This window comes from Manis pentadactyla, chromosome 15 (assembly GCF_030020395.1).
Source record: "Manis pentadactyla isolate mManPen7 chromosome 15, mManPen7.hap1, whole genome shotgun sequence".
NCBI classification, from domain to species: Eukaryota; Metazoa; Chordata; class Mammalia; order Pholidota; family Manidae; genus Manis; species Manis pentadactyla.
This window is the reverse complement of record NC_080033.1, coordinates 16,972,271-17,044,359: the sequence shown is the minus strand read 5'-3', so window position 1 is coordinate 17,044,359 and position 72,089 is coordinate 16,972,271. Positions and strand designations below refer to the sequence as shown.

Below are 72,089 nucleotides of genomic sequence, written 5' to 3'. Positions count from 1 at the left end.
CCCCCCTGCTTCCCACACCTTTTGTCCCAATTTCTCCAGGTGCCCTGGGCACAGGCTGAAGGCTTGACTGAGACAGTGAGTTGTGTGGATTTTAGGTAGGCAGGGGCTAGAGAGGAGGCTGTTGCTTGCTTCCCTCCTCTCACGGGCTCTCCCCTCCCCCTGCTGCCACTGAGGAGGGGTGGGAGAGAGCGTTGGGGAAAGAGAGAAACTCGCCAGAGAGGTAATAAGCCCGAAGTGCACCACGAGGTGTTTAGTCTCTAGACCTGTGGTTCTCAAACTTTCATGTCCCTAAAATAATTTTGAAAACCTATGTACACCCCTTGCACAATTCAAGTGGCCAGCTAAATCTTCAACATATTTTTAAATAGTTGTCAATGATGCCATTTCTGGAATATTGTAAATTTTGACATGACAAAAAGCCACCACTCCTTTAACGTATCTGATGAACTTTAAATAACAGAGCAATTTGATATGTCATCTATTAAACACATGAACAAGTTCTTAAGCAGTTTTATAGTCCTTTCCTTCTGGAATTCATATTTTCATTCCAGTTGCCCTACCAAATTTTATCCTTACTATTATATCGTTATGCATGAAAGCCTTTTATTGGCCATTCTATCATAATTTAGTGTGACACAAATATGTATGAAGATTTAAATTTAATTTTTAATGTCCAATGACTATAAGTTTCTAGATGCTAAGAGTTTTTGGATTGAGATATCATTATAATTATTAGTAATACACAGAAACAGGTAGTAGATAAAAACAATGTACATACATCATAAGTTTCAATGAAAAGGAAAGAGAAAAGGTATGATACATTTTGGAAATGCACCTCATATTTTTCAATTAGTTCATGTGTTCATTAATGAATATTATTTATTGTCAAAGTAGGGAAGGTTCAGGATAAATTTTGCTTGTTTTTTATCTTTATGAGTATAAAAACTGAGAAACTTTATTCACACTTAAAACAAATCGATTGGAAAGGAGGGAGCTTGTTATTGCACTGTGGCTCAGTTCTTTGAAATATTATCTAGTTATTTGCCTGAAGTCACATATTAGTCTCTTATCAAAATTTCTTTTTAATCTTGTCTCAGCTGATAATTCTTTTAGGTCTGTCCACCTTCAGAACTGGAAACTACCTGGCTTGCAAAAGGATTCATTTCCCAGTCAGTAGAGACATTTATTTTCAACACTGTACTGATCTTTCGTAGAGTTTATTCGTATGTACTCTGCAGGTTCTCTCTCCTGAGATTTAGAACTAGTGAGAGATCTGAACATGGCAGGTGTGTTTATGTGTGGGTGTGTGTATGTGTGAGCATACACAACTGGGGAAAGGGATTGCTGATCTGCAACGGATTTTCAGTTCAATGTTAGAAAAAATCCATACGAGCACTGAGGATATGAAAAATCCTTTAAATTTATCCTTGCCTGGGTGCCTGCTGGAAAGTCTCCATGTATCTCCAAAGTTACTGTAGACCCTGGATTGAAACTACTGCTGTGGGCATTGTAGTCTATTTCTGCCTGTTACACTGAATGAAATTCTAGGCTCTTATTCTTTAGGGGAATGCAAATCACCTGAGATACAAGTAAAAAGTGCACTTCCTTATTGGTAATAACGAGAGTAGACTAACTCGAGTCCTATCAATAGGGGATGATAGGATAAACTGGCATCGTCATGCATAATGGAGTCCTATAATAGCTACAAAAGGAGTGAGGGAACCCCGGTGGGAAAATGTAAAGTATACAACAGATGGTGAGTTACCTTTTATCTAAGAAAGTGAGGGAAACAAACATAATCTGTATTCACTGATGTTAAAAACAATAGGAGAACAAACAAAAAATGGTTGTCCCTGGGGAGGAAGAGATAAGGAGGGAGGGAGGGAGAGATGGAAGTAGAGTTCACATACCTTGTTTTCTGGCTTTGACTTTGAGACTGTGTAACAGTCTTCACATCATTATAAAGCTGCATAAAATCAAATGGGAAAGAAAAAGCAAAGCAATTCTTAATAAAAAGTGAAATGGTTTCCCTTTTGTGTGGAATCTAAAAAAAAATAAAACAAATGAACAAACACAACAAAAAACAGACTCATAAACAAATCCAAGGTAGTGCAATCCAAAGATCTCCAAGTATATGTTTTATTTCCAAAATAATTTCTTGGAATCTTTGCCTTACTCTCATATGCTTCCTGTTTCAAGGCTCAGCCTTCAGATCCTTGATGTATCTCATTGAGAGCTTGGATCATTCACTAGTATTTCTGGGGGCAGTGCCTAGGGAAGTTACTTTATCTTCTGGGAATTCAATCACAAAGGACGGAAGGGAGGATGAAGGGAGGGATGTGGCTGGTCCTCAGTGTGCATTAATTAGGACTTTTCTTAGATTAGTATGGCAGCCCATTGCTTGTCCGGCTAGGTTTTGCTCTGGGGATGTTTGTCAATGTATTTTTTTTATCAGGGAAGGATTTGACTACCACCTTTCCCAGACTGGATCTTTCCAATGTGGTTTAGGTAGCCCTGGAGGAAAATCAGTGTCGTCTAGGTGGAGCTTTCCAGAAAATATGGAAAACCTAGCATGTAAAGTCACACATAGTGAACAGATGTTGCACTTTATGTATGTACTTTTGCATTTATGGTGCTTAGGTTTTACTGTATATCGTCTCATTTTAGGCAGGGATGTTACTTAATTCCTATGTTGAAGACAAAGAAGTTGACACCCAAAGAGATTAATGGCTTGTCAAAAGTCACATCAGAACCCAGTGTTCTGGCTTCCAATTGAATGCTCTTTTTGTTGTATCACTGACCTCTTGAATTCTTCTGGAGGGATGCCCATATGAACTTCACCAACACTGGTGGTGCTGACCCATGAAAATCTAGATAAAATTTATCTTACTAGGGTCCCTGTGGCTAATTAATAAACTTCTAACACTTTTCTGCCCAAACATTAAGCTTATCAAACTTTATATCAGCACACTTGCATTTCTTTCTCTGCAAACTTGGAGATTTCAATTTGGAACATTTCTTCTGGAATATGTATAAAGTCATCATATGAGGCAAACACTAGCATCAGTTTGGAGGAATGTGTCATCTAAAAAGAATGTTCCAATATCGCCAAGGGAAATGTTCCTCTATCCTTGACTTTTTTTTTAATCAAGAAGCCAAGTACAATAAACCATCCTATTAGATTCTACCACAAACATAATTTTTCTTTAAAAAAATCATCTTTTGATATGGAACTTACATAAATGAGGCCCAATGATCCTTCCTTTTATTGGTTTTAAATTTTCAAATGCTATACATAACCATGCTAAAATGACAAATAGCATAGAAATCCATATAGTAAAAAGTGGAATTTTCACTTCAGTGCTCACTTTCATTTCCCTCTCTACAGTAGACCGCTGCTTTAATGGCTGTATTTCTAGACTTTTCTCTATGCATTTACAGTTACACATATTGCCTTTTAACATATTTGCTTATGTATACCACTTTTTATATGAATGAGAATGCTAATATATACTTTTAATGTCTTGTGTTTTTATTTAATGTATCACTTGCACATAACTCTACTATATTCCTTTTAACTGCTGCACATACATTTAATGATGAACAAATTGTCTCCCTTAAAAACAATGAAATAAACATCTTCAGCCAAGTATTTCTGCTTACATGAGCAAGTTATTTTTCGAAGACTCCTAGAATTGAAATTAGTAGGTTAAAAAGGACTAAACATCTTTAGTGTGGGCAGATTCTGCCAAGCCACCCTCAGAAAAGGCTGCCCCAATTTTAGCAATAGTATTTGAGAATAAACTCCTTACCTCACACCTTCTCAAGCAACAGATAGTATCAATCTTTTCCATTTTTCCTACATAACATTCCAAAATGTGTCTCTTTGTTGTTTTAATTGACATCTCTTCACATGTTTGTAGTTATTTGCAGCACTTCTGTGGATTATCTGTTCTTACCCTTTACTCATTTTTCTATTGGGTTGCTTTTTAAAACTAATTTAAATGAAGCACTTTATAATATATGGATTTTAATTCTTTGTTACCTATAGTGCAAATGTTTTCTCTGCCATTTGTCTTAACTATGCTTATTTTGTATTTTGCCATGCAAAAGTTCTTAGTTTATACAAGTTGTATCTCTAAATCCTATCCTTTATGGCTTCATGAACATGTGTCTTGTTTAGGAAGGACTTCCTCTCCTGAGGTTATACAAATACTTTTCTAAATTTTCTTCTAATATTATTATTGTTTTCTTTTTATCTTTAGCTCTTTAATCTATCTGGAAATGATTTTTGTATATGGTGTGACGTAGGTATCTAAGTGTACTCTTTAAATGAATAGTTCATTGTCCCAACACTTTGATTACTAACCCATAATTTCATATATTAAATTCCAATATTTATACATGAGTCTGCTTTTGGACTTTATTTATACCATTGATCAATGAAATTTGTCTATTCCTATGCCAATAACACAGTGTGTTCGTTACTGTAGTTTCACAATATGTTTTGCAATTTGATGGAGCAAATCACTCTTGTTCTATTTCAAGTATATCTTAGTTTTTATCAACTATTTACTCCTTTAGATGAATTTTGGTATCATATCAATTTCCATACATCATTCCATTGGGGCTTTCATTTAGATTGTGTCAAATTTTTAGATTAATTTGAGGGAGGAATGAGAGATGTATGATATTGAATTGGCTTATTCAAGGAAATAACATGTTTTCATGTATTCAGATCTTATGTTTTTCAATACTTTCCTTTAAACAGACCCAGTACATTTTATGTTAAGGTTAATGCCGAGGAATTTTATACATTTTTGTTACTATTATACAAACAATCTCATTTTTCATTGAATTTGTTGCTACTTATATATGGGAATAGTTAAATTTTTGTAGGTTCATTTTGTATCTGGGTAGTCGACTAAATCATATAATGGGGTCCTAATTGCTTTATAGTTACATGTTTTGAATAGTCATCACACGCAATCAATGGCAGTTTTGGCTCTTCATTTTCATTATTTCTATTTTACTTTTATTCTTTCATTATTGCATTGGCTAGGACACCTGAAGAATATTGTATAAAATCAGTGATAGAAGATTGCTTCTATCCATCATATGTTTTGTTAGTAAGTATGATATTTAGTGTGTTAAATTAAGGAAGTTACCTTCTATTACTAATGAATTAGGGCTTTTAATTAGGAAGAGGGGTTGGAAATTTTTGACATGTTTTGAAAGGATGTTTTTTCTTCTATCTCTTAATCAGTAAATAAAACAGTAGATTTCGTAAAGCTGAGGCATTCTTGTATTACTCTTATAAAATGTATTGAGTTATAATATGGAATTCTTGTGATATATCATTAATTCAATATGCTAATATTTGATTCATATTTGGAGACAATGTTCCTAACAGTTTTACACATAGATAGATAAAATACCTTTATCTCTATTCATATGTTTAAGGCTATATGCTAAGTTTGACTGATTTTATCATCAAGGACCTTCAAACCACAGAGAGTTTCTTAGGAAAGTTGCTGGTTTTTGGTTTTTGTTTTGCTTTGGAAAAGTATACAGAAGATAGAAAATTTTAGTAGAACCTACCCATGAAACCTTATGGACCTTGTACTTTTTTAATGTATAGATTTTTTACTAGGAGTGTAATTGTTTTGTGTTCAAATTTTCTACTTAACTTCTTCCATTAATATTTTCTAATAAATCAGTTACAACACTACATTTACAAATTTGTTGTTGTAATATTTTTAGCATTTTACATTTGTTTCCTGTATGTCTCTTATTAACTTTGCCAAACATTTATATTACTTTGAAAGAACTAGTAACTGGTTACATAGATACAGTCTGCTTTTTATTTCTTCCTTTTGGTTGCTTGTTTTACTTGGCTTTGTTTTACATCGCTTCCTCATTTTATCTTTATTGTTTATTTCTTCTTGATTTCTATAAATTTGTCCTGTTGGTCATTTAGCTTTTTTGTTGAATCCTTAATTTAATTCTATTTTTACCTATTTTTAAAGTAAGTGCTCAAATGCTGTAATTCCCCCAAATTACTTATCTATAGTCCATAGATTTCCATGAATAAGACTTTAATTATTATTGTAATAAATAGCTCTACATTTTATTTCAATTATTTTCTTTACCAAATAATTTTTTAATTGCCCAAAGAAAACCTTTTAAAAATTATCCTTTTGTTGTTCATTTCTATTATACTTTATTTGGTACAGAAAAGTTTCTTATTTTTATCTTTACTTTGTTTTTCTCTTAGAACTTCAGATTTCCTTTGAGGTATAATATATTATTGGTTTTTATAAATATTTTTAGATGTTGAAAATAATGTGTAGCTCTTTAGGGAGGCCAAAAGACACATCACAACACTCATATCCATCAATTAAAACTCATTTTATTTTTAAAATGGATATTCATTTTTGTTGTCTTCTTTATCTGTCAATTTGTAAAAGAATTATAGCTTTGTCAGTTCCCTTTTATTTATAACCTGTTTTTACTCTTTATATGTTTCTGTTATTGTGTTAATTAAGCATAAAAGTTCTTGATTATCATAGTGGTGAATTTTGCCAACTTCAAGTATGACATAAACCACTGTGTCTCCATTTAGTGTTTGACATTCTGATTTTTTTTCTGTATACATTCAATTTTTAATATTTTATATTTAATTGTATAAGTTACATATTGAGTGTATAAATTGAATATATGTTAAATTTTCCTTTTATCATTGTATTTTTGTATTCTTTCATTTTCAATATTTTCTAATTTTTCTTACATGTCTTTTCTAAATAACATGCATCTTGATTTTTTAACGTAAATTTTTCCTTTATTTAAGGAATATTTATTTAACGTATATTTAAGAAGTAGTATAATCTTTTTGTGCTTATTGTCTATAGTGATTTTATTTAAACTTATTTTTCATTTTGTGCTTTCTATTCACCATTATCCCCCTCCTTCTTTTTGATATTGGTTAGAGATTTTTGGTTCTATTTTCCCAAAACCGGTTTGGAAGCTATATGTGCTATTTCTATTCATCTGGAAGCTATTTTAGTATTTTATCAAGCACATTTAAATTTAAATTATTACTATCAACACTACCATCTGTAAGCCCCCTTCCCTTCCCTTTTTCTAGAAGAGAGATCCTTTCTAGGCTTTTAATTATTTCTCTACCTTCTCGCCTATATACTTACGGTTGAAATTATCTGGAAATTTCATTCCAGATAAGTATTACTAATGGTAGCAATGTAGCTCTATTAGCATTATTAGTATTATTATTTAGTTTATATCTCTGTTTTATAGAGAGCCTTTATTAGAGTTATTGTGTTACATTAAACTACCAAATTACCAACCATTATTTAGATTTAAATTGCATTTTTGCAGCTTATTTGCTCTGCCCAGTTCGTTAAGTTCCAAGTCATTGTATATCTTAGGTTCTTTTTTCTGTGTTTCTGGAATGCATCCTCAACAAATCTTTGCTCCTTTATTTTCTGAAAGGCTCTGAGTGGTAAACTTTCGGAATCTTTGCTCTTCTGAAAGAAACATCTTTGTCTTTCTACTTGATACAGAACTGTTTTGATTATAAAATCCCAAGTTGAGAGGAATTGCTGTACATCTGCATTATCACATATCTTCTAAAATATTTCAAGATAAGGCAAACATAATTTCCCTTTTTAGAAGCAAGACTGCCCAACTCCCAACTAGTCATTCTTTCTTAAGTGTTCATTATTATTCCTCCAATTGGCCCACCATAGAAACGAGAACTTCTGAGTAATAGCTCATCAGGACATTTAGAGAGAGCTCTTCATAGCAACAGTAAGGGCCTTTCTAATGACAAATCTCATGAATGAGTTAGAAGTTCCAATTTCTGATGCTCTGCTTACTAATGATGCCTTTAGTCCCTGAGTCCTACAACATGTGTGAATTTTCTTCTACCAATGCTAATACCACTAACCTGCTGGGCAGTGAGGATTCCCCTAATGCTTCCTCAGGAAAGGGTACCTTGACTGTCAGTCATTTCCTCATGTCCTTGGCTATTAGATCTGTAGGCCCATGGATGGGTCTCCTTAGGCTTTTTTAAAAGACACTCTCCTCACTGCCTCTAAGGAAAGGAGTTAATAGAATAGAGCTATTTACTTGTTGGTTTGATCTTTCAGCTTGATGGCTTTACAGACCCCATTTACATTACATTACACAGGAAAAAGTGGCGTAGGCCTAAAAGGACTGCTTTGAAAGGGAGCAGAGGAACCTTTGCTAAGGGAGAGATAAAATTCAGAGACTGCTATGGACTTTTATGGATTTATACCGTTAAACACCAGTTTCTCTCACTGCTTGGGAATTACCCTGCTAATCACCTCCTGTAAGAAATCTGATCTGTGAGATAAGAGGTCGGGGATCATCTGCATCTTTCGCATAGGCAGCAGCCTAGCTGGAGGTTCACTCAGCGCCATAGGATCAATCAGCCAGAGCTGAGATCTAAGGACCACGGTCTACTGATCCAGTCCGCCCTCGGAGTCCGCCGATTAGGATAGGAAAGTAGGAAATTGGCTCAGCCACTCCCCGATATTCCTGTTGGTCCAGAGGCGGGGGATCAAGGAGCGGCAGACACCGGGAAACCTTTCACCCGAGACTTAAGACTGGTAGCCGCCGCTAATCGTCTTTTAAGTGACTAACAGGTGCCCAGACACATTTTATGAGATAAAGAGTGCAGCATTAAGTCAGGAATAAGAGCGAAGCGTGGGTCTCCTACCTTGTGGGCATGAGCATCAGGTTCCGTGAGATTGATGAAGTTAGAAGAGAGTTAGGGACACCCCCTGCCTCACTCAGAGGCCAGGGCAGGCTGAAGAAGCAGGTTGGAAGTCAGAGACAGAGAGAGAGAGGCACTCCTCACGGATACCCAGTCGGACTGTAGGGGTCTGATTCCAGACACGCGGGCCTTTCAGAAGCCGCTGAAGTGCAGCCTCAGCCTAGAGTCTCGCAGTTGCCCACAGCCTTCCTCGGTCCCTCGCATCCAACGAGAGGCCTCTGAAAGGGAATCCTGGCCTCCGCTCAGCTGACTTTCCCAGCTCCCAAGGGAGACAGGGCATCCACTGAGGGAGACGCAGGGGAAACTGTCGCTCGAGACTTTGAGATCGGCAGCTGGGCCCATCCCATTTAAGTGGCTGACGAGCACCCATGTTGTGTGCCACAGATGGCTCCCTTCTATAAGGACAGTGAAAGAAAAGGCAGGCTTAGATGCTGATACTCACCTCTGAGGTTATCCCGGGCGAGCCCCTAAAAAGGGGGAGTTTGTAAAGGTTGCAAAGCGAGAGTGATCAAGTTACATAAAGACTAGATAGGCAAAGGAATAGCATCGCCCTGTCCATGAGCTTTCTTAAGATCTCTCATAACATTAACCCAATTAGTTTGAGGGTTCCCTGCGGTGGCAACCAATAACAATATTTTTAAATGTATTTATGCAATTGGGCAAAATCCCTCTTAGAAGTTTTCACTCCTGATGTTTTTAGGAGGGCACAGAGTAATTTTAAATAGTCCTCTGGTTAGCTGCTTTGGTCTGTTTGGCCCATTATAGTGTCCCTGATGTCTCGATCCTGTCCCTACGTGCGATTTCTTGGGAGTCTTACCGGATCGACGATCTTTGGAGCTGCCCGCTGTGCTTGTCAAGGATCGCCCGAGCAGAGCTTCCCTGCTCTGAGTTTCAACGGTCCCTGTTCAGGCGCCACTTGCCGGTCCCCTCCCTGCCACTAAGCCGCAGACAAGGGAGGAGACCCGATGAGTTGTTGAAGACCTGAAAGGGTCAGCCAGGGGGCTCAAGGCATAACAGCTCAAGAGCAATGCTGAGAAGACACTCCTCATGTTTATTGAGCAAATGAACTTACAATGAACTCAAACATCATTATCTGGCCTTGAGTCTAGCCCAAGGTCGCGACGCTTCTCAAGGATACCAAACTGTGTGAAGATGGCTCCGAGCCATGAGAACTGCTTTGGTTCCCATCACTCAGTCCTTGATTACACATCAACAGAGTGTGTGGGAAAAACAGTCAAGTGATGTGTGCTTATACATTTGATTTCTACCTTGAATTATGTATCAACCCCATCAATCCCACAGGGGGGAACCTAGTAACCACAATATTGCTCATGTGATTGTATATTAATACCAAAATAATAAAAAAGGTGGAACACAACTCCTTCCTCCTTAAGTGACTTCCTGTACAGTATGGGGAGGAAGACTGAGTTGAGGGTGGAAAAACCTGACAAGCGTCGCCAGCCAGGTGGCTGAGGCTCACACCAGCAGGGATGAATCATCACATTGATACATGCACCCTTGATAACATGTGATGACAGTGACCCTTCTCCTCTATGGTCTTCCAGTTTAATCATAAGAAAAACACACAATTCCAACTGAGGCACAATCTCCAAAATACCTGACCAGGACGTCTCAAAGCCGTCAAGGCATCCGAAACAAGGAAAGCCTGAGAAACTGTCACAGCTGTCAGAAAACAGCATAAAACCTAAATGTGATTTACTCCCACCAGGAGGTTTAAAATTTTAACAGTGAGGTATTAACAAAGGGCCAAGCGGTGGAGGCTGCTCAGGCTGAGAGTCGGGTGGGAACTGATAAGGGCCTGGCTATACCTGGCTGAGGTTTTTAAATGTACCAATAAGAAAGATGCAACTGGCTTAGGCGATGTCCGGGAAAGAATGTGAACCCTGCAGTACTCAGCCAATGAGGAACCAGGGGAGGGACTCGCGCACTAGGAGGTAAATTACTGTCGCCAAACTCCCCAGGTGTGCCTGCCCACGAGACACCCAATCCTGCAAGAATGACATTAAAGCCTCGCTCCACTGTCCTCTTTTTCTCCCTGTTCACTTACTGAATTTGGACCAGTGAGTGGGTTTCTCACAGTGTGACCCATCAGTAAGTCTGAGGCGCATCCCTAATCCCTGAGTTTCTGTCCCTCTTTATGGCTACCCAGCCCAGGCCACCGTCGTCTCTGAAAGCCTCTGTCACCTCTCCAGGCTTGCCGTCTTGCCTCCTGCAACCTCGGCACAGCAGCCACAGAGCTTTTAACCCTCCACTAGTTCCCGTGGCAGAGTCAGCACTTGCCATGCCGTGGCCTGGAATACAGACCGTGGCCTCAGCAGCCTCCTCCGGGTGGCCTTCCCTGGCCGTCCCCCTAACGCCATCTGCCACACCCTAGTCACTCTTTAGGATTTGAGCCCCTGCCTTATTTTCCTCCTGTCACCTTGTGGTGGACGCAAGGGCTGCTGACCCAGTAGCCACTCATGCTTCCTCTTCTTTTCCTGGCAGACAGAATTTCCACTTTGGTCAGGTGGCAAGAAACCTGAGGAAACATGCTGGTTTCCCCTGGTCCTGAGGAGACCTTGGATATCGGGATGACTGCGGCCATAGCCCTTCCTACTGCCAGGGATCAGTTTAGAAGAAGCATGGGCCCCAGTCCTGACCAATGGACCCAGAGGCATTCTTCTGGAGACCGTTACAAGCTCTCCCCACTCTTAAAAAGGACAAGACGAAGGAGGGAGGAACGTGCTCTTTCCTGTGCCCTCTGGTTTGAACCTCGGGGCAGGAGGAGGTGATCCTCGTCCCCGCTGCAATCCGCATGCTCAGCTGGCCGCTGCTGGGAGACCCTGACTTCACCCCGGACACAGTGGAACCACCGTCATGTACTGACTGCTGGTCACTACGCTGCTGACTCTTCTGTCCTTATGGCCTAAAGCAATAGCTAAAACCACCTCTTTGCTTATTTATTCCTGCTGCTCTCCTGCTCCTAAAATGTGAGCTCCCTGAGGGGAGCACCTGGGTCCCTCCTGTGTCGCTGTGTGCCCGCTGCATGGACTGGGCGCTGACACACACTGCAGTGGGCACCTAAGGGCCGGCTCCCGGAATGTATGGGGACCAGGCCCCTCCAGGGCGGAGACTAAGCTCACTCATTTCTGCGGCGCTGGCGAGTGGCAGGAGCCCTAAAGCCTTTGTTGGCTTTAGGCCAGAGAACAGGCCAGAGAAGCCAGAAGATAGCTACTTAACAACATAATTTAATAAGATTTACAAATTGACTTGTACAAAAAAAACTTAAGAATGTACAAAGTCATTGCCACACTAGTGGCTAAATGCAGAGGGCACGGTCTCCTGATGAGGAGTCTGACATGTTGGGAGATCCAGAAGTATTTTCCCACTGGGTGTCCACACCTCGGCCTTCTCTAACAGATGTAACGAAACCCCAAAATTGAGGCGAAGATTGGTGAGGACTCAGATCTAACATGTTTCCCCACACAAGGCTCCCTGCTCCAGAGAATAGAAGGGGAAAGACTATTGACCTAAAGAGAATGGAGCCTCTGGCACCAGCTGGCAAGGATGTCACAGTGTCCGACGATGGCGGCACTCTGCCTGTTGATGGCCAATGCCCGCTGTGTTTGCAAGCTGGGCTGGTCAGTGGGGGGGCAGGGGGGTGGGGGTGGAGGCAGAGGGATGCCCTGAACACCTCAGGGAGGCTGAAGGGAGAGGTGACGGCCCGAGGTCCTCATCCCGATGACGTGCTGCCTGGCCCCGGCTCATGGCCCAAATCACCCCTGCAAGGGGCCCATGTCAGCCCCCATCTCCCCTTCCTCCTCCTCCTTCTCCTCCTCTTGGAGCAGGAAGGCCTTTGCTGGTCTCTCCGCCCTTACAGTTTGTTCCATGGGGTCCTGAAGCCGGTGCTGCCTCATGTGGGCATTTCGACTCTGGATCTTGTCAAACACCCTGCAGAGTCAGCAGAGGACACGGGTCAGAGCAAGGGGAAGGTGGGCCGAGGGCCCAAAGGGACAAAGGGCAGGCTGTGCGGGTGCATCTGGGGACAGGGCTGGTGCCCACCTCTCACACTCTCTGCAGGGAAAAGTGCCTCGGCCCTGTACGCTCCCCGGAGGCTCAGGGGTCTGCTTGGGACCAGCATTTGGGCTTGTGTTGATGACGGATTCTCCCCTGCATCTCTTCGTCTTCATCTTCAACTCAGGGGTTGGATGACCTTTGGGTCTCTTCTGAGGACTGCAAGTGGCCTGTAGAAGGGGCAGAAATGACATCAGGGTGCCGACCTTCCACCCTTCTAAGGGAAATGCTCTCCTCTGTAGAGGCACCCTTTCCCACCCCAACCTGGGTGATCAGTAGCTATCCATACCAGCACTGAACTCCAGTGAAACCCCCTTGCCCAAGAATCCCCTACCTTTGTTTCTGTTCTGTCTGCCTCGTCCAGCTTTCTTTTGACCCCATTTCCCAGGCCTGGGGCCCGAACATAGGCAAACCTGATCTTTCTTTTCCAGGTGTAGTAATACTCTACACACTGGGCCACTGTCTTTGTCTGGACCTGGTGAAAGAAAACAGCAGTGGGCTTTGGGCACTGCCTCACACACCCCCTCGCCGTGGGGCTAGGCACTTTCTGAAAGCTCTCCTGGAATGTCTCTCCTCTTGGGCTTGGCACAACCCTGTGCTACAAGGAGCACAGAAGCACAGAGTCCTGCTGGTGATGAGGGGCTCAGGGTGAAGCCACCGTAGCCAGCACCATCCAAGCTCTGCATGCTCTCTGAGCCCCAAGTCAATCCCGGGAGTCCCTCCCTACAGGAAGGGGTACACGAGGGCTCCCTACACAGGCGCTCACTGTGACATCAGGCCTAATGGCTATGCATTTACCACCTGGGACTCCCTGCAGCAGGATGCCCTCATCAGCAGGTACCACAAAGCCTTTGCAACAGCCAGGCAGAGCCCTACAGCACAGAGATAAGGGGCCCACGAGAGGAGGGGGTTTTGAGGGCACAGTCTGATCCTAGGGCATTCAGATCTCACCATGTGCTCTCCCTCCACTAAGAATGGACACCATTAATAATAACTTCTGTAAAAACAAAATGGAACAGGAAAATTTAATTGCTCTAGGAAGACGATTTCTCAGGAAAATTAAATTGGCCAGTTAAGATGTGGGGCTCACTTCAGAAAATACTTTCTCCATGTGAAATGTTTTCAGCTCTGTATGTCTTCAAAGACTAGGAGCCAAAGTAGTAAATCCTCTGCCTAAGAAATATCACTCAGTTAGAAGAAAAAAAAAGAAGTTGGACTCTGCTTCCAAACAAGATGGAGCAACAGGAGCTACATTGACCTTCCCATTCAAAACAATGAGAAGAAACAGTCAAAATGTCTGAAATAATGTTTGCTAAGATGCTAGGAAAGCCAAGAACAAGTCTTTCTGAGAGACAGAAAATAAGCTACAACTGTGCCAACACACTACACCTTGGGAGAGTTTCCAGGCCATGGCCTGGGGAGAGGGGTCTGGGCAGAGCCCGGTGGGCTTCCTGAGCTGAGATGGGAGGGAGGGTTCTGGGAGAACAAGGCGGTGAGAGTTCACAGGACAAGGCAGGACAGGGAAGAGCTGCTCAGAGGAAAATTCCAGAGATCTGGAGGGCGCTCCCCTCCAGCATTCAGCAACGTGCTGACCAGCATGTGCGTATGAGGTGGCCCAAAACTGGGTAAAGAATCACCTGAAAGAATTAGATGAAAAGGCACCTCACACAGGGCCAGGAATAGCACCTGGTTTCCACCCGCTGGGGTGGGAAAAAACTCATAGTTCATGGGACATTGATAGAGAAATGAGGAGGGTTTTGCCTCCGTAATGAGGAATGGTCTAATTTAAACAAATCCAAAACCAGTACCCAAAAGGAACAAGCTGTTTTCAAGTAACCATGTATCAGAACAAAGTTCAAGAATACTTACTAAGAATACAAAAATATTCAGCACTCAACAAGCTATAATTCACAATGCCAGGAATCCACTGAAAAATTACCAGGCATAGAAAGCAGGAAAATGTGACATATAATGGGAAAAAAATCAATCCATCAAAATCAACCCAGAATGGGCACAGATGTTAGAATTAGCAGGAAAGGGTACTAAAAGTCATTATAATTGTACATTATATGTTGAAAAAGTTAAGTAGAGACATGGGACACTAATGAGACCCAAAAAGAACTCCTAGATATTAAAATTACAATGTCTGAGATGAAAACTACACTGCAGATTAGATACTGCAGAAGAAAGGATTACTGAACTTAGACACATAGCAATAAAAATCATCCAAAATGAAACACACAGAGAAAAGAAGAATCAGTCGAAATGAAAAGAGCATCGGTGACTCCCGGACAACTGCAGGAAGCCCAGCACCCACTAAGTGGAGCCCCCAAAGGAGAAGGGGGGATGCAAGAAATGTTTGAAGAAACAAGACTGAATTTCCCCAAATGTAAGGAAAACTATAAACCCACAGATACCAGAAGCTCAACAAACTGCAAGCACAAGAAAGAAAAATGAAGAAAGCACACCAAAGCCCATCATAATAAAATTGCTCAAAGCCAGTGATAAAGGGAAATTCTGACAAATATCCAGCCAGAAAAAAAAAGACATGTTATATGGAGAGGACCAAAGACACAGAAATCTGGAGATTTCTTATGAAATATAATAAAAGCCAGAAGAAAGCAAATTACCTCTTTAAATTACAGAGAAAAGACCTGTCAAGCTAGAATTCCACACTTAACAAAGATGTCTTTTAGAAATGAAGGCCAAATAAAGGTTCTTTTTTAGCTATACAGAAGCTGGAAAAATTCATTATTGGCAAATCTGCACTTTAAGAAATGTTAAATGACTTACATTTATTTCCTTCTGGAAAATGATACCAGATGGAAATATGCATCTACATAAAGGAATGCGGAGCAATGAAAATGTAAGTACATGGGTAACTATATAAGACATTTTATTATTTAAAGCTATCTACAAATAATTTACCATTTAAACAAAAATATCAACAATGTATAGTGGGGTTTACAACATATGTAAAATGAAATGCATAACAACAATTGTATAAAGGCCAGGAGGAGAAATGTAAGTACACTACTGGAAGGTTTTCATTCTGCACATGAAATGCTATCAAATCACTTGAAGGGAGACTGTGGTAAGTTAATGATGCATACTATTAACCCTAAAGCAACCATCAAAATAATAAAATACAGTTATAGCCAACAAGCTGACAAAGGAGATAAAACAGAATCCTACAATTTACTACATTAATTTTTTCTGCCAAAAGAAGGCAGAAAAAGTGGAAAGGGGAAACAAACAACAGATGGGACAAATAGAAAACAAAGAGCAAGATGATGGACTTAAACCTAACCATTCAATAACAACATTAAGTGTGAATGTTCTAAACACCCTAATTTAAAAGGCTGAATATTTAATAGGAAATAAAAAAGCAACACTGAACACATGTTATTTATAAGAACACACTTTAGCTGTAAAGGCTAAATAGTTTAAAAGTGAGATTAACAAAATGATATAGCATGCTAGCACCCATTTTTAAGAAAGCTGGAGAGGTTGGATATACTAATATCAGAAAAAAGTAGATTTCAGAGCAAATAGTACTTCTAGAGATAAAGTAAATAATTTCATAATGATAAAAGGGTCAATTAATCAAGAAGACATAAGAATCCTAAAAGTTCATATGTCTACACCAGGGCTTCAAAATATATGAAGCAAAAAATTATAGAACTTTGGGGAAAAATAGACCCACAATTATAGGAAAACATTTTAATATCCCATTCTCAACAATTGCTGGAACAATTAGACAGTAAAAGGGTGGAAGACCTAAACCACACTCTGAGCCACAACGAACTCTCATTTATAGAGCTCCACTCACACACAGCAGGTACACCTCCTTCAAGTGTACGAAGAACACTTACCAAGAGGTAAACCATGTTCTGGACTATAAAAAAGGGTCAATAAATTTAAAAGGATTCAAGTCATGCAAAGTATTTCTCTGGTCACAATGGCATTAACTGAAAAATCAGTTAACTGAAGAACTATGCAAAATCCTCAAATATTTGGAGACTAACACACTTCTAAATATTCATACTTCAAAAAATAAATCAAAAGGGAGATGAAAAAGTATTTTGAATTGAATAAAAATGAAAACCCAAAATAAGAAAACTTATCAAAGAAGTACTTTGAGGGAAACTTACAGCACTACAAACCCATGTTTGGGAGGAAGAAAGGTCTGAAATCAATGAGCTCAGCTTCCATTTTCAGAAACTAGTAAAAGAAGAGCAATTTAAACACAAAGCAAACAGAAGAAACTGCAGAATAAATAAACCAAATAGAGAAAAACCAGGAAGCCAAAACTGGCTTTTTGAGAAAATCGGTAAAATTGATAAGCCTTTAGTCAGATCAGAATAAAAAGATATATTACCGATACCAGGAATGAGAGAGGGGCTATCACTATAGTCTATAAATTCAAAAAGGAGAATATAAGAATATAATAAACAACTTTATGCTAATACATCAGACAACTTAGAAGAAATGTACAAAAGTCCTTGAAAGATAAAAACTACCAAGGTTCACTAAAAAGGACATTGATAACCTGAGTAGCCATATATCTATCAAATAAGTTGAATTTGCACTTCAAACCCTCCCCACAAAGAAAGCTGCAGGCCCAAATATTTAAGGAAGGAAGAAATAATCCAATTCTAAACAAACTCTTCCCCAAAAAAATTGAAGTGGAGGGAACACTTCTGAACTCATTCCACAAGGTCAGCACTACCCCCATCCCAAAGCCAGATAAACGCACCGCAGGAGAGACAGCTACAGGCCAGTACCCACCATGGACACGGGGGAAATTCCAGAGACAGTTTTAACAAGTAGAATCCAACAATACATATAAAAAGAACCCATACATATACAGCCAACTGCTATCTGACATGGTACAAAGGCAGCTGAGTGCAGAAAATATGGCCTCTTCAACAAAAGGCACTGGAACAACTAAATATCCACAGGAAAAGATGGAACTGCAATCCATACCATGCTCTACATACAAAAACTAACCCCGAAAGGACCGTACATCTAAATGTAAAGCCTAACACTATAAAGCTTCTCAAAGAAGACATAGAGGAAAAGCTCTGTGACTTTGGGTTAGGCAAAGATTTCTTAGATACAACACCAAAATCATGGTCCATGAAAGAAAAATTAATCAATAGAATTTAATTAAAATTTAAAACTTTCTTCAAAAGACACTGTTAAAAGACTAAAAAGCTACAGATTGGGAGAAAATACTTGCAAAGCATATATCTGGATAAAAAACTTGTGCCCAGAACAAATAATGAACTTCTACAACTCAATAAAAACACAAACATCCCAGTGAAAACAAAGGCAAAGAAGCAAACAGACACCAAAGAAGGCTCACAGATAGCAAACAAGCACATGAAAAGCTGTTCAGCAACATTAGTCAGGGGGAAATGCAGTGAGATACCTCTGCATACTCATTAGAATGGCTACGATTTAAAAAAACCGACCATATCAAGTGCTGGAGATGTTGTGGAGCAACTGGAACTCTTGTACCTGCCAGTGGGAATGTGAAATGGTACAGCCCCTTTGCGTAAGTTTGGCACTTTCTTGAAAAGTTAAATGTACACCTACCATGTGAGCCACTGATTCCTTTCCTAAGTATTTGCTGCCCTACCCCCCACCAGCAGTACTTGTTCATGTAGAGATTTGAATGTGAATGTACACAGAAGCTTTATTTATAATTGCAGATAACGTGGAAACCACACAGATGTCCATCAATAGGTGAATGATTAAATGAACTGTTACGTCCACACAATGGAATACTCCGCAGCAAGAAAAAGGGTCCACACAATAAGATGGATGAACCTCAAAATAATGATGCTGAGTGTAAGAAGACACACAAGGCAGACAAGCAGTGCACATGCTGCAGGACAGATAGAAAACTCTGGAAAATGCAAACTAATTTAGAGTGACAGAAAGAAGATAAGGAGGTGATTAGGGAGGGACAGGGGTGGTAGGAAAAAGGAATTTACCAAGGGGAGGAGGAAACTTTTGGGGGTGATGAATGTGTTTATTATCTTGACTATGGTGATGGTTTTGCAGGTATAAATATGTCAAAACATGAAATAGTACATTTTTGTTACGTGCAGTTTTGTGTTTATCAAGTTAAAAGAACAAAAAACATCAGCAGACATGAAGTGTAGTATGATCGCATCCTTTTCTAAATACATGCGTATATGCACGGAAGATCTGTACAGGGAAAGAAATGCCTGAGGTGCCCAGCCAAAGTCAGAGGTCATCATTCAGAAGTAGGACGACGGGGATGGGTGCGGAGGGCTTTGAGCACGTGATGGCATTCCTGTACTGTCTGGAGTTGTTCACATCAGTGGCTTTTTTAAATTACCAACTGTTTACAGTGTGAACAGCGTGTCACCCCGATAGGCCCTCCAGCTCTAGCTCGGCTCAGTGGTGTGAGTCGAGGCCTTGTCTACACCAGCCCACCCACATACACCTTACCATCTTGTGTATCAAGTGGAAGTTCTTCTTATGAGCCTGGAATGCCTTATTAAACAGAATCTTCTCCTGGGAGGTCCAGACGTCTGAACCTATCGGAGAAACAGGAGGGAGAAGGACAGTTCTGCGGCCGCAGCCGTGGCTGAAATGCAGCCTGCCCTTTTTAAAGCTGTCACTACCGAGTACCAAGTATGTGCCAAGAATTCTGTTTTGTCTCATACATTCCTTAGAAAAACCTCAGCAGGTTGGGATCAGTACTATCCCCACTTTACAGATGTAATATCAAGGCTTCCATTGGTTAACAGACTTGCCAACGGGAGGCAGCAACCCCCAGTTGCCTGACTCCCAGGCTGGGGTGCTCAGCCACTGCATCTGAGCCCGCCTTCACCTCTCCCTGGCCAGGGGATCCCTTTCCTGGCTGGGCACAGACGGTGAGGGAACCACTGGAAGGGGGAAGGGAGGACCCAGCCAGGAGAGACAGGCACCCCCTGAGGTCCCCTGGAGAGGAAAGGCCCTTCTGGAAAGGCAGGAGAAGGAGGGCCCCAAGAGAACACCCAGAGGCACAAGCAGAGCCTGCCGCCAAGACCGACTGGCTCCCGGGTACTAGCCGGGCACACCCACCCCCGCAGCCTCGCTCCAGTACCTGCGTAGTGATAGTTGGCAAGAGGGTGAGTCAGCGGCTTCTGGGGTCCTCCGTGTAACAGGGTCTCTAGGGCCACCTGGAGCAGGAAGGAAAGCAGGCTACTTTCTGAGGGAGGGAAGGTGAGGTCGAGGCCTGCCTTCATCCTTTCATCCATTTGAGAAACACTTACAGGCCTCCCTAAAGCCTCCCTCACTCCAGGGCTACTCAGAGCATGGTGGGGCCGTGGACTGGCCGTGGCCTGCGAACTGCATGGGGACATACCGGCTCCGTCACTGTGCATACTGGGTGCAGCTGGTGTTTTTCTCATAGTAGGGTTTTCTTGACGAAGGAAGCAGTGTGCAGATTTATTCTTGTGCCAGCTCCTTCCTTCGTCAAGGACTGGCAGTTGTAGGAGCCCTGCCTGTGCCACGCCCCAGTTTATTTTCTTCATAGAACTAATCACTAACAACTTTTAAAAACAGATTTCCCTTTGACTGTCCTAAAATGAAAATGCAATCCCCACGGAGAAGGATTTTGTCTTGCTCAACAGTGTCAACCCGATCAGGACTGGCCATGGAACTTGCAGGGCCCAGTGCAAAATGAAAATGCAGACTTTTTGAAAATTTGTTAATTTCAAAAATGGTAGAGGCAGAGCATTAGACCGAGGGGGGCCCCAAAGCCAGCCCTGCCCCAGGGCCACAACACTCATGAGGGCAAATACACATGTGCTGGTTACTCTGCTGAGCACCCACTATGTGGCAGCCACTACCTTGTAACTTGAGGAAAACTATAGTTGGCAATACTGACTCCTCGGGCCCTAACTCGGGTGACATGACTCCCCTTTCCACTACTCAGAGTTGCACTTTTATTTTCTAAACTTCAGGATTGTGAAGCGGGTCCTTGGAGGAAGCAGATGTTTTTGTTGCATCAGGGGTTTTCGTACATGGGTTTTTAATAAAAAAGGTAAAGCTCCAATGATAAACCAGATCAGTGCAGGACCTGAGTCAGTCTACTGGGCTCCGCTCCCCCTGCCCCTGCGATCTCGGAGGAACCTGGTGCTCTGCTGCTGCCCAAGGTAAATAACTGACTAACTGGGCCCCATCTGCACACTTGCCCTACAACTGACAACGACATCAACCCCACAGCCACTGGGGAGAAGGATGGGTGGCCTTTCTTTAGTTTTCATGAGCCGCAAAGCCTGCAGATGGCACATTACATGAACCAGATCCCCAGCCTCAGGAGAGCAGGGGCTTTCCAGGGACCCGCCAAGCCCGCCCCTGCCTCCAGCTCACCGGGACGTCGCCCTGGGCCTCGTGCAGGCAGTGCAGAGCGAGCTCCAGGTTGGTGCCCCCTCCTGGCATCGCGCTGGACGCCATCTTGCAGAGCTCAGTAACTGTTCCCAGCAAATGTCCCCAGAAGAGTATGAGAAAGGGGAGACACAGGGAGTCAGTGAATGCCGGGAGGAGACGTCCCCAAAAGCACACAGAGGGGCTCCTTGTCCCTGTCTCCCTCACAGCTCCCTGAAAAGCAGGCAAAGGGAAGGACACGGATGAAGGGCAGAAACCCTACTCCTGGGACCTGCTCAGGATGACCTGGCCGATTACTGCGTGAGAAGAATGGGGGGCAACAGAAGTCCTGGTCAAACAGCCTGCTACCCCACCCAGAGATACTGCTTCTTGGTCCAGGTGAGAACTGGGAGGAGGAACTCCTTGGAGATGAGGGAAGCGGGGAACCCTTGAGAATTTGGCCACCATGTCTCAGCCACCTCTATCCTGTGTTTCTGGATTGCTCGACACATCGTCTGATGGCTTCCAGACCAGAGAAGCTCCATATTCACCGGTCTCGGCCGTAGGGCGCTCCTGGAGCTCCGGGATCTCGGCCTGAAACTCGCTTCCTATCCTGATGTGTCTGAAATGAGGCCACACACAAGACATACACATGTGACTAAGATGGGAAATAAGACAGAGATGTGTGACGTGCCCTGCTCTCAGGCCACAACCCTGCTCTCTGGAAACCTCTATCATCTCCCAGATGCATCTGGGGAGTATTTGTAACCCCTGACAGACATGGACAAGTATTCTAGATACCGTCCAGCTACACCCCCTTCGTCCAATTTCCTTTTTCACCAGGCTTCTGCACTCAGGTGCCCCTCTTGGGGTCCAGGACAGGGGAGGTGTATGCTGATGCCTGGCATGCTTCTACATCCATGGCCACATCCATCTAGTCACATTCCATGGATACTCAAGTCTCACACGTGCCATCACCAATTTTACCTAGATCCCCAGGGGACTGGGCACTTGTCCCAGTGGGCCCAACTATGGGATGCTCAGATAGAAGGAATATTGTAGGAACTTCCCACATACACCCAGAGTAATCTACCACTTCTCTCCCACAGAGTAGCTAACCCCCCTGTGAGGAAGGAGCTCTGGGGGAACACAAGGAGGGCAAAAATATCCCCACGTTGGAAGGACCCCCAAGTTCTAAGTCTGTTCCAACTCACGGTCTAATGCTGGGCTTGGTGTCATTCTCGATTGCACAGATGCCAAAACAGTCATCCACTTGATCTAGAAAACACGCAACAGAAAGCTTCAAGAACACTGACTAGAAGTGACACAGGGGCCCCTTCTGCCTGCCTTTGTAGAGCAGCTGAAAGCAGGGTTTCCAAGATTGCAAGGCAGGGAGCTCCTACAGAACACTAACAATAGAACTACCGTATGATCCAGCAATCCTACTAGTGGGTACTGTGCCAGGAGGACAGAAATCAGGCTCGCAAAGAGACACCTGCACTACCATGGTCACTGCAACGAGATTCACAATTGCTAAGATGTGGAAACAACGAAGATGCCCATCGACATATGAATGGGAAAAGATTACGTGATTTATAGATACAATGGAGTCCTATTTAGCCTTAAAAAGAAATTTTGCAATATGCAACAACAGGGATGAAGCCCTTGAGGACATTAAATGAAATAAGCCAGTCACAGAAAGAGAAATACTGCATGAATGCACTTAGACATATAGTATCTAAAATACTCAAATTCATATAACCAAAGGGTGGAATGGTGGTGGCCAGGGGTAAGGGTAGTGAGAAATGGGGAGTTACTAAGCAATGAACGTAAAGTCTCAGTTAAGCAAGTTGAATACAGTATAGAGATCTGCGGTACGGCACTGCTAACAATACTATACTGCACTTAAAACATTTGTTACACGGTAGGTCTTATGTTAACTCTTTTCTTCTCAACAAAAACTCTTAAAAAGATCATGTGGAAGAGGATGACGACTTCTGAAAAGACAAAGAGGAAAACAACAAATAAACTGGTAAAAATTATTTTTAAAGCAGTTAAAGTCTCTAGAAGTTATCCTAAAGGTATACAGCATTTTAAGAAATACTCATTCAGGACAACTGAGTAAATGTCGGTAAGAATAGTGAGTTTGTGGCATCTGAGCCATGACTTGTTCCCTTACCTACCAACCCCATGCACTGTGTATCAGAAGCTCTACTTGGAGGGCTCTACTCCAGGGAGGTGCAGCCAGGGACACAGGGGGTCCCTCTCCTCCCAGCTCTCATGCCTAAAGAGCTAAAGGAAGGTACAATGAAAAATGCTCATCAAAGAGAGAATACAATTAAGAGGTAGAAATTGTTTTTTTTTCCAACCAAAGGGAAATCTTGGAGTTAACGACAATAACCAAAATGTAGATTTGAGCTGGCGGAGGTAACCAGCAGCCAACTTAAAGCTAGATCCATGGAGATTATGGATTTTGAAGAACAGAGAGAAAAATAAATGAATGAAGGAAAACGAAGAGCCACAGAGAAATGTGGGGCATCAATAAGTGCAGCAACACGTGCAATGGGAATACAAGGAGGAGTGGAGAAAGGAACAGAAAAATATTTAAAGTATTTAATGGCAGAAAATGCACAAAATGTGACAAAAAAAACAATACATACATCCAAGAAACTCTATAAAATCCAAGTAGCACAAACACAAAAAGCTCTCCATCTGGGCACATCTTAGGCAAAATACTGAAAGCCAAAGATAAAAAGCTTGAAAACAAAAAGAGAAAAATAACGTGATATACACGTACACTCCAGTAAGATCAACAGCTGACTTCTCATCGGACATGACAGCAGTTGGAAGGCAGTGGGACAACATGATCTCATTGCTGGAAGTAAAAACTCAACCAAGAATCTTATATCCAGCAAATTACCTTTCACAAATGAAGGTGGAAAAAGACAACCTTAGGTAAATAAAAACTGAGGAAACTTGTTGCTTGCAGACATATCTTACAAGGAACATTAAAGGGAGAGAATTATTCAGCCATGAAAAGAAATGAAGTTCTGATATACACAACATGGGTGAAACCCTAAGTTTTCATGCTAACTGGAAGAAAACACAAAGAAGCACACACTGTATGATTCCCACTTATATGAAATGTCCAGAAGAGCCGAGCCTACAGGACAGAAAGTAGATTTGTGGTTCCCTACAGCTGGGGACAGGGTCGAGAGGGGAGGGACAAGAGTGACTGCTGAGTACAGGGCCCCCTTGGGCATGATGAAAATATCCAAAAATTGATGGTAGCAACGGTTGCACACACAGCTCTGAAATACCAACTAACACTGTATAGTTTATTTTAAGGGGATGAATTGTATGGCATGTGAATTACACCTCCACAATATAAATAAATACTACAGGAAGTTCTTCAGACTGAAAGAGAAAATGACATGAGATAGTAATCTGAATCCAAACAAAGAAACAAAAAACACTGGTAAATGTACTTATATAGGTAATTATAAAAGTCAGTCTAAATGCATACTTTTTCTCTTTTCTTAATTGAACTAAAAAGTAATTGCATAAAACACTACTGTTATAGGCCTGTAATTTATAAACATATATACGACAACAACAGCACAACAAAGGGGAGATGCATTGGAGTAAAGAAATAGCACTCCATACAGTAACTCAAATCCACAGGAATAAATGAAGAGATGAGAAACGGTAATGAAAAATGTTATATAACAAACTGTATAAATAATGCTTACATTCCCTTATTCTCTCAGCTTTTGTTACATAAAACAAAATTGTATAATATAAGAATCGATGTTTTGCAGGGTTTATATACACACACACTCACATACACATACATATATAAAGTACATATATGAATAATAAGAGCACGAGGGTTCGGAGAAATAGAGCTGTATAGAAGTAATGTTTCCGTATTTCACTGTAAGTGACGGGAAGGACAGGGAGGAAGGGCAGAAACCCTGCTCCTGGGACCTGCTCAGGATGACCTGGATGGTTACTGCATGAGAAGAATGGGGGGCGGGGGGAGACATCCTGGTCCCACAGCCTGCTACCCCACCCAGGGATACTGCTTCTTGGTCCAGGTGAGAACTGGGAGGAGGAACTCCTTGGAGATGAGGGAAGGGGGGAGCCCTTGGGAATTTGGCCACCATGTCTCAGCCACCTCTACCCTGTGTTTCTGGATTGCTAATTGCATCGTCCGATGGCTTCCAGACCAGAGAAGCTCCATGTTCAATGGTCTCGGCTGTAGGGCGCTCCTGGAGCTCCGGGATCTCGGCCTGAAACTTCTTTCCTCTCCTGATGCGTCTGAAATGAGGCCACACACGAGACATACACATGTGACTAAGATGGGAAATAAGACGGAGATGTGTGACGTGCCCTGCTCTCAGGCCACAACCCTGCTCTGTGGAAACGTCTGTCATCTCCCAGATGCATCTGCTGAGTATTTGTCACCCCGGACAGACATGGACAAGTGTTCTAGATACTGTCCAGCTACACTCCCTTCCTCCAATTTTATCACCAGGCTTCTCCCTCAGGTTCCCCTCTAGGGGTCCCGGACAGGGGAGGTGTATGCTGATGCCTGGCATGCTTCTACATCCATGGCTACATCCCTCTAGTCACATCCCATGGATACTCAAGCCTCACATGTGCCATCACCAGTTCTACCTATATCCCCAGGGTCCTGGGCATTTGTCCCCGTGGGCCCAACTATGGGATGCCAAGAAAGAAGGAACATTGGAGGAACTTCCCACATACACCCAGAGAAATCTACCACTTCTCTCCCAGAGAGGAGCTAACGCCCCTGTGAGGAAGGAGCTGTGGGGGAACACAAGGAGGGTAAGAATATCCCCACTTTGGTAGGACCCCCAGGTTCTAAGTCTGTTCAAACTCACATTCGAATGTGGGGCTTGGTGTCATCCTTTATAACATGGCTGCCGGAAGAGTCATCCACTTGATCTAGAAAACACGCAACAGAAAGCTTCAAGAACACCGGCTGGAAGGGATGCAGGGTCCCCTTCTACCTGCTTTTGTAGAGCAGCTGAAAGTAGAGTTCACAAGCTTGCAAGGTCGGGAGCTCCCTCAGAACACGAACAGTAGAACTACCGTATGATCCAGGAACCCCACTTGTCGGTATTGACCCAAAATAATCGAAATCAGCCTCTCAAAGACACACCTGCACTCCCATGTTCACTGCAACGTGATTCACAATAGCTAAGATGTGGAAACTCCCAAGATGCCCATCGACACATGAATGGGTAAAGAATATGTGGTTTATACATACAATGGAATCCTATTTAGCCTTGAAAAAAGGGAATTTTGTAATATAAAACAACATGGATGAACCCCCTGAGAACATTAAGTGAATTAAGCCAGTCACAGAAAGACAAATACTGCATGAATGCACTTAACATGTAGTATGTAAAATAGTCAAATCCATATAACAAAAGGGTGGAATGGTGGTGGCCAGGTTTAGCGTTGTGGGAAATGGGGAGTTACTAACCAAGGAATGTAAAGTCTCAAATAAGCAACATGAATAAAGTCTAGAGATCTGCTGTACGGCACTGCCAACAATACTACATTGAACACTTAAAAGATTTGTTAGAGGGTAGGTCTTATGTTCACTCTTCTTGTCACAACCAAAATTGTTAAAAAGATCATGTGGAATACAACTAGGACTTCATGAAGGCAAATTGTAAAACAACAAAGTAACTGGTAAAAATTATTTTTAAAGCAGTTAAAGTCTCTAGAAGTTATCCTAAAGGTATACAGCATTTTAAGAAATACTCATTCAGGACAACTGAGTAAATGTCGGTAAGAATAGTGAGTTTGTGGCATCTGAGCCATGACTTGTTCCCTTACCTACCAACCCCATGCACTGTGTATCAGAAGCTCTACTTGGAGGGCTCTACTCCAGGGAGGTGCAGCCAGGGACACAGGGGGTCCCTCTCCTCCCAGCTCTCATGCCTAAAGAGCTAAAGGAAGGTACAATGAAAAATGCTCATCAAAGAGAGAATACAATTAAGAGGTAGAAATTGTTTTTTTTTCCAACCAAAGGGAAATCTTGGAGTTAACGACAATAACCAAAATGTAGATTTGAGCTGGCGGAGGTAACCAGCAGCCAACTTAAAGCTAGATCCATGGAGATTATGGATTTTGAAGAACAGAGAGAAAAATAAATGAATGAAGGAAAACGAAGAGCCACAGAGAAATGTGGGGCATCAATAAGTGCAGCAACACGTGCAATGGGAATACAAGGAGGAGTGGAGAAAGGAACAGAAAAATATTTAAAGTATTTAATGGCAGAAAATGCACAAAATGTGACAAAAAAAACAATACATACATCCAAGAAACTCTATAAAATCCAAGTAGCACAAACACAAAAAGCTCTCCATCTGGGCACATCTTAGGCAAAATACTGAAAGCCAAAGATAAAAAGCTTGAAAACAAAAAGAGAAAAATAACGTGATATACACGTACACTCCAGTAAGATCAACAGCTGACTTCTCATCGGACATGACAGCAGTTGGAAGGCAGTGGGACAACATGATCTCATTGCTGGAAGTAAAAACTCAACCAAGAATCTTATATCCAGCAAATTACCTTTCACAAATGAAGGTGGAAAAAGACATCCTTAGGTAAATAAAAACTGAGGAAACTTGTTGCTTGCAGACATATCTTACAAGGAACATTAAAGGGAGAGAATTATTCAGCCATGAAAAGAAATGAAGTTCTGATATACACAACATGGGTGAAACCCTAAGTTTTCATGCTAACTGGAAGAAAACACAAAGAAGCACACACTGTATGATTCCCACTTATATGAAATGTCCAGAAGAGCCGAGCCTACAGGACAGAAAGTAGATTTGTGGTTCCCTACAGCTGGGGACAGGGTCGAGAGGGGAGGGACAAGAGTGACTGCTGAGTACAGGGCCCCCTTGGGCATGATGAAAATATCCAAAAATTGATGGTAGCAACGGTTGCACACACAGCTCTGAAATACCAACTAACACTGTATAGTTTATTTTAAGGGGATGAATTGTATGGCATGTGAATTACACCTCCACAATATAAATAAATACTACAGGAAGTTCTTCAGACTGAAAGAGAAAATGACATGAGATAGTAATCTGAATCCAAACAAAGAAACAAAAAACACTGGTAAATGTACTTATATAGGTAATTATAAAAGTCAGTCTAAATGCATACTTTTTCTCTTTTCTTAATTGAACTAAAAAGTAATTGCATAAAACACTACTGTTATAGGCCTGTAATTTATAAACATATATACGACAACAACAGCACAACAAAGGGGAGATGCATTGGAGTAAAGAAATAGCACTCCATACAGTAACTCAAATCCACAGGAATAAATGAAGAGATGAGAAACGGTAATGAAAAATGTTATATAACAAACTGTATAAATAATGCTTACATTCCCTTATTCTCTCAGCTTTTGTTACATAAAACAAAATTGTATAATATAAGAATCGATGTTTTGCAGGGTTTATATACACACACACTCACATACACATACATATATAAAGTACATATATGAATAATAAGAGCACGAGGGTTCGGAGAAATAGAGCTGTATAGAAGTAATGTTTCCGTATTTCACTGTAAGTGACGGGAAGGACAGGGAGGAAGGGCAGAAACCCTGCTCCTGGGACCTGCTCAGGATGACCTGGATGGTTACTGCATGAGAAGAATGGGGGGCGGGGGGAGACATCCTGGTCCCACAGCCTGCTACCCCACCCAGGGATACTGCTTCTTGGTCCAGGTGAGAACTGGGAGGAGGAACTCCTTGGAGATGAGGGAAGGGGGGAGCCCTTGGGAATTTGGCCACCATGTCTCAGCCACCTCTACCCTGTGTTTCTGGATTGCTAATTGCATCGTCCGATGGCTTCCAGACCAGAGAAGCTCCATGTTCAATGGTCTCGGCTGTAGGGCGCTCCTGGAGCTCCGGGATCTCGGCCTGAAACTTCTTTCCTCTCCTGATGCGTCTGAAATGAGGCCACACACGAGACATACACATGTGACTAAGATGGGAAATAAGACGGAGATGTGTGACGTGCCCTGCTCTCAGGCCACAACCCTGCTCTGTGGAAACGTCTGTCATCTCCCAGATGCATCTGCTGAGTATTTGTCACCCCGGACAGACATGGACAAGTGTTCTAGATACTGTCCAGCTACACTCCCTTCCTCCAATTTTATCACCAGGCTTCTCCCTCAGGTTCCCCTCTAGGGGTCCCGGACAGGGGAGGTGTATGCTGATGCCTGGCATGCTTCTACATCCATGGCTACATCCCTCTAGTCACATCCCATGGATACTCAAGCCTCACATGTGCCATCACCAGTTCTACCTATATCCCCAGGGTCCTGGGCATTTGTCCCCGTGGGCCCAACTATGGGATGCCAAGAAAGAAGGAACATTGGAGGAACTTCCCACATACACCCAGAGAAATCTACCACTTCTCTCCCAGAGAGGAGCTAACGCCCCTGTGAGGAAGGAGCTGTGGGGGAACACAAGGAGGGTAAGAATATCCCCACTTTGGTAGGACCCCCAGGTTCTAAGTCTGTTCAAACTCACATTCGAATGTGGGGCTTGGTGTCATCCTTTATAACATGGCTGCCGGAAGAGTCATCCAGTTGATCTAGAAAACGCATAACAGAAAGCATCAAGAACACTTACTGGAAGTGATGCAGGGTCCCCTTCTACCTTCTTTTGTAGAGCAGCTGAAAGCAGGGTTCCCAAGCTTGCAAGGACGGGAGCTCTTTCAGAACACTAACAACAGAACTACCGTATGATCCAGCAACCCCACTTGTCGGTATTGACCCAAAATGATCGAAATCAGCCTCTCAAAGACACACCTGCACTCCCATGTTCACTGCAACGTGATTCACAATAGCTAAGATGTGGAAACAACCAAGATGCCCATCGACACATGAATGGGTAAAGAATATGTGGTTTATACATACAATGGAATCCTATTTAGCCTTGAAAAAAGGGAATTTTGCAATATGCAACAACATTGATGAACCCCTTGAGAACATTAAATGAAATAAGCCAGTCACAGAAAGAGAAATACTGCATGAATGCACTTAACATGTAGTATGTAAAATAGTTAAATCCATATAACCAAAGGGTGGAATGGTGGTGGCCAGGGATAGGATTGTGGGAAATGGGGAGTTACTAAGCAAGGAGTGTAAAGTCTCAGTTAAGGAAGATGAATAAACTCTAGAGATCTGCTGTATGGCACTGCCAACAATACTATATTGAACACTTAAAACGTCTGTTAGATGGTAGGTCTTACGTTAACTCTTGTAGCCACAACAAAAATTGTTAAAAAGATCATGTGGAATACGACTAGGACTTCTAGAAAGACAAATTGTAAAACAACAAAGTAACTGGTAAAAATTATTTTTAAAGCAGTTAAAGTCTCTAGAAGTTATCCTAAAGGTATACAGCATTTTAAGAAATATTCATTCAGGACAACTGAGTAAATGTCGGTAAGAATAGTGAGTTTGTGGCATCTGAGCCATGACTTGTTCCCTTACCTACCAACCCCATGCACTGTGTATCAGAAGCTCTACTTGGAGGGCTCTACTCCAGGGAGGTGCAGCCAGGGACACAGGGGGTCCCTCTCCTCCCAGCTCTCATGCCTAAAGAGCTAAAGGAAGGTACAATGAAAAATGCTCATCAAAGAGAGAATACAATTAAGAGGTAGAAATTGTTTTTTTTTCCAACCAAAGGGAAATCTTGGAGTTAACGACAATAACCAAAATGTAGATTTGAGCTGGCGGAGGTAACCAGCAGCCAACTTAAAGCTAGATCCATGGAGATTATGGATTTTGAAGAACAGAGAGAAAAATAAATGAATGAAGGAAAACGAAGAGCCACAGAGAAATGTGGGGCATCAATAAGTGCAGCAACACGTGCAATGGGAATACAAGGAGGAGTGGAGAAAGGAACAGAAAAATATTTAAAGTATTTAATGGCAGAAAATGCACAAAATGTGACAAAAAAAACAATACATACATCCAAGAAACTCTATAAAATCCAAGTAGCACAAACACAAAAAGCTCTCCATCTGGGCACATCTTAGGCAAAATACTGAAAGCCAAAGATAAAAAGCTTGAAAACAAAAAGAGAAAAATAACGTGATATACACGTACACTCCAGTAAGATCAACAGCTGACTTCTCATCGGACATGACAGCAGTTGGAAGGCAGTGGGACAACATGATCTCATTGCTGGAAGTAAAAACTCAACCAAGAATCTTATATCCAGCAAATTACCTTTCACAAATGAAGGTGGAAAAAGACATCCTTAGGTAAATAAAAACTGAGGAAACTTGTTGCTTGCAGACATATCTTACAAGGAACATTAAAGGGAGAGAATTATTCAGCCATGAAAAGAAATGAAGTTCTGATATACACAACATGGGTGAAACCCTAAGTTTTCATGCTAACTGGAAGAAAACACAAAGAAGCACACACTGTATGATTCCCACTTATATGAAATGTCCAGAAGAGCCGAGCCTACAGGACAGAAAGTAGATTTGTGGTTCCCTACAGCTGGGGACAGGGTCGAGAGGGGAGGGACAAGAGTGACTGCTGAGTACAGGGCCCCCTTGGGCATGATGAAAATATCCAAAAATTGATGGTAGCAACGGTTGCACACACAGCTCTGAAATACCAACTAACACTGTATAGTTTATTTTAAGGGGATGAATTGTATGGCATGTGAATTACACCTCCACAATATAAATAAATACTACAGGAAGTTCTTCAGACTGAAAGAGAAAATGACATGAGATAGTAATCTGAATCCAAACAAAGAAACAAAAAACACTGGTAAATGTACTTATATAGGTAATTATAAAAGTCAGTCTAAATGCATACTTTTTCTCTTTTCTTAATTGAACTAAAAAGTAATTGCATAAAACACTACTGTTATAGGCCTGTAATTTATAAACATATATACGACAACAACAGCACAACAAAGGGGAGATGCATTGGAGTAAAGAAATAGCACTCCATACAGTAACTCAAATCCACAGGAATAAATGAAGAGATGAGAAACGGTAATGAAAAATGTTATATAACAAACTGTATAAATAATGCTTACATTCCCTTATTCTCTCAGCTTTTGTTACATAAAACAAAATTGTATAATATAAGAATCGATGTTTTGCAGGGTTTATATACACACACACTCACATACACATACATATATAAAGTACATATATGAATAATAAGAGCACGAGGGTTCGGAGAAATAGAGCTGTATAGAAGTAATGTTTCCGTATTTCACTGTAAGTGACGGGAAGGACAGGGAGGAAGGGCAGAAACCCTGCTCCTGGGACCTGCTCAGGATGACCTGGATGGTTACTGCATGAGAAGAATGGGGGGCGGGGGGAGACATCCTGGTCCCACAGCCTGCTACCCCACCCAGGGATACTGCTTCTTGGTCCAGGTGAGAACTGGGAGGAGGAACTCCTTGGAGATGAGGGAAGGGGGGAGCCCTTGGGAATTTGGCCACCATGTCTCAGCCACCTCTACCCTGTGTTTCTGGATTGCTAATTGCATCGTCCGATGGCTTCCAGACCAGAGAAGCTCCATGTTCAATGGTCTCGGCTGTAGGGCGCTCCTGGAGCTCCGGGATCTCGGCCTGAAACTTCTTTCCTCTCCTGATGCGTCTGAAATGAGGCCACACACGAGACATACACATGTGACTAAGATGGGAAATAAGACGGAGATGTGTGACGTGCCCTGCTCTCAGGCCACAACCCTGCTCTGTGGAAACGTCTGTCATCTCCCAGATGCATCTGCTGAGTATTTGTCACCCCGGACAGACATGGACAAGTGTTCTAGATACTGTCCAGCTACACTCCCTTCCTCCAATTTTATCACCAGGCTTCTCCCTCAGGTTCCCCTCTAGGGGTCCCGGACAGGGGAGGTGTATGCTGATGCCTGGCATGCTTCTACATCCATGGCTACATCCCTCTAGTCACATCCCATGGATACTCAAGCCTCACATGTGCCATCACCAGTTCTACCTATATCCCCAGGGTCCTGGGCATTTGTCCCCGTGGGCCCAACTATGGGATGCCAAGAAAGAAGGAACATTGGAGGAACTTCCCACATACACCCAGAGAAATCTACCACTTCTCTCCCAGAGAGGAGCTAACGCCCCTGTGAGGAAGGAGCTGTGGGGGAACACAAGGAGGGTAAGAATATCCCCACTTTGGTAGGACCCCCAGGTTCTAAGTCTGTTCAAACTCACATTCGAATGTGGGGCTTGGTGTCATCCTTTATAACATGGCTGCCGGAAGAGTCATCCAGTTGATCTAGAAAACGCATAACAGAAAGCATCAAGAACACTTACTGGAAGTGATGCAGGGTCCCCTTCTACCTTCTTTTGTAGAGCAGCTGAAAGCAGGGTTCCCAAGCTTGCAAGGACGGGAGCTCTTTCAGAACACTAACAACAGAACTACCGTATGATCCAGCAACCCCACTTGTCGGTATTGACCCAAAATGATCGAAATCAGCCTCTCAAAGACACACCTGCACTCCCATGTTCACTGCAACGTGATTCACAATAGCTAAGATGTGGAAACAACCAAGATGCCCATCGACACATGAATGGGTAAAGAATATGTGGTTTATACATACAATGGAATCCTATTTAGCCTTGAAAAAAGGGAATTTTGCAATATGCAACAACATTGATGAACCCCTTGAGAACATTAAATGAAATAAGCCAGTCACAGAAAGAGAAATACTGCATGAATGCACTTAACATGTAGTATGTAAAATAGTTAAATCCATATAACCAAAGGGTGGAATGGTGGTGGCCAGGGATAGGATTGTGGGAAATGGGGAGTTACTAAGCAAGGAGTGTAAAGTCTCAGTTAAGGAAGATGAATAAACTCTAGAGATCTGCTGTATGGCACTGCCAACAATACTATATTGAACACTTAAAACGTCTGTTAGATGGTAGGTCTTACGTTAACTCTTGTAGCCACAACAAAAATTGTTAAAAAGATCATGTGGAATACGACTAGGACTTCTAGAAAGACAAATTGTAAAACAACAAAGTAACTGGTAAAAATTATTTTTAAAGCAGTTAAAGTCTCTAGAAGTTATCCTAAAGGTATACAGCATTTTAAGAAATATTCATTCAGGACAACTGAGTAAATGTCGGTAAGAATAGTGAGTTTGTGGCATCTGAGCCATGACTTGTTCCCTTACCTACCAACCCCATGCACTGTGTATCAGAAGCTCTACTTGGAGGGCTCTACTCCAGGGAGGTGCAGCCAGGGACACAGGGGGTCCCTCTCCTCCCAGCTCTCATGCCTAAAGAGCTAAAGGAAGGTACAATGAAAAATGCTCATCAAAGAGAGAATACTATTTAGAAGTAGAAATTGTTTAAAAAAAAAAAAAAGAACCAAATGGAAATTTTTGAGTTAAGAAAGGACAATAAGCAAAATATAGATTTGAGCTGGCAGAAGAAACCAGCAGCCAACTTAAAGCTAGATCCATGGAGATGATGGATTTTGAAGAACAGAGAGAAAAGTGAAGGAAAACAAAGAGCCACAGAGAAATGTGGGGCATCAATAAGTGCAGCAACACGTGTAATGGGAATACAAGGAGGAGAGGAGAAAGGAAAAGGAAAATATTTAAAGTATTTCATGGTGGGAAATGCCCAAAATGTGATGAAAAAATACATACATCCAAGAAACTCTATAAACTCCAAGTAGGATAAACAAAAGAGCTCACCATATGGCACATTATAGGCAAAATACTGAAAGCCAAAGAGAAGGACCTTGGAAGCAAAAAGAGAAAAATAACATAATATAGACGTACACCCCAGTAAGATTAACAGCTGACTTCTCATCGGACATGATAGTAGTTGGAAGGCAGTGGGACAACATGATCTCATTGCTGGAAGTAAAAACTGTCAACCAAGAATCTTATATCCAGCAAATTACCTTTCAAAAATGAAGGTGAAAAAAGACATCCTTAGGTCAATAAAAACCAAGGAAATTTGTTACTTGCAGACCTGTCTTATAAAGAACATTAAAGGTAGAGAATTATTCAGCCATGCATGAAAAGAAATGAAGTTCTGATATGCACAACATGGATGAAACCCTAAGTTTTTATGCTAACTGAAAGAAGATACAAAGAAGCACAGATCGTATGATTTCCACTTACATGAATTGTCCAGAACAGCCGAGCCTACAGGACAGAAAGTAGATTCGTGGTTACCTACGGCTGGGGACAGGGTTGGGAGGGGAGGGACAACAGCGAATGCTGAGCACAGGGCTTCCTTGGGATATGATAAAAATATCTGGAAATTGATGGTAACAACAGTTGCACAGCTCTGACAAAGTACCAACCACTGCTGTATTGTATACTTTAAAGGGATGAATTGTATGACATGTGAATTACACCTCCACAATGAAAATAAATACTACAGGAAGTTTCAGACTGAAAGAAAAAAATACATTAGATAGTAACCTGAATCCAAACAAATACAAAACACTGGTAAATGTACTTATGTAGGTAATTATAAAAGGCAATATAATTGCATATTTTTTCTTTTCTTGACTTAAAAAGTAAATGCATGAAACATTAGTGTTATAGGCCTGTAATTTATAAACATATATATGACAACAACAGCACAACAGAGGGGAGATGCATTGGAGTAGAGAAATAACACTCCATACAGTAACTCCAATCCACAGAAATAAATAAATGAAGAGATGAGAAATGGTAACTAAAAACGTTACATAAGAAATTGTATAAATAATGCTTGCTTTCCTTTATTCTCTCAGTTTTTGTTACATAATACAAAATAGTATAATGTAAGAACTAAACAATGTATTGCTGGATTTGTATGTATATACACACACACATATAGAAAATGAAATATATATATAAAGTACATACATACATAATAAGAGAAAAAGGGTTAGGAGAAATAGAGCTGTATAGGAGTAATGTTTCTATATTTCACTGTAAGTTATTATATATCTGAACAGATTCTGATAACGTTAAGATGTAGTTTTAAGTCCTAGAGCAACCACTAAGGAATGATTAAGAAAAAAATGAAAAACTAAAGGAGTTAAAATGTTACAATAGAAAACACTTAATATAAAAGAAAGCCAGAATACAGGAACAGAAGGAGAAAAAGGCAAGGTACATACAATCAAAAGCATAATGGCAAATGTAAACCTCCCTATAACAATGTAACATTAAGTGACACTGGATTGAATAAACCAATCAAAATGCAGAGTTCGTCAGATTAGATAAAAAATGTATGATCCAACTAATATAATCTATAGGAGACATGGTTTATTTTAAAAAACATAAGCAGGTTGAAAATACAAGTACAGAAAAAATATACCAAGTAAACAACCATAAAAGAGACAGAATGGTACTAATGTTAGGCTAATTAGGCTTTAAAAAAAAACTAGAGATAATGATAAAATTATTGCAGTGATGATAAAGAACATTGTAGTCACTTCATGGAAAAAACAATCACACCATCAGGAAGATATGACAATTATAAGCATATATGCACCTAAAAACATAGTCCAAAAATACATGAAGCAGAAACTGACAAAACTGAGTATGAAATAAACAATTCAAAACAATAGTTGGAGATTTCAGTACTTGCAGTAATGGATAGGACAACCATACAGAATAAAACAAGACATAGGAACATTTTTGGTGCCTTCCACCCAACATCAGTAGAATATATTCTTATGCACACATAGAACATTCTTCAGGACAGAACATATTCTAGCCATAAAACATGTCTCAATACATTTAAAAGGAACAACTTAATACAAAGCATGTTCTCTGACTACAAAACAATTGCATTATTAATCAATAAAAGGAGACAATTTGGAAAATTCACAAATATGTGGAAATAAAACAACACACTCCTCAATAATCAGTGTATTTAAGAAGAAATCAAAAGATAAATTAGGGAATACTTTGAGATAAATGGAAAGAAGAATATAACATACTAAAACTTATGGAATGTGGCTAAAGCAATGCTCTGAGGGAACTTACAGTTGTAACTGTCTGTATTAAAAAATAAGAAAAATCTAAAATCACTATGGTCAGTTGATTTTCCACAAAGGTGCCACACCTGCTCAATGGGGGAAAGAATAATCTCTTTAACAAACGGTGCTGGAACAACTGATATCCCCACACAAAGGAATGAATTTAGACTCCAACCTCACATAATATATAAAAGTTAACTTAAAATCAATCAAAGACCTAAATGTAAGAGTTAAAATTACAAAACTCTTTGAAGAGAAAGGAGTAAAAGTCAGCATAATTGCATATTTCTTCTCTTTTCTTAACTGACTTAAAAAAAGCAATTGTGACTTTTAGTCAGGCAAAACTGCAGATACAACACCAAAAGCACAAGTGACAAAAAATAAAAACTCTTGTACCGCAAATACCATAAATAAAATGAAAAGATAAGACACGAAACAGGAGAGAATTTCCAAATCATGTATCTAATAAGGGGCTTGCATCCACAATATGTAAGGAGCTCTTACAACTCAGGAATACAAAGATAATAACTCAATTTTAAAAAGGGGCAAAGGATCTGAATAGACATTTCTTCTGAGAAAATACACAAATGGACAATAAGCACATCGGAAGATATCAACATCATTACCATAGGAGAAATGCACATCAAAACCACAATAAGATATTTTATGCCCACTAGGAAAGTTATAATTTATAAAGAATCACTGGCAAGGATGTGGAAAATTGGAACTTGCATGCAATGTGCAACGAAATTTATTAACATGGCTCAGCCATTTTGGAAAACAGTCTGGCATTAAACCATTAAACATAGTTACCCTATGACCCAGCAATTCCACTCCTAGGCATAAACTCAAGAGAAATGAAAGCCTTTGTCCAACAAAAACTTGTATGTGAATGTTCATAACAGCATTATTCATGATAATTAAAAGATGGAAACAACCCAAATACTCATCAGGTATAAATGGTTAAATTTTGTGTATCCACACAATGGAATATTATTCAGCCATAAAAAGGACTGAAGCACTGTATATGCTGTAACATGGATGAACTTTGAAAACATTATGCTAAATGAACAAACTAAATGCCAAATGCCACATACTGTATGATTCCAATTACATGCAATGTCCAGAGTAGGTGCATCCATGATGATTAGAGATGATCAGTGGTTGCCCAGGGCTGGGGAGATGGGGGCTGTGGGGTGTGTGTGACTGCAAATGTACAGTGCTGCTTCTGGGGTGATGAAATTGCTCTAAAATTACATGGTGCGATGGATGCACAAGTCTATGAATTTACTAAAAAACACTGTATTTTAAATAGGTGTTCATATGGTATGTGAATTATGTACCAATAAAGCTGCTAACAAAATTATTCAAGAGGACAGACAGAAGGGTGGTCAGGCTAAATGGCTTCCATATTTTCCTTCTGCCTGTAAAATTCTCAGCACCTAGAAGGCTGCTGGTTCCACATCGTCCTTGGATACCTCTGAGCAGCCATGGGACCCTCAGGCTGGACACAGCCGAAGGCCAGAGAGAACCCCTGGATCAAATGCTACATGTCGAGTTGCATCTGGCCCATAGCAGGCCTGCCATGTGATGGTCAGACATGACATGCCTGAGCCTCACTCACCAAGCTTGCTGCCGATGACTTTGTCAGAATCATCCTGAGTGGACATGGAACAGTGTTTAAATACAGCCCAGACCCCTCCCGGATGGGGCTCAGCACCAGGGGCAGCATACTGGGAGACCACTGGAACAGTCCCTGCAGGGAGTGGTCCACCAGGAGCACCGGAAACCACAGGCAGCTCTGGTGGCCTCCTTCGGGGCCCGGCTCCCCAAAGGCATAAGGAGCGGGAGGCAGGAACGATGCCTTGGGCCGCAGGCACTTTCTCCGCTTTCTGGGCTGGCTACTCTCCTCGCTGTCTGTCTTGTCCCTGGAGAAGAGAATTCAAAGCCACAGGGGGTGACTTGAGGACACGTGTACACAGTTCAGTCTTTAAGGGGGCACGCGTATAGGCAAGGGCACTGCCCATGGAGCCAGAGGGAAATGTAACACCCAACACCCTGGTCCGAGCCGGCCTCAACAAGGGGGCCGAGCGGGACCACCATGCCCGAGCCAGACCCCAGACTCTCGGCATGGATGTATGATGCGGGAAGCTTCCTCATGTGCACACACCCCCAAGGAGAGGCGCTGATACAAAGGGTTTCGGAGATGTATGAGGCCAGCGTCAACTTGTTAAAATGACTGGCACATAGAGATGCGGCCAGAGATGCAGTGCAACAGCACTACAAGATGAAAAATGACCACAGCTCCATGATATGGACAAGGGGATCTATGAACCCTGTCGCCCGGCCTGGAGGGGGCTTCTCCAGGTGGGACCCTTCAGTCCAGGCTGCAATGGCTGATCCCATGAACTTACATCTCTTACCCACCTCCACACAATCTCCCCTCTTTCTACCAGTCTTACTGCTCCTCATCCTCCAGGTCTCAGCTCTGACCCCCTCCAGAAAATCCTCCTTGACCTCCTCAGGCGGGGTCTCTGGGGTCCCCTCAGTCCCTCTGCTCCTCCTCCCAGCCCAGCCCAGTCTGAGTCCTCACTGTCTGACATGGGTCCATCTACTCACCTGGACTGGCAGACCAGGACGCCAGGCTGGGGCCGTCCCTGTTACCATGGTGTCCTCGGCACTGCCCCCACAGGGCCGGCATGGAAGGTGGATGAATGAACGCGCAAGTCAAGCTGTTCTGGAGAGATTTTTTGTGGCGCTTGGTTTGGGCTCTGCCCATGGCTTCCACTGGCAGGTTGTGCAGGAAGCAGTGGAAAGGAAGTGGACCGACCAGTACCCACCTTGGCGGTGCTCCCCGGGGGCTGGCTCACTGGGCCCACAGGCTCCGACGCAGGCGTCCCCAGAGGAGCTGTGCTCATGCCGTCGAGGGTTTCCAGGCTCCTGGGGGGCTCTGTGCCTCCACCTCCGGCCTCAGCGCCTGTCTCAGAGGCTTGAAAAACTCCATGCCGGACACCCAAACACCGACAGAGAAGAGATGGCAGCCTACGAGGAACCATAGGCAGGCGGCAGAGGGGACGCTCCAGGCTCAAGCGCCAGCCTGCCCCCCAGAGCAGCGCAGCCTGACTCCTGGTCCCTGCCCAGGCTTCCCCAGGAGGACGCCTCCATCCTGAGACAATGACACCCAGCCACTGACTCCCTCCCCCAAAGCCTGTGAGCACCCTGCGAACACAGAACCTACTGCACGCGCACCTTCACCTGTTGGTCCTGCTTCCTTTGAGGTGACAGCCACTTGTCACTGTGAAAACAAATATGGCTGGTCAGCCCTTTCTCTGTATAAAACATCTGGATGCAATTCTTGCAGACATACCTGCTCCTTGGCTCTGCCCAATCTGCAGGGCCTCCATTTTGCTGGTTGCTATGTACAGACACGGCAGGAGGGAAGAATGGGAGAAGGGGACTCCACCCGTTTTTTTCTTTTTTTGCTTTTAAGTCTGATCCACTGACAACTCTTGATGAATCCCCAGAAATGGAGACAATACCCCATTCCTTCATGGCCTGGCATGTACCTCTTCAGGGCTGAAGCATCCAGAGCTCACTCGCCCAAGGCCAGCACATAAAAGCTCCCAGAGGACTCCCGAGGGGTTGAGCCCCAAGGCCCAGCAGGGAGAGGCTTCTGAACTTACCATCTGCCTGCTGCCATGCTCTCCTCCTTCACTGGATCGGGGAGCCGGTAGGTATTTCCATCCTGAATATGAAAATACATTTGAGCCAACATATCAAAAATGAGGCATATGCAAGGACTAAAACTACAAAGTGCCAAGAAGAAAACACAGGTGTGACTCCGTGACCTTGGATTAGGCAATGCTTTCTTGGATGACACAGAAAGAGAACAAACTGGACTTATCAAAACTTAAAACTTCCCTGCATCAAGGGACACCATCAAGAAAGTAAGATCCCACAGAATGGGAGAAAGTCATTACACATTATACATCTCATAAGGGCCTTGTATGTACAATACATAAAGAACTCTTACAGCTCAACAAAACTCAAATAACCCAGTTCAAAAGTGCGCAAAGGATATGAACAGACACCAAACCGAAGACATGAATGGCTGATAAGCACATGAAAAGATGCTCAGCACCACCAGCCGTTAGAGCCTCGTGAGTCAGACCATGATGAGGTAGCACCTCACATCCACTAGAATGGCTATGGTTTAAAAAAAATTGGACAATAGCAAGTGCTGATGAGGCTGTGGAGAAATCGAAGCCCTCATCCCCCGAGGATGGGGATGTGAAATGGCGCAACTGCTTTGGAAAAGCCTGGCAGCTTCTCAGATGGTTAAACACAGAGCTACCCCATGAACTAATAATTCCACTCCTAGGTAATTTCCGAGAGAAATGAAAATGTATGTCCCCACAAAAACTTGTACAAATGCTCACAGAAGCACTATTCACGATGGCCAAGTGGAAACAACCCAAATGGTGATCAACTGATGAATAAATAAACAAAATGTGATGTATCCACACAATGGAGTATTACTCAGCCATAAAAAGGAGAGAAGCCTGGCATATGCTACAACATGAACTTTGAAAACATTATGCTGAGTGGAAGAAGGCAGACATGAAAGGCCATAGTGTATGATCTCAATTATATGAGATGTCCAGAGTAGGCAAATCCTTAGAGACAGAGGTAGATTCATAGTGCCAGGGGTTGGGAGGTTATAGGGAGACCTGGGGGGACAACTAAGGGTGTGGGGTTAATTTCTGGGGTGATGAAAATGTTCTGGAAAAAGTGGTAATGGTGCACAACCTTCTTGAGTATACTAAAAGTCACCAGATGGTGTGACTTAAAATGGTTAGATGGCACACGAATATTAAAGCTGTTTAAAAAAAAAAAAGGATGCAGCTTTCGGGTGCTCGACCTCAGCATGTCGCAAAGAGAAGCAGCTGACCGCTTGGCGCCCAGGTCCTCGTGACCACCACCTGGGGAGGAGCCAGGCTAATGCTGCACAAGTGCTGACACATGTGGGCACCCTTGCCCCACAGCCAGAGATGGCATCTCATGCAGGAATACTAAGGGGGAAGGAACCTTTATATCCTCTGGAGAATTTGAGGGGCAAACCCAGAAGGAAGAGAAGGGCAAGAGGAAAGCAAGCAGAAAAAACTCAGTGAGGAAAGGTGACACGGGGCGTCCCAGCAATTCTGCAAAGCCTTCATCCTGGCTTTTCTGTGGGGGAGGTTGGTGGGGGGCCACGATCTCTCTGAACCTTCACTTCCCCTCTGTAAAACTGGCTCTGAATATGCACAGGCACTAAGTAAAATGCCTGGACAACTCAAATTCGGAAACAAGTGATGAGTGAGACTCTCATCTCACAGCATAAAGTCAGGTACCTGGATCCTGTTGGATATCGTCAGCTTGGGCTTTGAGTCCTGTGGGGGGTCCACCGAAGGCCCAGCCTCCTGCCAGCTCTCCAGGGTGGGCAGTTGCTGGGGTGGCCGCTCCAACTCAGCTGGGTGTGGACCACCATCCTCTGCTACCCTGGAGTGAATGGCTGTGAACCCAGTGGCAGGCTCCTTCCACAGGGGATGACACTCCTCAGGAACATCAGTGCCCAGGGTCCCTGGGGCCGCTGGGGTGCAGGTGTAAGGCCCCAGTGAGGGTGGGGAGGGACAGGCTGTGTTTTTCCCTTCCCCGTCATCTGAGGGCCCGGCCAGGACTGGGCCGAGAGAAGAGATCTCCTGGTGGACCATGCTGCTTACAATAGAGCGCAGGGGCTCTCGGTTGGGCAAAAGGGGGCCTGAGGACCTGGCTTCTGGAGGCATCAGGGACCGCAGGCCATCCGCAGCAGGCTGGCCGGCCCCCTCGTGGGCAGGAGAGGAGTCCCCACAGGCTTCTTCCTCAGGGGGGGCCTCCTTCAGGACGCACAAGCCGTGCTGGACCTCGTAGTGCTGGCGCAGGGAGCGATCATCACAGTAGCTCTTGCTGCAGCCCTGCTCCCTACACGCAAAGGGCTTGGTCTTCTGGTGGGTGAGCATGTGCCTAGTCCTGGAGTCACACGAGAAGGGAGTCAGAGGTCACTGGGGCTCAGCCTCCCACTGCAGGGTCCCGAGCCTGACTCCCCCCACAGTGCTCCCAAGGGGCAGTGGAGCTCAGAACCACAGTTCAGAACCTGCACTCAGCCCCCGGCTACAAAGCATCTGGAGGTGCCCCTCTCCCTCACCGTTAAGCAAACCCCGTATCTGAGAGAAAAATCAACAGAAGCCAGGCCAGAGTTCCCCAGAATGGGTTCCCAAGGAACACCAGCCCTCCAGAGTGGCTCCCCGAGGACGTGGGCTCAGCTGGCAAGTAAGTTCTGACAAAACACTGTTTGCTTCTTGGAGGTACACAGGAGCAAATTTAAAAGCCACATAGCAGGTAGATAGATAGAGGGTCATCTGCTTAACCTGCCATGTCTCTGAAACACAGTGGCCCACAGAACTGTTTTTTGAAATAGCCCCTCTTTGCGCCCTTAAGAACCAAAGTTTTACAGAATACATTTGAGGAGAAGCTAATTTTGGGAGGATCCTGCCTTTATCAAAGGAGTCCTTCCCCTACCATAGAATTCCTATAAGGAGACAGCTGCCTGAAACCCCCCACAGGAAAAAATACAATTTACAGATGCACAACCAGAACTTTCTAGAAAACAGCCAAATGTGCCTCCTATAATATAAATGAATACAAATATGTACAAATGATTATGTCATACTCATATCTACATTAGTAACTATAAACAGATGAGAAAATCACCCTCTGCACTCCAAGCAGCCCTAGTCTGGATAGTCCTAATAATACTGCACACGGGACGTGTCTGATAAATGACAAAGCCCTTCCCTAAAGGTCAGCCCCGGCCTCCATCGGAGGAGAGTGGGAGAGACCCAATCTCCAGCTCCCCTGTTAACTGGTCTGTGACATGAGCAAATCGCGGCCTTTCCCTGGGAGGGGGCTTGGCGAGAGGATGAGTCGGAAGGTGGGTCAGTCAAAGCCCTGTGGGAAGGCCAGGACCATATAAAATGCAATGGACTCTAGCTCCATCCATGTTGTTGCAAATGGTACGGATAAGGGGGTGGCGGGGGAAGAAAGGGGGCATTACGATTAGCATGTATAATGTGGAGGGGGGCATGGGGAGTGCTGTACAGCACAGAGAAGACAAGTAGTCATTCTACAGCATCTTACTATGCTGATGGACAGTGACTGTAATGGGGTTTGTGGGGGGGACTTGGTGAAGGGGGGGAGCCTAGGAAACAATGTTCTTCATGTAATTGTAGATTAATGATAACAACAACAAAAAAGCAATGGACTGTTGTCTCCCACTTCCCAGTCTCTTGGTTTGAGAAAGTCTGTCTGTCCTTCCTCACTAGCAGGAAAAGCTTATCATTTACCAGACATTAAGAACAAAAGGAATTCTGCTTCAGATTCTTTTTAAAATCAAGAGTTAAAAATAATAATAATAAGGAGTTAAAAAAGACAAGAGTCTCTCATGCCCTGTGGAGTCCAGGTACATGTTCCTCATATAAACATGGGCTGGTTCTCCTCAGGCAACTACCACTGTCTCCAAATATTTCTCTATAAAGTTAACCCGATTCCCTCCATGACAACATTGCCTCGGGAGGTCCCATCTGCAAATAAAGGCAGTGATTTTCTCATTGGTAGACTTTGGGGGCGTGGAAGAGTGACCTCTGCAAATCAAGGCAGTGATTTTCTCATTGGTAGACTTTGGGGGCTTGGAAGAGTGACCTCTTCAGGGCAGTGCCAGAACTGTCCCCAGACACAGAGTTCTCGTCTAAGCACGGGTCACAGGGACCCAACACCGACAGGGTGTGTCAGGCTCATCTGGGAGGTGATGAGAATGACTTAGGAACATGCCCCCCCACGCCAGGCCCTTGCACAGACGTTGGTGACCAGACTCCTACATACAGGTGGTCCTTGCGCTTAAAGGCCTTGCTGCAGATTCCGCAAATGTGTTTCCGTTCCTGGCTGTGCGTGAGGTAGTGCTTGCTCCGAGAGCTGGTGCTGCTGAAAACCTTCCCGCAGACGCTGCAATCCAGAAGCAGCTTCTGAGGCCAAGTGTGATGCTGCTCTTCTTTCCCTGCGCTCCTGGAGGTGGCCCTGCCTCCTTCGTCAGCCTCTTTAGGGACCGGAAGCTTGCCCAGCCTCAGGTCTAAACAAACAGAAGGAGAAAGCCCAGATTAGAGACACCTGGGGACATCCAAGAGCACAGCTAAAGCACTCCCCGACTCTTAGAACCACAGCAGACGCAGGAAGAGAGGCCCGGAAACCCTTTCTCCATCTCCAGCACCTTTACCCACAGAGAAAACAAGGCCTAGACTGGGGAGTGGGGAGAGTAAGGACCCTGGCCCGGCCACGCTGCAAGACGGCGCCCAGTCAGAGGCCACACTCAGGACAGTTGTGGCCTGGAAGGCTTCTAAAGACTAGGGTGCTGTGGCGGCAGGGGCTTTATGGCACCATTTATCTGGAACTCTGCAGAGGTGGGATCCAAGAATCCAACAGGCCAGCTTGTGGGGAGTGGAGGGGGCTCAGCTTTAGGAGCCAGAGCGCTCAGCCTCTGAGCCTGAGACCCAGCGGAGAGACCCAGCAGGAAGGAGCCTGGGCTGGGCCTCCAGGCCTGGTCTCTCATCCCAATCTGCCTCTGGCCACTGCCTCCTGTTACTTAACCTGCCTGATCTACATTCTCTTCATATGAGAAATCACTGTCCCCAGTGGTCAAATGATTCCAACAGTTTAAATGAGGAAAAACAGGACTCCTTCTGGGGCAAGTCCCAGCCTTGCTGAGTTACTTTTAAAATGCTCATTAAAGCAATTTAATTAAACTAGAAAACAAAATGTTGTTTCAAAAAATTAGCAAGGACCCTGACAAAGAGGCAAACGAGTCACTGGCCCAGAAAGCCACTTGACCTTCCCAGGAGGCAGTGTTATAAGCACTCTCAAACTGTGTACATTTTCTGATGGACAAACCCACTGGTAGGAATATGTTCAAAGAACTAATCCAAAAGAAAACACGTATGTAAGAAGTTGTTCACAGAAACACTGTAACAGTCTAACCAGCAAGAATATGGCCAACCAATACAATGCAATAATCATTACAACGATAACTGAATATTCTACCTTTATATATGAAAGCAAATATACTAAGGTTTAAAATTTTCAAATAGAAATGTCCACTTAATTTCTGCAAAACCATGTCTTTCTGAGTGACTTCACCCATGTTTTAAAAAATCTATGTGTGGGAGCCAGGGTGGGGATTTTTCTTGTTACTCTTCTTCATTTTCAAGGTTTTCTTAAATAAATATGCATTACTTTTCTAACTTAAAACTTAAAATTAATCTAAGTATATGCATTTATGAATTTAAGTTATGTATTAAAAAAACAAAGAGTTAAAACTTAATGTTCAGTGGATTTTTTTAACAAGGTTAAAAAAATGCAATTTAAAATGAATTTGGAAATGTTGAACTAGGTTAATCATTGTAACATTTTACAGTGGGGTGCATGGATCCGTATGAAAATCTGGTGAAAGCTACAGCTTTTCTGGCCAGCAAAATGCACACATGTGCACACGCTTTTTTTTTTGTATCATCAATCTAAAATTACATGAGGAACATTATGTTTACTAGGCTCCCCCCTTCACCAAGTCCCCCCCACAACCCCCATTACAGTCACTGTCCACCAGCGTACTAAGATCCTGTAGAATCACTACTTATCTTCTCTGACATGTGCACACGTTTTAACACTGGCATTTTCATGTTAATTTCTGTGGACGGGGTTGAGAACCCCAATTACTGTATCCACAGGCCTGTCCAGTGCCCAGGGCAGCACCACGGATGTCCCGATTCTAGGAATTTATATTTAGCCACTGTTTCAACACGGGGGCACTGCACCTTGCGTGGAGTGGGGGCCTCAGATGTTTTTCATTTTAGCAAGTCTTCAGGGGGCTTTGTTAGCTGCTTATCCCAACCAGCAGTTTGCAGGGCCACTCCAGATGTGGCTTTCCACGCACGTGGTGTGACTCTCACTCGATCAACCCACCTAAGCATCTTACCTAAGGATATCATGAAGAGGGCTAAAACAAAAACTGAATTTATCTTGCGTGGGAAGCCTGAAGGCAAAGCAAAAGGAGACAAGCAAGGTCTCTAATTATTGCTTTAGTTCTCTGTTTGCTGAAGAGAAGACTTGGAACTAAATCAATGGACTGCTGGCATTAACTCTAACAATATCGATAAAAACCTGCGCACTGTCCAGTGCTTTATAATCTATGAGGGGCTTTTACATTCATTTCTTCTTTTGCTTCTGACTGCTGTTACTCTGGGGAAAGCAGAGTGCGTATTATCATCCCCCACTTTGCAGATGAAGACATTGATCCTTAGGAAGAAGAGACAACCAAGGAGCAAATGGACAGGATCCTAGCTCATTCTGCAAACATGAGAAGAGCCTCTGAGATGTGGCAAGGGCAGGAAAGTCTCTCAGCAACTCAAAGGTCTGCCCACCCCACACACAAGATTAGGATATCTCCAAACATCTAAACTTCTCAGCATTATTTCCTAGGATCGGTATTTAGTTTCCTTGACTAGCAAATTGGGAACGATGCCCAAGCAGAAAACCAAAAGGTGACTGTCCTTCCCCATTCATCCACAGAAAAGGAAAGTTTCCTTAACCAGTCCACACAGAATCAACATGTAGCTAGCCCAGGCAATTTCACACAGCCCACCAGGCCCTGGGACCCAGGTGGACAGCCTCACCCTGTAAAGAAGCCTGAGATGCTGGGTCTGCATACTTCTCCAGCAGCTTCACGGAGTCACGGTCCTCCCCAGAGTACAGGGAGAAAGCATCCAAGTTGTCCTCCAGCACCTTGCTGGGCACATTGGGTGCTGGGAGGCTGGGGTCCATGTCCAAACGACTCAGGCCAGCATAGAGCAGGTCTCGGGAGCTGGGACCCAGATCCTGGTTGAGGGCATTGATGCAGTTGAGTCCTTGACTCTCAGAAAATGAAGAGAGGTGTATCTCGGATGGAAGGGCACCCTCCTCCCCTGCGCTGTTCTGGTCCATGGCTCTCTGCTGTCAAATCTTGGCCAAGAGCTACTCTCCAGACGAGCAAGGCTTGCAAGGACTCGGGGAGGAGAGATCCCTCGGTGGTTTCTAATTCCTGAAAACAAACAAGGAGGAATCAAAATTATGAGATGGCCATGGAGCATATAGAGCATGGACTTGGACTTCAAACAGACCTGTATCTGGGTCTGTTCTCTGCCATTTAACAGCCATGTGATCACAGGTAATTCACTTAAGCTCCACAAGCGTATTTTCTCTTCTGTAAATTGGGCCTAAGAGTACCTCCATCATAACGTGATTGTTGGGAATAAATTAAAAGATTTCCAGCAACTTCATGGACTGAACCAACCTTCTTCTCCAGCAATGAACACATACAAATATGACAAAAGATAATTTTTAATACATAGCCAAGCTCAAGAGACAGGTAAACCCCCAAGTTGCCAGGAAAAATGCAAAAACTCAAAGACAATTCGGAGGTACAAGCTCGGGTCTGCTTAGGGGAAAATCAGACTCAGATACAGGACTCAGAGCCATCACCCAATACGGCAGCCACAAGGCATATGTGGCTCTGAAGCGCTTGAACTGTGGAAGGCTCAAGTTGAGACACACTGTGAATATAAAATACACAGTCGATTTAGAAGATTTAATGCAAATCAAAAGAAAGAATGTATCTGTAATGTTTTACATTATTACATGTTGTAGTGGTACTTTAGATATAGTGGGTTAAATGTTATTAAAATTCATTTTGTCTGCCTCTACTTTTCAATGTGGCTCCTAGAAAATTCTAAATTATATATGCCTTATATTAAATTTATATTACAGAACATTACCTTGGAGGCTGGCACCTAGGGTCAAAACAGACATAAGGAAAAAGGAACAGGACCTTGAGCTCACAGGAAATGGAGACCTGGGACCCCAGAAGAGCCATGACATCCACAGGACAGTTAAAGAAATGAAAGAGAAATTCTGCACACAAGCCTAGAGAAGCACTCCAAGAATTAAAATAAAAAAATAAAAATAAATAAATAAAAACAGGACAATGAAAGATGAGAAAACCCAGCACAAAGCCCAGTTTGAAAAAGACATATGCACCCCTATGTTTATCGCAGCACTATTTACCATAGCCAAGAAATGGAAACAACCTAAGTGTCCATCAGTAGATGAGTGGATAAAGAAGAAGTGGTACACATACACAATGGAATATTATTCAGCCATAAGAAGAAAACAAATCCTACCACTTGCAACAACATAGATGGAGCTAGAGGGTATTATGCTCAGTGAAATAAGCCAGGCGGAGAAAGACAAGTACCAAATGATTTCACTCATATGTGGAGTATAAGAACAAAGAAAAACTGAAGGAACAAAACAGCAGCAGAATCACAGAACCCAAGAATGGACTAACAGTTACCAAAGGGAAAGGGACTGGGGAGAATGGGAGGGAAGGGAGGGATAAGGGAGGGGAAAAAGAAAAGGGGTATTACGATTAGCATGTATAGTGTGGGGTGGAGGAATGGGGAGGTCTGTGCAACACAGAGAAGACAAGTAGTGATTCTACAACATCTTACCATGCTGATCGACAGTGACTGTAATGGGGTTTGTGGGGAAGACTTGGTGAAGGGGGGACCCTAGTAAACATAATGTTGTTTATATAATTGTAGATTAATGATAACAAAAAAAAAAAGAAAACCCAGCACAAGAAAAGAAAGAGTCAGTATGAGACAAAAACAAATATGTTTTCAAAGGAGCAATTGGAATTCCTAGAAATGAAAGGTATTTAAATAAAAATTCACTGGCAGGTTAAAGAGCAGATTAAACAGTGCTAAAGAGGAATAATTAATCAGCAGAGCAATCTGAGAAACTCCCCCCCAAATTCAGCACAGAGAGATAAAGACATGGAAAATATGAATGAGAAATTGAGGAAACATGAGAAGCAGATGCAAAAGTCTCAGGCCTATGTCTAATAGGGAAATGAGGAAAGAGGAGACACTACAGGAGGACAGAATACTAAAGAGATAATGGAGGAACTCCCAGGACTGCAGAAGCACATGACGCCAGGCTTAAAGATCTGATTCGTAAAGACATGGGGTTAATAACAACCAATCATTTCAAGGCCAGAGCAGAATAAATAAAAATGAATTCACTCCCTGACATGCAGCAGAACTGCCAAACACTAAAGACAAAGAGGACACCCTAAAAAGCTACCAAAAAGAAGCAGCAGATGATTTACAAAGGGAAGATGACTAGTCTGGTGACAAACTTCTCAACAGAAATAACGCTGGAAGGTGAGGAATAATACCATCAGCAGACAAAGGAAAGGTGGGAGCCAGCCCAGAACTCAACACACAGCAACATCTGTATTTAAGGAGCAATGCAGACTTTTCTCAGTCAAGGCTTAAGAGTTCACAGGTTTCTGAATCATTTGGGAAAAAGAAAGTGACAATGATTGATTTTATATTTTAAGTATAAACTCTAAAGGAATCTTAAGTGTAACTACCAAAAGGAAAGGAATAAACTATGTAGCATCTAAACTAGTAGGATTTATCTCAAGAAAAGAAAAAGAGGAAAAAAAAAGACTCAAATTTCTAAAATCAGAAATTAAAGAGGGGACATCACTAATGACCCTACAAAAACAAAAAGGATTATAAAGAAATACTACAAACAATTACATGCCAACAAATTAGGAAACTTGGATTGAAGTGGACAAATTCCTAGAAAGATACAAATTACCCAAACTGACTCAAGGGGACCCAGACTACCTGAGTAGACTTGTATCAAGTAAAAAGATTGAATTCGTAATTTAAAAACTTCCTACCTGTGCCCCCACTGAGAAAAACTTCATCAGAACTCTGGAAGAAAGTCAATGCTTCATAGTAACCAAGTGAACTCCGATAAAGAAAATGGTGAATGAAACCTGGTAGGAGAAGCCTGTGACACTGTAACTTCCCCTTGCCCCATCCCACTCCCCAGCTCCACAAAAGTTTGAAGACAGCATCCAGTTCCACCTGGGGCCTCCTGGTGTAGGAGGGAGCAGAGACAATCTTGTTCTCAAAGAATCAAAGAACTGATGTCTCTCTTGACCTGGATGGCTCTTGAAAAGCTAACACAAAGGTCTTGCTTTGACTTTGCCTAACCTAGAACTCACGCAGCAAGTAGAGTAGCCATGGGGATGGCATTTGTTGAAAACATTAAAGCAACTAGGGCAAGTAGTTCTAAAATTCATATGGAACCACAAAAGACCCCGAATAGCCAAAGCAATCCTGAGAAGGAAGAATAAAGTCGGGGGGATTATACTACCTGACTTCAAGCTCTACTACAAGCCACACTAATCAAGAGAATTTGGTACAGGCACAAGAACAGACCCATAGACCAGTGGAATAGACTAGAGAGCCCTGATATAAACTCAAGCATATATGGACAGTTAATATATGATAAAGAAGCCATGGATATACAATGGAGAAATGACAGCCTCTTCAACAATTGGTGTTGGCAAAACTGGACATCTACGTGCAAGAGAATGAAACTTATTATTGTCTAACCCCATACACAAAAGGAAACTCAAAATGGATCAAAGACCTGAATGTAAGTCATGAAACCATAAAACTCTTAGAAGAAAACATAGGCAAAAATCTCTTGAATATAAACATGAGCAACTTTTTCCTGAATGCATCTCCTCAGGCAAAGGAAACAAAATAAAAAACGAATGCATGGGACTACATCATGCTAAAAAGTTTCTGTACAGCAAAGGACATCAGCAGCAGAACAAAAAGGCATCCTACAGTATGGGAGAATTTATCTGTAAATGACATATCTGACAAGAGGTTAACATCCAAAATATATAAAGAATTCATACACCTCAACACCCAAAAAGCAAATAACTGCATTAAAAAATAGGCAGAGGATATGAACAGACACTTCTCCAAAGAAGAAATTCAGATGGCCAACAGACACATGAAAAGATGTTTCACATTGCTAATTATCAGGGAAATGCAAAGTAAAACCACAGTGACATATCACCTCACACTAGTTAGGATGGCCAACATAGAAAAGACTAGGAACAACAAATGCTGGCGAGAATGCAGAGAAAGGGAAACCTCCTACACTGCTGCTGGGAATGTAAACTAGCTCAACCATTGTGGAAGCAATATGGAGGTTCTTCAAAAAACTAAAAATAGAAACACCATTTGACCTGGGAATCCCACTCCTTGGAATTTACCCAAAGAATACAATTTCTCAGACTCAAAAACACATATGCACCCCTGTGTTTATTGCAGCACTTTTTACAATAGCCAAGATATGGAAGCAACCTAAGTGTCCATCAGTAGATGAATGGATAAAGAAGATGTGGTACACATACACAATGGAATATTATTCAGCCATAAGAAGAAAACAAATCCTACCATTTATAACAACATGGATGGAGCTGGAGGACATTATGCTCAGTGAAATAAGCCAGGTGGAGAAAGACAAGTGCCAAATGATTTCCCTCATTTGTGAAGTATAACAACGAAGCAGAACTGAAGGAACAAAATAGGAGCAGACTCAGACTCCAAGAAGGGATTAGATGTTACCAGAGGGGAGGGATGGGGAGGGCAGATGGGGAGGGAGGGAGAAGGGGATTGAGGGGTATTATGTTTAGTACACATGGTGTGGGGGATCACGGGAAAACCAGTGTAGCACAGAGAAGGCAAACAGTGACTCTGTGGCATCTTATTACACTGATGGACAGTGATTGCAATGGGGTGTGGGGGGACTTGATAATATGGGTGAATGTAGTAACCACACTGTTTTTACATGTGAAACCCTCATAAGAGCATATATCAATAATACCTTAATAAAAAAAATTTTTAATATAATGGAAAGACACTTCACTGACAGCATGTGACAAAGAACAGTCCAAAGAAATAGTCTAGAAAAGTCCCTAAACACAGTTACAACCACGAGGAAGAGCAACAAGCAGCCCTGGGGTAGAGGGAAAATCCGACTCCCAGAGTCACCATGTTGGAATGTTCAACATGTCCAGTTTCTCAACAAAAAGTTACGACGCATGCAAACAAAGTACGGTCCATTCACAGGGTCATCCATTTCATACAAATGGAATCAAACAAGATGTGGCCTTTTATGTCTGGCTTCTTTTACCAGTAAGCATGGCATTTTTCTGGGTTAATGCACATTTCGCGGCATGTACCATTACTTCATCATTTTTATGACCAGGAAACATTGGATTGTCTGTATAGGCCACATTTTCTGCCTCTATTAATCTATTGATGGGCATCTGGATTGTTTCCATTTTGGCTTTTATGAATACTTCTATCCACACCTACACACTTAATAAACATGTACTGATTCACTGATAACAAATCTGATGGACGCTAGGATACCAGGAGTTGGGCCTGGACTACCAGGCTATATCAGTGTATACTGTTTAAAATCTTTTTGTGTTGAGATGTAATGGAACGGCTGTGCCCTCAACACCTGCGTTTCACATTGTGCATCTCCCTGTGTGTCTGCGCGTGTAGCCCACTGAGGGAGCTCAAATTCAAAGTTGAATACAGGTCCACAGACCTGGACCACAGCTCTGGGACCTGACTGAGTTCCAGAATTCACAACATGGAGGATTTAGAAAGGTGCATAATGCATACACCGTGTTTTAAATAATCCCCAGGGGGTCCAGGACAGCACCTGGTGACCAAATCATTCATTCTGCATCAACACTTAGGATGACTCAGAATAAAGTGAAATAAATAGACTGTAAAGAGCAACATGTGAATTCAGGTTTGGCCACCAAAGGAGACTGGGACACCCTGGCATTATCAGAACTTCCTAGGTTTCTAAACTGCAGAGAAAAGGGGGTGTGTGAACTGTATTAGTTTATATTCAGAGGCAAAATGATTTTCCCTGCCAATTCTCGTTTCCAACAGTGCTGCTGGAAGCTGTTTTCAGTCCTCCGAGGAGCAAAGAACCCAGCTTTATTCATCTCCCAGTAATAAAACAAGCTGATAAAATATAAAGTAGTATTTTGTAAAATAAGATATTAAGCATTTTCTCCTTCTCATGGATTATACCAACTGCTTTACATGCATTCATTCACTCACTCCTCACTACCCAGAGGCTGGTTCTATTATTACTTCCATTTTACAGAGAAGGAAAGGGACTCTAAGAGGACAAGTAATCTGTCCAAAGTCATGTACTTAACAAGTAGTTGAGCCAGATCTTAAACCCAGATAATTTGACTTTAGAGCTGTGTGCTTATCCACCACACAATACTGATTCCTTATCAAATAAACGGCAGACCACATTGTGTACCCGTTAAACTAGAAAACACAAGAGGTGCTGGGTGGGGACAGGGCGGGAGAAAGACTGTCTCTGGAATCCCCCAACGCTTGAATCACCTGCTTTCCAGCATACTCCCAAAGTCCATAGAACACATCGGTCTGGTTACAACCTCAGGCAAGCAAGCCCAAAGTCCAAAGGCCGTGTTTTTCCACAAAGTAAAGCAAGCCCCCTCAGCCGATATTGAATTTACTTGGGTTCTGTCACCACACAAATTCAATTCATCAAGTGTCAGCACCTTCCATGTCCCTGCGGGGCAGGGTCTGTGGTGCCCTGGATCCTTGTAGATATCCCCAAGGGTCCAGATACTCTTTCCAAGAATTTTATATGTTTTCATTTTAAGAATTACCTAAAAGAAAAAAAATCAGTGTATCTAGATGACTGGATTAACACTCTATAACCAAGTGCTACCATTTGGTTTCAATGCCTAGGGTATGTTTACAATGGCACTAAGGCCAACAAGGACTACTTTTACTGCCACAGGCTAATGAGAAGAAGCTAGAGGTGGATTTAGCTCACTGTAATACCTTTGGCTCAGTTAAAAGCCAACAGGCATCCTGGTACAAATGGAGGTTTTACTGTAGTTCAAACTGAGAAAGGATGGAAGAATTGAGACATCACAGGGTCTGCTAAATGCAAAAGGGCTCAGTGTGGCAGTCGGGAAAGTAGTTGTTTCAAGGAGGCAGCTAAATTTCAGCAAAATAGCATGTTTGTATTTTGAATTACATTGGCTCGGTTGCTTGGCTTGTGTTTAACTGCATGCTGACTTTATAGCAGAGAGAACTGTATAACACAAGAACTGTTAAGCTCTAGGAATATAAGCCTACTTTCATCAACATTTTTGCCTTGTTTAAAAAAAAATTTAAGTCAACACTGGGGACCCAATGCAATTTCAATTTTTTTCTTTGAAAACAGGGTCATCACTCCATGACTGGTGGGGGTAGGAAGAGAAAGAAGTCTGTGAAATGCTACCTTTTGTTGGGGGGGGAATCTCCCATATGGTTCTAGACAGCAGCAGGAAGTCCACACGAGATAAATAACGTTTACTGTGGCATTGTTTGGAGGAAGGGAGGGAAAAATCTGAATGTTTACCTGGTCTACAAAGATGTTTCGTTTAGCCTGCAGTAAATTTAAATATTTCCTACCAGTTATCAAATTGAAAAATCTGTCTGAGTTCTTTTGGATAGTGTATTACTCTCCAGAAGAACTTTCTCTGCTTATAGAAATGTTCTAAATCTGCACTAATGACAGCCACGAGCCACAGAGCTAAGGGACACCTAGAAATGCAGCTGATACACTGAGGGACTATTTATTTTATTTTAATTCAGTTTAAATTTATATAGATACAAGTGGCTAATGCTTACCACATTAGACACTGCAGATAAAGAGACTTTACATTAAGACTTCCAACTTATATTTAAAATTCTGGGGGAAAAAATCTGAGGATTTGTCAACACTCAGTCCACATTCCTGCAAAGTAACAAGTGGCTGGAGCTAAAAAGCTGTACCTGCTTTAGACAGAGCATGCCCCCGACAGTTTGCAACAGTCCCCACCACTCCCTGTTCTCTCACACCCACTCACCCTCTCATTTATATTCCCTGCCAGGCCTCTAGAAGCATGTGAATTCAAAACCCTGATTTGTGTGGTTTCCTTTAAACAACATCTCTTTAGTCAGTTTTGCCAAATGAACCCTTCAAAATCAGGCGTAAATGCCCCCTCGACCTAGAGAATACTGTTAACATAACACAGTCCGAGGTTATTTCTTCTTCCTCTGAACTCCAATAAACACTTGTCTCATAATGCATTTAACACTAATCCCAAATGGACTCAGAATTACTCTTTCAGGTTCTTCAATTTTCTCCAGACTCTAAGTTCTAGGTGGCTGTGACTCTGCTTTATGTGTGCATATTTCCAATAAAATCTTGTCTGGCACAGAACTCTGATCAAAGATGGCTCTCAGCAGCCATTTCACTGAAGAGTGAGAGGATTCCAATGGTACACCTCTCTTCCTCTCTGAAAAGCCCCAACCTGTTGGACCATCAGCCTTTTTTAACCCAAGTGTCACCCTATTTTTTCCCTCTGCATCGGTGTTGCAGGGAGGAAGTGATCATGTTTCAGCAATACCAGGCTGTGGGGAGCTGCATAAAAGGACAGACCTGCAGCTTTAAACGTATGAAAGTTTTTCCTGATTTTCCCACTTCTAACATTGTTAAAAAACATGGGCCTGTTCTCTCCTAGCAACTTGACTTAAGAATGCAGGAGCCCAGTTTGAAAAAGACATATGGACCCCTACGTTTATTGCAGCACTATTTACAATAGCCAAGAAATGGAAGCAACCTAAGTGCATCAATCAATAGATGAATGGATAAAGAACATGTGGTACACATACACAATGCAACATTATTCAGCCATAAGAAGAAAACAAATCCTCCCATTTGCAAAAACATGGATGGAGCTAGAGGGTATTATGCTCAGTGAAATAAGCCAGGTGGAGAAAGACAAGTACCGAATGATTTCACTCATCTGTGGAGTATAAGAACAAAGCAAAAACTGAAGGAACAAAACAGCAGCAGTATCACAGAACCCAAGAATGGACTAACAGTTACCAAAGGGAAAGGGACTGGGGAGGAAGGGTGGGAAGGGAGGTATAAGGGGGAAAAGGGCATTACGATTAGCACACATAATGTAGTGGGTGGGCACATGGGAAAGGCAGTATACAGAGAAGACAAGTAATGACTCTAGCATCTTACTATGCTGATGGACACTGACTATAATGGGGTATGTGGGGGGAGGAGTCTAATAACCATAATGTTGTTTTAAGTAATTGTACATTAATGATACAAAAAAAAAACTTCATAACAACAAAAAAAACATACACCTGTTTTGCTTGGCCTACAGTGCTCATTAAAAATGGATCAGCCACTGACATTTTTTAATGGAGAGATTTCAACGAAATATGTGGATTTCTGGCTTCTCTTAAAAATTACCAGATTTGATATTCCCTGATAGTTATCAATGAGAGAGCTGACAGACGGTGCCGTCTCTGGAGAAGGCTGTGGCCTCCAGTCCACAGAGTCCTCACTTATCTTCCTGCCAGACCCCTATAATAATCATTATCATAATAGTAAGAGTAGACACAAACATTTACCAAGGCTTTATCATATACCATGCCCTACTCTAACCATGTATATATCATCTCATTTAATACCCACAATGCCCCTTTGAGGCTATATGTTATATTATTAACCCTATTTTACGGATGAGGTAAAGTCTAGAGAAGTTAAGTAACTTACCCCAAATCAAGGTCATGATTCACCCCCAGGTAGACTGACTTCAAAGCCCTCACACATAACCACTCCACTGTGTTGTGATTCCACACTTGAGGCAGGGACTCCTGTGTAATACTCTGCACCCACTTTTTTAAACTGACCAGTCAAGGAAGACTCCCTCCTCTGGCCATCCAACCAATATAATCTTTACCAGAAGTTTAACTCATTTCCTCTGATGCCTCATGAAAAGAGCAGATTTAAAGCTTACATTGTGAAAGACAAAGACATGGAGCGATCAGAAGCCTCTGACTGCATTTCCCAGGAAAATTTCTTACACAAAATTAACTAAACGAAGAAAAGAGACACCAAAGTTTCTCACTCTAAAAGCCGATCCTAACAGAAGGTGCAAATAAGCACTAAAACCTAGAGGAGCAGTTTTCACGGTGAGGTGGACGGCAATGTGGGGAGCCCCCAAGTCTTCAAGAGTCTCTCCGGAAGTCGACGAGGACAAAACTATTTTCATAAAAATATCTGCCTTTTTCATTTTCACGGATACTTTACACAGTCTATAGGACATATCCAAAGAGGCGGAATGCAAAAGCAGTTATAAGAAACAACAGTAAAACAATGCTATTATTCTCACTAAATTATTTCTTTTCTGAAACAGTCTCTGAATAAAAATGTCAATTTTGTTAACATAGAACGGTCTACTATTACTATTTAAAAATGAACTGAATAGAAATACCATTTCACCCAGGAATTCCACCTCTACTAATTTACCCTAAGAATACAGCAGCCCAGTTTGAAAAAGACAGATGCAACCCTATGTTTACTGCAGCACTATTTACAAAAGCCAGGAAACAGAAGCACCCTAAGTGTGTCGATCAGTAGAGGAATGGATGAAGAACATGTGGTTCCTATACACAATGGAATATTTATTATTCAGGAATAAGAAGAAACCAAATCCTCCCATTTGCAACAACATGGATGGAGCTAGAGGGTATTATGCTCAGTGAAATAAGCCAGGCGGAGAAAGACAAGTACCGAATGATTTCACTCATCTGTGGAGTGTAAGAACAAAGCAAAAACTGAAGGAACCAAACAGCAGCAGTATCACAGAACTCAAGAACGGACTAACAGTTTAACAAAGGGAAAGGGACTGGGGAGGATGGGTGGGAAGGGAGGGATAACGGGGCGAGGGGGAGGGAAGAAAGGGGGCCACTAAGATTAGCATGTATAATGTGGGGGGAGGGCTGTGCAAGACAGAGAAGACAAGTAGTGACTCTACAGCATCTTACTACGCTGATGGACAGTGACTGTAATGGGGTTTGTTGGGGGGGACTTGGTGAAGGGGGAGTCTCGTAAACATAATGTTCCTCATGTAATTGTAGATTATGATACCAAAAAAAAAAGAATTAATAAATATTGTTAAAGTTTATTAGTTCAAACTTGTAACGCAGCAAATATCACCAGATATAGTTCACAGGCAGAACGCCTCTTTGGGGTCTTCCATAATTTTTAAGTGTAGACAAGCCATAAGCTCAAGAAGTTTGAGAACTTCAGCCCTAAAGAGAACAAGTCCTGCACATACGCATGTGCCCAGGGGGATATGTATCTGTGTGAGTGTGTCTAACACAGAGAGAAACCCTAAACCAAAAATTCGAAACTGGCAGCCAGCAGACATGTTTTGTGAGGGGCCTACACTGTCTTTAAATATTTATTAAATTCATTGTCAGCATTTTTAAAGAGCAAAAGGTTTCACACAGAGACAGTGTTCTGGTCTCTTCACCAAAAAAAAAAAAAAATAGGTTCTGCAAAGTAAAACAGAAGGAACAAAACAGCACGACACTCATGGACATTGACGGGCGACTAGTGGTTACCAAGGAGGAGGGGATGGGGCCAGTGTGGTGGTGACGCTGGGGGGTGGCGGGGGTGCGATAGGGGGATAAAGGGGCCCAGTAATTTGCAGTCACAATGTTAGGTGGTCTCAGGGACTGCTGAATCACCGTAATGTACATCTGAAACCAATATAAGATTGTATATCAACGATACTTTAAAAAAATTAAGCTCTCGCAACACTGTCCTGGCATTTCTATGTGGCCATTTGCATTGACTGGCGTCGCTTAGGGCGCAGTCTGGTTGATCACACTCAGGGCCTGTAGGTATCTGAAGTTGCTAGCCTGGGCTAGAGAAGGAAAAGGCATTTTTGCAATAAACAATGAAACATAAGGCAGTCTAATAAACGTCTGCATTCCTCCAGAGAGGTCAACATGCACAACAATAAATAACCCCTTTCCTTATCTGATTTCCCAAACAGCAATTTTGTAATGATCTCACCACTGCTACAGAGACTGTTGGAGGGATCAGAAACACGTCTGAGAAAGAAAGGAATCCACCGAGGAAGGGCGGAAACTCACCGGAAGAGCAAGTGACGGATCCTCCAGGGAACAGGAGGGCCCAGGTCAGGACCCACAGGGACAGCAACGGTCAGACCACTGGGTATTGCCTCCTGGAACGCCGGGTGGTAAATTCAGGATTCGTCCAACTTCTTTTGTCCTGAAGAGCAGGTGCTGGAAAGGAAGGGGACAATTCAGAACTTGGGTCCCCAAGGAAGCAAGGACACTGGTGAGAAATTGGAGGAGATGGCAACTTTTAGAAGAAACGAAGCAATAGCAAAAGGGAGAGATCTAGGTGGGAAAAAGGGTTTTGTTGTTAAGAAAAAGGTTTTTCCTCCTTTCCTATCTCCCCTCTCTGGGGAGGGACCTGGGGGATTTTGCTGGGACAAGCCTAACTGGGGTAGAACTGGTGATCAAGAGAGATTTTTGTTGCAGAGTTGGGGAAGAGGGTTGGGAAAACAAATATCAGATGAGAGAGAAACTGGGAATGAATGGTTTGTTAATGAGTTGGAAAGATATACCAAAAAATCCTTGATGGAAAGGAAGGATTTTTGCTGGAAAGCGATCCTGGATAGAGGAAAAAAAAAAAATCTGTGAAGAAAGAAAGATATTTTTTGCTCTAAATTCCTAAAAGGAGGGGGAGGGGTGTAGTCAAGAAATAGAGAAGAGATTTTTGTTTTTTCTGGAAGATCCTAAAAACAAACAAACCTGGATCCCCAAGCTGAGGAGGACTCTTCAGGAGGAAAGAGAATGTTTAGCAGAACGAACCTGGAAGTGGGGGGCGGCGAATCCAAGGCCAAGATGCAGAAAGGGCGGAGGTCAGGGCAGGGCCCCAGGTACGAGCTGGAGAGCTGCGAGGGGGCAGTTGGGGCCTGGGGGACGGCGCGGGTAAGAAAACGGGTGCAGTGGCCAGCGGCCGCGGAGTCTTCTCCAAGGGAGAAGGGGCTGCGGGGTGCAGCGAGGCCCAGAGCCGTTGGGAGGGCAGACACTGCATGCGTGACGCGGGGTGAGGGGCGCCCACGGCGCCCCCTGCGCCCTTCGAAACGGAGATAGGCCCCCTCAAAAAGCAATGTATCAACAAATTAGAATAGGTTCTAAAGGGGTAAGAGGCTGAAAATGACGGAGGAGCAGGAATGGGGATAGGAAGAGAGGCGGCCGGGACGGCAGAAACCGGATTTTAACCGCTTCCGGGGGTCGCGCGCCGGGCCTCGCGGCTCTCCCAGCGTCCCCCGGTTTCCACAGCGCTGCCCGCCGGCCGGGCACGCTCGCGCAGCCGGGCCTGCCCCGGGGGCATCTTCTGAGCTCAGCCGCGACGCGGGCACGCATGCGCGGCAGCGGCCGCTACCGCGGCCGCCTCGCCCGGCCCGGAGCATCCTCGCGCGCACCCTGCGACGCCCGGGCTCCCCGCGCGTGCGGCTCAGCGGGACGGCCTCGGCGGCTTTTCGTCCAACGCAGAGGGGCGGGGCCCGGGCGGGACCTCAGGCAGGGCGGGGCTCAGCGCGGTTAGGCGCCCGGCGGCAGAGCAGGCTTAGGAGCCGCCGCGGGACGCCCTGGAACGCGCTGATGCGGCGCTCGCGCCCGTGCGGGCCGCTGGGACCTGCAGTCCCCGCGAGGAGGGCTTGGGGAGTAGGCGCCCCTCCCGCAGGGCTGTGGGGCTCAGCGAGGCAGCCCCACGTGCTCTTCAGGAGGCGGCAGCGGACCACGAGCCCCCAGGCCTGCCCTTCGGGGCCTTGGGAAGGCGCGGGGCTGCAGAACCCCTAAGGGGGCGGGCGCGAGCTCACGCGCCACGCGGGCACGCGGCCGCGGCCTTCTCGCTCGGCCCGGAGCATCCTCGCGCGCACCCTGCGACGCCCGGGCTCCCCGCGCGTGCGGCTCGGCGGGGCGGCCTCGGCGGCTTTCCGTCCAACGCAGAAGGGCGGGGCCCTGGCGAGGCCTCCGGCGGGGCGGGGCTCAGCGCGGTTAGGCGCCAGCGGCAGAACAGGCTTAGGAGCCGCCGCGGGACGCCCTGGAACGCGCTGATGCGGCGCTCGCGCCCGTGCGGGCCGCTGGGACCTGCAGTCCCCGCGAGGAGGGCTTGGGGAGTAGGCGCCCCTCCCGCAGAGCTGTGGGGCACAGCGAGGCAGCCCCACGTGCTCTTCAGGAGGCGGCAGCGGACCACGAGCCCCCAGGCCTGCCCTTCGGGGCCTTGGGAAGGCGCGGGGCTGCAGAACCCCTAAGGGGGCGGGGCGCGAGCTCACCCGCCTTCCCTCCAGCAAACCCTGAGCCACGTGTGGGTCTGGGCCTCTGCTGAGCAGCGTTGAGAGACAGACAGAAACCGGGAAGAGCAATGGCCCGGTCTGGTCAAGGACATAGGGATTCATTCCTTAGAAATCCAACACAGGAAATCTACGGAGACAACGTATAGTCGTCGCCTTGGGATGGGATGGGGATGGACTGTAAAGGAGCATGAGGGGATCCGATTGGGGTGGTGCAAAGGGACGTTGACGGTTGGACAATCTGGTGAATTCACTAAAAATTGTTGGATTATACACTTATACAATGGGTGACTTTTATGGAAATTATACCTCAAAGTTTTGTTATTTTCTAAAAATGGATCCCTGCGGTAGACAACAAAAAGAAGGACTGGCATTCTACTTTTGGGTTCCTTAATTCAGCAAATATTGCTTACTGGGTTTCTGTTCTCTGCTGAGGTACAGCAGTGTCTGTACCTCAGAAACAAACGTTCCTGCCTAGGCTTATATTCCAGAACATCACCGTCCAAAAGAAATACAAGCCCCGGGTGTCAGACACAATTTTACATTTCCTAGTAATCATTTTTTAAAACAAAGGTTACAGAAGAAGGTGAAATCAACTTTAATAAACAATTCAACCTGCAATGTTATTTCAACATTTAATCAATACAAAAATTTTAATGAGATAATTTACTTATTTTGAATTCTTTAAAACCTGGTGTATATATACATTCACAGGACGTCTCAATTCGGACTAGCCACATCATAGCCACATATAGCGAGTGGCTCTGGTACTCCACAGCATACCTCTAGTGGGGGACAGACCAATACCTTATGAACATAACATGGTTACATTTAAAAAAAAATTAAGGAAAGAGGACAGACTGTCAGAGGATACTTTTTTTTTTTTTTGGTATCATGAATGTACAATTACTTGAACAACATTATGTTACTAGATTCCCCCCATTATCAAGTCCCCGCCACATACCCCATTGCAGTCACTGTCCACCAGCCTAGTAAGATGCTAGAGTCACTACTACTTGGTTTCTCTGTGCTATACTGCCTTCCCCATGACCCCCCTTACATTATGTCTGCTAATCATAATGCCCCTTTTTCTCCTTTTTCCCCTTCCCACCCATCCTCCCCAGTCCCTTTCCCTTTGTTAACTGTTAGTCCACTCTTGGGTTCTGTGAGTCTGATGCTGTCCTGCTCCTTCAGTTTTTTTATTTGTTCTTATACTCCACAGATGTGTGAAATCATTTGATACTTGTCTTTCTCTACTTGGCTTATTTCACTGAGCATAATACCCTCTAGCTCCATCCATGTTGTTGCAAATAGACCTGCAGCTTTTAACCTATGAAAGTTTTTCCTGATTTCCCCACTCCTAACATTGTTAAAAAACATAGGCCTGTCCACTCCTAGCAATTTGCCCTAAGAATGCAGGAGCTCAGTTTGATAAAGACATATGCACCCCTATGTTAATTGCAGCACTATTTACAATAGCCAAGAAATGGAAGCAACCTAAGTGTCCATCAGTAGATGAATGGATAAAGAAGATGTGGTACATATACACAATGGAATATTATTCAGCCATAAGAAGAAACCAAATCCTCCCATTTGCAACAACATGGATGGAGCTAGAGGGTATTATGCTCAGTGAAATAAGCCAGGCGGAGAAAGACAAGTACCGAATGATTTCACTCATCTGTGGAGTGTAAGAACAAAGCAAAAACTGAAGGAACCAAACAGCAGCAGTATCACAGAACTCAAGAACGGACTAACAGTTTAACAAAGGGAAAGGGACTGGGGAGGATGGGTGGTGAGGGGGGGATAACGGGGCGAGGGGGAGGGAAGAAAGGGGGCCACTAAGATTAGCATGTATAATGTGGGGGGAGGGCTGTGCAAGACAGAGAAGACAAGTAGTGACTCTACAGCATCTTACTACGCTGATGGACAGTGACTGTAATGGGGTTTGTTGGGGGGGACTTGGTGAAGGGGGAGTCTCGTAAACATAATGTTCCTCATGTAATTGTAGATTATGATACCAAAAAAAAAAATTAATAAATATTGTTAAAGTTTATTAGTTCAAACTTGTAACGCAGCAAATATCACCAGATATAGTTCACAGGCAGAACGCCTCTTTGGGGTCTTCCATAATTTTTAAGTGTAGACAAACCCGAAGCTCAAGAAGTTTGAGAACTTCAGCCCTAAAGAGAACAAGTCCTGCACATACGCATGTGCCCAGGGGGATATGTATCTGTGTGAGTGTGTCTAACACAGAGAGAAACCCTAAACCAAAAATTCGAAACTGGCAGCCAGCAGACATGTTTTGTGAGGGGCCTACACTGTCTTTAAATATTTATTAAATTCATTGTCAGCATTTTTAAAGAGCAAAAGGTTTCACACAGAGACAGTGTTCTGGTCTCTTCACCAAAAAAAAAAAAAAATAGGTTCTGCAAAGTAAAACAGAAGGAACAAAACAGCACGACACTCATGGACATTGACGGGCGACTAGTGGTTACCAAGGAGGAGGGGATGGGGCCAGTGTGGTGGTGACGCTGGGGGGTGGCGGGGGTGCGATAGGGGGATAAAGGGGCCCAGTAATTTGCAGTCACAATGTTAGGTGGTCTCAGGGACTGCTGAATCACCGTAATGTACATCTGAAACCAATATAAGATTGTATATCAACGATACTTTAAAAAAATTAAGCTCTCGCAACACTGTCCTGGCATTTCTATGTGGCCATTTGCATTGACTGGCGTCGCTTAGGGCGCAGTCTGGTTGATCACACTCAGGGCCTGTAGGTATCTGAAGTTGCTAGCCTGGGCTAGAGAAGGAAAAGGCATTTTTGCAATAAACAATGAAACATAAGGCAGTCTAATAAACGTCTGCATTCCTCCAGAGAGGTCAACATGCACAACAATAAATAACCCCTTTCCTTATCTGATTTCCCAAACAGCAATTTTGTAATGATCTCACCACTGCTACAGAGACTGTTGGAGGGATCAGAAACACGTCTGAGAAAGAAAGGAATCCACCGAGGAAGGGCGGAAACTCACCGGAAGAGCAAGTGACGGATCCTCCAGGGAACAGGAGGGCCCAGGTCAGGACCCACAGGGACAGCAACGGTCAGACCACTGGGTATTGCCTCCTGGAACGCCGGGTGGTAAATTCAGGATTCGTCCAACTTCTTTTGTCCTGAAGAGCAGGTGCTGGAAAGGAAGGGGACAATTCAGAACTTGGGTCCCCAAGGAAGCAAGGACACTGGTGAGAAATTGGAGGAGATGGCAACTTTTAGAAGAAACGAAGCAATAGCAAAAGGGAGAGATCTAGGTGGGAAAAAGGGTTTTGTTGTTAAGAAAAAGGTTTTTCCTCCTTTCCTATCTCCCCTCTCTGGGGAGGGACCTGGGGGATTTTGCTGGGACAAGCCTAACTGGGGTAGAACTGGTGATCAAGAGAGATTTTTGTTGCAGAGTTGGGGAAGAGGGTTGGGAAAACAAATATCAGATGAGAGAGAAACTGGGAATGAATGGTTTGTTAATGAGTTGGAAAGATATACCAAAAAATCCTTGATGGAAAGGAAGGATTTTTGCTGGAAAGCGATCCTGGATAGAGGAAAAAAAAAAAATCTGTGAAGAAAGAAAGATATTTTTTGCTCTAAATTCCTAAAAGGAGGGGGAGGGGTGTAGTCAAGAAATAGAGAAGAGATTTTTGTTTTTTCTGGAAGATCCTAAAAACAAACAAACCTGGATCCCCAAGCTGAGGAGGACTCTTCAGGAGGAAAGAGAATGTTTAGCAGAACGAACCTGGAAGTGGGGGGCGGCGAATCCAAGGCCAAGATGCAGAAAGGGCGGAGGTCAGGGCAGGGCCCCAGGTACGAGCTGGAGAGCTGCGAGGGGGCAGTTGGGGCCTGGGGGACGGCGCGGGTAAGAAAACGGGTGCAGTGGCCAGCGGCCGCGGAGTCTTCTCCAAGGGAGAAGGGGCTGCGGGGTGCAGCGAGGCCCAGAGCCGTTGGGAGGGCAGACACTGCATGCGTGACGCGGGGTGAGGGGCGCCCACGGCGCCCCCTGCGCCCTTCGAAACGGAGATAGGCCCCCTCAAAAAGCAATGTATCAACAAATTAGAATAGGTTCTAAAGGGGTAAGAGGCTGAAAATGACGGAGGAGCAGGAATGGGGATAGGAAGAGAGGCGGCCGGGACGGCAGAAACCGGATTTTAACCGCTTCCGGGGGTCGCGCGCCGGGCCTCGCGGCTCTCCCAGCGTCCCCCGGTTTCCACAGCGCTGCCCGCCGGCCGGGCACGCTCGCGCAGCCGGGCCTGCCCCGGGGGCATCTTCTGAGCTCAGCCGCGACGCGGGCACGCATGCGCGGCAGCGGCCGCTACCGCGGCCGCCTCGCCCGGCCCGGAGCATCCTCGCGCGCACCCTGCGACGCCCGGGCTCCCCGCGCGTGCGGCTCAGCGGGACGGCCTCGGCGGCTTTTCGTCCAACGCAGAGGGGCGGGGCCCGGGCGGGACCTCAGGCAGGGCGGGGCTCAGCGCGGTTAGGCGCCCGGCGGCAGAGCAGGCTTAGGAGCCGCCGCGGGACGCCCTGGAACGCGCTGATGCGGCGCTCGCGCCCGTGCGGGCCGCTGGGACCTGCAGTCCCCGCGAGGAGGGCTTGGGGAGTAGGCGCCCCTCCCGCAGGGCTGTGGGGCTCAGCGAGGCAGCCCCACGTGCTCTTCAGGAGGCGGCAGCGGACCACGAGCCCCCAGGCCTGCCCTTCGGGGCCTTGGGAAGGCGCGGGGCTGCAGAACCCCTAAGGGGGCGGGCGCGAGCTCACGCGCCACGCGGGCACGCGGCCGCGGCCTTCTCGCTCGGCCCGGAGCATCCTCGCGCGCACCCTGCGACGCCCGGGCTCCCCGCGCGTGCGGCTCGGCGGGGCGGCCTCGGCGGCTTTCCGTCCAACGCAGAAGGGCGGGGCCCTGGCGAGGCCTCCGGCGGGGCGGGGCTCAGCGCGGTTAGGCGCCAGCGGCAGAACAGGCTTAGGAGCCGCCGCGGGACGCCCTGGAACGCGCTGATGCGGCGCTCGCGCCCGTGCGGGCCGCTGGGACCTGCAGTCCCCGCGAGGAGGGCTTGGGGAGTAGGCGCCCCTCCCGCAGAGCTGTGGGGCACAGCGAGGCAGCCCCACGTGCTCTTCAGGAGGCGGCAGCGGACCACGAGCCCCCAGGCCTGCCCTTCGGGGCCTTGGGAAGGCGCGGGGCTGCAGAACCCCTAAGGGGGCGGGGCGCGAGCTCACCCGCCTTCCCTCCAGCAAACCCTGAGCCACGTGTGGGTCTGGGCCTCTGCTGAGCAGCGTTGAGAGACAGACAGAAACCGGGAAGAGCAATGGCCCGGTCTGGTCAAGGACATAGGGATTCATTCCTTAGAAATCCAACACAGGAAATCTACGGAGACAACGTATAGTCGTCGCCTTGGGATGGGATGGGGATGGACTGTAAAGGAGCATGAGGGGATCCGATTGGGGTGGTGCAAAGGGACGTTGACGGTTGGACAATCTGGTGAATTCACTAAAAATTGTTGGATTATACACTTATACAATGGGTGACTTTTATGGAAATTATACCTCAAAGTTTTGTTATTTTCTAAAAATGGATCCCTGCGGTAGACAACAAAAAGAAGGACTGGCATTCTACTTTTGGGTTCCTTAATTCAGCAAATATTGCTTACTGGGTTTCTGTTCTCTGCTGAGGTACAGCAGTGTCTGTACCTCAGAAACAAACGTTCCTGCCTAGGCTTATATTCCAGAACATCACCGTCCAAAAGAAATACAAGCCCCGGGTGTCAGACACAATTTTACATTTCCTAGTAATCATTTTTTAAAACAAAGGTTACAGAAGAAGGTGAAATCAACTTTAATAAACAATTCAACCTGCAATGTTATTTCAACATTTAATCAATACAAAAATTTTAATGAGATAATTTACTTATTTTGAATTCTTTAAAACCTGGTGTATATATACATTCACAGGACGTCTCAATTCGGACTAGCCACATCATAGCCACATATAGCGAGTGGCTCTGGTACTCCACAGCATACCTCTAGTGGGGGACAGACCAATACCTTATGAACATAACATGGTTACATTTAAAAAAAAATTAAGGAAAGAGGACAGACTGTCAGAGGATACTTTTTTTTTTTTTTGGTATCATGAATGTACAATTACTTGAACAACATTATGTTACTAGATTCCCCCCATTATCAAGTCCCCGCCACATACCCCATTGCAGTCACTGTCCACCAGCCTAGTAAGATGCTAGAGTCACTACTACTTGGTTTCTCTGTGCTATACTGCCTTCCCCATGACCCCCCTTACATTATGTCTGCTAATCATAATGCCCCTTTTTCTCCTTTTTCCCCTTCCCACCCATCCTCCCCAGTCCCTTTCCCTTTGTTAACTGTTAGTCCACTCTTGGGTTCTGTGAGTCTGATGCTGTCCTGCTCCTTCAGTTTTTTTATTTGTTCTTATACTCCACAGATGTGTGAAATCATTTGATACTTGTCTTTCTCTACTTGGCTTATTTCACTGAGCATAATACCCTCTAGCTCCATCCATGTTGTTGCAAATAGACCTGCAGCTTTTAACCTATGAAAGTTTTTCCTGATTTCCCCACTCCTAACATTGTTAAAAAACATAGGCCTGTCCACTCCTAGCAATTTGCCCTAAGAATGCAGGAGCTCAGTTTGATAAAGACATATGCACCCCTATGTTAATTGCAGCACTATTTACAATAGCCAAGAAATGGAAGCAACCTAAGTGTCCATCAGTAGATGAATGGATAAAGAAGATGTGGTACATATACACAATGGAATATTATTCAGCCATAAGAAGAAACCAAATCCTCCCATTTGCAACAACATGGATGGAGCTAGAGGGTATTATGCTCAGTGAAATAAGCCAGGCGGAGAAAGACAAGTACCGAATGATTTCACTCATCTGTGGAGTGTAAGAACAAAGCAAAAACTGAAGGAACCAAACAGCAGCAGTATCACAGAACTCAAGAACGGACTAACAGTTTAACAAAGGGAAAGGGACTGGGGAGGATGGGTGGTGAGGGGGGGATAACGGGGCGAGGGGGAGGGAAGAAAGGGGGCCACTAAGATTAGCATGTATAATGTGGGGGGAGGGCTGTGCAAGACAGAGAAGACAAGTAGTGACTCTACAGCATCTTACTACGCTGATGGACAGTGACTGTAATGGGGTTTGTTGGGGGGGACTTGGTGAAGGGGGAGTCTCGTAAACATAATGTTCCTCATGTAATTGTAGATTATGATACCAAAAAAAAAAATTAATAAATATTGTTAAAGTTTATTAGTTCAAACTTGTAACGCAGCAAATATCACCAGATATAGTTCACAGGCAGAACGCCTCTTTGGGGTCTTCCATAATTTTTAAGTGTAGACAAACCCGAAGCTCAAGAAGTTTGAGAACTTCAGCCCTAAAGAGAACAAGTCCTGCACATACGCATGTGCCCAGGGGGATATGTATCTGTGTGAGTGTGTCTAACACAGAGAGAAACCCTAAACCAAAAATTCGAAACTGGCAGCCAGCAGACATGTTTTGTGAGGGGCCTACACTGTCTTTAAATATTTATTAAATTCATTGTCAACATTTTTAAAGAGCAAAAGGTTTCACACAGAGACAGTGTTCTGGTCTCTTCACCAAAAAAAAAAAAAAAAATAGGTTCTGCAAAGTAAACCAGAAGGAACAAAACAGCACGACACTCATGGACTTTGACGGGCGACTAGTGGTTACCAAGGAGGAGGGGATGGGGCCAGTGTGGTGGTGACGCTGGGGGGTGGCGGGGGTGCGATAGGGGGATAAAGGGGCCCAGTAATTTGCAGTCACAATGTTAGGTGGTCTCAGGGACTGCTGAATCACCGTAATGTACATCTGAAACCAATATAAGATTGTATATCAACGATACTTTAAAAAAATTAAGCTCTCGCAACACTGTCCTGGCATTTCTATGTGGCCATTTGCATTGACTGGCGTCGCTTAGGGCGCAGTCTGGTTGATCACACTCAGGGCCTGTAGGTATCTGAAGTTGCTAGCCTGGGCTAGAGAAGGAAAAGGCATTTTTGCAATAAACAATGAAACATAAGGCAGTCTAATAAACGTCTGCATTCCTCCAGAGAGGTCAACATGCACAACAATAAATAACCCCTTTCCTTATCTGATTTCCCAAACAGCAATTTTGTAATGATCTCACCACTGCTACAGAGACTGTTGGAGGGATCAGAAACACGTCTGAGAAAGAAAGGAATCCACCGAGGAAGGGCGGAAACTCACCGGAAGAGCAAGTGACGGATCCTCCAGGGAACAGGAGGGCCCAGGTCAGGACCCACAGGGACAGCAACGGTCAGACCACTGGGTATTGCCTCCTGGAACGCCGGGTGGTAAATTCAGGATTCGTCCAACTTCTTTTGTCCTGAAGAGCAGGTGCTGGAAAGGAAGGGGACAATTCAGAACTTGGGTCCCCAAGGAAGCAAGGACACTGGTGAGAAATTGGAGGAGATGGCAACTTTTAGAAGAAACGAAGCAATAGCAAAAGGGAGAGATCTAGGTGGGAAAAAGGGTTTTGTTGTTAAGAAAAAGGTTTTTCCTCCTTTCCTATCTCCCCTCTCTGGGGAGGGACCTGGGGGATTTTGCTGGGACAAGCCTAACTGGGGTAGAACTGGTGATCAAGAGAGATTTTTGTTGCAGAGTTGGGGAAGAGGGTTGGGAAAACAAATATCAGATGAGAGAGAAACTGGGAATGAATGGTTTGTTAATGAGTTGGAAAGATATACCAAAAAATCCTTGATGGAAAGGAAGGATTTTTGCTGGAAAGCGATCCTGGATAGAGGAAAAAAAAAAAATCTGTGAAGAAAGAAAGATATTTTTTGCTCTAAATTCCTAAAAGGAGGGGGAGGGGTGTAGTCAAGAAATAGAGAAGAGATTTTTGTTTTTTCTGGAAGATCCTAAAAACAAACAAACCTGGATCCCCAAGCTGAGGAGGACTCTTCAGGAGGAAAGAGAATGTTTAGCAGAACGAACCTGGAAGTGGGGGGCGGCGAATCCAAGGCCAAGATGCAGAAAGGGCGGAGGTCAGGGCAGGGCCCCAGGTACGAGCTGGAGAGCTGCGAGGGGGCAGTTGGGGCCTGGGGGACGGCGCGGGTAAGAAAACGGGTGCAGTGGCCAGCGGCCGCGGAGTCTTCTCCAAGGGAGAAGGGGCTGCGGGGTGCAGCGAGGCCCAGAGCCGTTGGGAGGGCAGACACTGCATGCGTGACGCGGGGTGAGGGGCGCCCACGGCGCCCCCTGCGCCCTTCGAAACGGAGATAGGCCCCCTCAAAAAGCAA

The 72,089-nt window shown here is 44.0% G+C and overlaps 2 protein-coding genes across 2 annotated transcripts; both read right to left on the bottom strand.

Annotated features, from left to right (window-relative positions):
* Positions 1–11,508: 11,508 nt before the first annotated feature.
* LOC130681019 (zinc finger protein 541-like) lies at positions 11,509–13,313 on the bottom strand. The gene is made up of 2 exons (XM_057493034.1): positions 12,881–13,313; positions 11,509–12,769 (listed from the first exon to the last, which is right to left on the bottom strand). Exons 1-2 carry the CDS (start codon positions 13,084–13,086, stop codon positions 12,595–12,597), a joined length of 381 nt encoding a protein of 126 aa, XP_057349017.1. The 5' UTR covers positions 13,087–13,313; the 3' UTR covers positions 11,509–12,594.
* A 5,839-nt stretch (positions 13,314–19,152) lies between these two features.
* On the bottom strand, positions 19,153–60,632 carry LOC130681128 (zinc finger protein 541-like). The gene is made up of 13 exons (XM_057493376.1): positions 60,501–60,632; positions 48,177–48,580; positions 45,340–45,583; positions 42,777–43,431; positions 41,070–41,131; positions 40,625–40,681; positions 39,107–39,314; positions 39,011–39,044; positions 22,501–22,564; positions 21,818–21,908; positions 21,293–21,520; positions 20,022–20,097; positions 19,153–19,470 (listed from the first exon to the last, which is right to left on the bottom strand). The coding sequence occupies exons 2-13, from the start codon at positions 48,481–48,483 to the stop codon at positions 19,328–19,330; spliced, it is 2,169 nt and encodes a 722-aa protein (XP_057349359.1). The 5' UTR covers positions 48,484–48,580; positions 60,501–60,632; the 3' UTR covers positions 19,153–19,327.
* Between the last annotated feature and the right edge of the window lie 11,457 nt (positions 60,633–72,089).

Bases quoted from the DNA above. Each gene is read 5' to 3' on its own strand.
- LOC130681019 (XM_057493034.1), bottom strand. From the start codon at position 13,086: ATGTCATTTCTGCCCCTTCTACAGGCCACTTGCAGTCCTCAGAAGAGA. The intron at 12,770-12,880 runs GTGGGCACCAGC...CTGACTCTGCAG, and splicing joins CCCTGCAGAGAGTGTGAGAG to GGTGTTTGACAAGATCCAGA.
- LOC130681128 (XM_057493376.1), bottom strand. From the start codon at position 48,483: ATGGACCAGAACAGCGCAGGGGAGGAGGGTGCCCTTCCATCCGAGATA. The intron at 39,045-39,106 runs GTGCTGAGCCCC...ATGTCCACTCAG, and splicing joins CTCCCAGTATGCTGCCCCTG to GATGATTCTGACAAAGTCAT. The intron at 21,521-21,817 runs GTCTGGAAGCCA...CCTGCTTTTCAG, and splicing joins GTGAATATGGAGCTTCTCTG to GGAGCTGTGAGGGAGACAGG.